Here is a 72,089-nt window from a genome sequence, read left to right as displayed (position 1 = left end):
CATTGTTTAAACTTGTCTCATTTTTCATTGTTATCCTGCGCCGGTCGGAAAAGACGCTATCTGCCGCTGCGCAGCGCAACGAGGGTGCTCCAAAGTGGAACGGGGTAATAGAATGCAAGGGGTCTGTCTGCGAGGAGGCCGTGGGTATTCCGCGAGGAGGTGTACGGCGTGTGAGGCAGGGCAGATGTGTGTGTGTGTGTGTGTGTGTGTTGGCTGCACGTTCCGGAACATGAGAAACAGGCTCGAGAGTTTTTGTCTTTTTCTTTTCGACTTCCCTCCCTTCCGTTACCTCGGCCGCGCTTCCTTTTGTTGCCCTCTCGAGTTTTCCGTAGGGTTCCTTTGTTTGTGCGCTTTGTTCATATCGCGGACAGAGAGGAGGGGGGAGACGCGACCCGAATAACGTGCGACCTGCAGGAAGTATCGAGGCGATGGCGGAGGAGAACACCGAAGGACGCCGCGCGCGAGAGGAGGAGAACCGTTTTATAGCTGGACGTCGTGCGGATAATAATATTTTTTGTTTTCGTTTCGATTTTTGTTTCTTTCTCTGGCCCCGATATCCTTTTTGGAAGCGCCGCCTCTCACAATAACGGGACTCTAATATGGCGTGTTTATGACGCCGAGACAGAGCCCATCTGATAAGCGGCTTAATTTATATATGTGGTACAGTATACCTCGAATTGTAGCAGCGCATGCTCGTGACTCACCAACCGAGCCTTGCTTCAGAGCGGATTATATCGTTAATATATTTTTTTTAAACAAGGGCATTGGTTTGGCAGGTTTGTTGTTGAACATATATCGGCGATCTTGCAGCCTCGCCTAAAGATAACCCAATGACAGCCTAAGAAATGTCGCATTTAGTCGACCTCAAGGCAAGTAGGCTACACATAGGAAACTGGCTCGTTTCAGCGTTTTTTTTTTTTCTAATCCGCACAAAAGAACCCGCTGATTTCAAGGAACATCGAGAATGCGCGTGTTACGGGTCTATGTCATACAACTTGGTCTTTCCAGCGGCAAGCTATCATGACGAGCAGTAACGTCATAAGAATGCACGTTTTTCCGCTTATTCGTACTACGCTTGATTTCACGTTCAGCGTTTGAAGAAAGTGTTTCCTGTTAATAACCCTGGGGGGGGGGGGGGTATTTATTTATTTATTTATTTATTTACAAATACTGCTATCTCGATAGAACGAGACATACCAGGAGTGGGTACATGAGTTAGTAAATAAAAATACAAGCATACAAAACATTGAATCATACAAAGCAGAAGAGGGGACACGAGTTACAATGCGTGATACTCGACATACCATAAGGCATCATTAAAGCATCACGAAATGTGGTTCGGCAATTCTTCCACAAACTGTTCATTTGGCCTTTCCCGCAAGGAGCCATCTAAGCTGTTCCAAATTTCGACAACGCTTGGAAAAAAAGATTACTTAAAGCAATTTACAAATGGCTGAAAAGGAATAATATTAAGTGGGTGGGATCGGCGCGTGGCACGCCTAGTGGACTGACTGAAAGATATCGGCGCTTGGATGCGACTGTGGCCGTGTACGATCTGATGAAGCAGCGCGATACGCTCAAGCGTGCGTCAGTGAGCCAAAGGTTCTAACGACAAAGCGCATGCGTGAGCAGAAGGAGAAAAATCGCGGTCATATCTGCGAAAAATGAACCGTATTGCTTTCTTTTGTATGGCCTCAAGCTTATTAATGTCAACTGCAGTGTAGGGCGACCATACCACCGAGGCGTACTGTAGTAACGGCCTGACGAGGGATTTGTAAGCAGTTAATTTGCAGTCCCTGGTAGAGTGCTTGAGGGTTCGTTTCAGGTATCCCAGTTTCCTAAGTGTCCTAGCACAAATGGTTTCAATGTGCAAGTGCCACTTTAGATTTTCGGTGAAGGTAATTCCAAGATATTTAAATGTTTTCACAGAGTTAAGGTAGTGCCCTTGGTAACTGTAGCGGAAAACTAGCGGCTGCTTTTTGTTAGTAAAAGTCATTTGTACAGTCTTTTGGTAATTAATACTCATTTGCCACGCGGTGCTCCATGCACACCCGATTATGTAGACCCGACGCACATAATCGTGTATATATGCGAAACGAGGCTTTACTGAAGCGGCTAATATGCTGTGCCACTAAGTGCGATGCCTGCATATTATTTTTCTCAAATATGCAGCCTCATGCGCTGATGCAGATTTGGCGGTTCGTATTACGCATACGATAACTTACGCTAACGACGAATCTCTGAGGCTGTACCTAATTGCACGCTTCATCGTGAAGCGCGCTTGGGTTTACCGCGTCTGCGGTTGCGTCATTCCGCGTACACAGACACCGATGGCGTGCGAAAGCTCACTATTTCATGCCCCTGTTTTCCCAGGAGAGCCTGTCTAAGAATATGATCTTTGAATCTGTAGCGGTGGTGCAGTGGTTACTGTACTCGGCTTCTGACCCGAAAGAGGCGGGTTCGATTCGGGCCGCGGCGGTCGCATTTCGATGGAGACGAAACGCTAGAGGTCCATGCACTTAGCTTTAGGTGCACGTTAAAGAACCCCACGTGGTCAAAATTTCCGAAGCCCTCCACTACTGGGCGCCTCATATCGCGGTTTTGGCTCGTAAAACCTCAGCAACTATCGTTGTTCTTTGAAGCCGATTTGATCAGATGATGAAAGCTAATGATGCCGGAGTAGCGATATATACGCAACGTGTGATATTTGTACGAATGCATCACACTTTAACCGTGTGCTTGCTACCTTTGCAGTAGGCAGTCGTGCATCGTTACCTACTTTGTGTGATGCGCATACATGTGTGCGTGTTCTGATACAAACTATTCTTTCGCTCTGTCAAATTTCCACGAGTTGTATTTCATGAGTTAGCCATCGCCGTAGGAAGTCTGTGTACAGTTGATTAAGATTAAGCTGTTTGAAAAGTGGAAAACTGCAGTATCTGCGCTTTTATTTCAACCAGTTCGTCTTCTGCGTGATAATGGGGCGTGTGACCGGTAGTCATTGGTAGATGTCATTTGCATACAGAAAATTACTTTCTTTCCTTTCTTTCCTTCTTTCTTTCTTTTTCCAAGCAGCGAGCGCCTAAGTTTCGCTGTTGCTACGGGCGCAATCGTAGCTCTTTTGGGCCTGTTTTCGGGCATTTGTGACTATAGGGTGCTAAGGGCAGGTCTATTTGTTTAGCAGCAGCTTAAACGCTTGTGCTCGTCTGTGTTCGTGCTCCAAATTGCTATCCCTTTGAACTCCGACCACTCACCTTCACGTGCTAGAAATCATCTTTCGATTTCAGGCGCGCGTTTCAGTGAATCTGTATTGCAAATATGTTTGTTTTGGAAGCTTTGGAAGCTGAAAGTGAAGTGGGCTGCCTTCGCTTTAAAGGGACACTAAAGGCAAATATGAAGTAGACGTTGACTGTTGAAATAGCGTTCCAGAAACCTCGTAGTGCTTGTTTCGTGCCAAGGAAATGCTTATTTTGAAAGAAAATCACGTTTTAGTGGTCCGCACGGCGTTAGCTCACTTCAAATCGCCCGCCTGAACGGGCCTTCTGACGTAGCAGTTGCCGTGCCCAACGTTGTCCGCCTTTACTGCCCGGCCGCCGACGCTCGGTTTCTTGCACAACAGCGGCCATCAGCCTTGCCAAGGCGCAGCCACGGGCCACTCCGAAACTGTATAGTTCACTGTAACGGAGCATAGCTTGGCCAGCAGCAGCAGTAAACTTTCAGCAGTGCGAAAATAGCGAGAGCCAAGCATACGCAGCAGTACGCGATACGGAAACTACCACCGAAACGCGCAGCTGGACGAAAACGGAACTTCTGAACCACTCGCGCAGTTTCCCATGGCAACGCCAAGAGGCTCTTTTTTCCATTAATCAAGCAAAAACAAACATGCAGCGTTTTATTACGTCTTGTGATGCACGGAAGGTTCTTATTTTTTATCGCAGCTACTTTGATTACTAGTGATTAATTGTACTCGGGACGTTTGACGTCATCGGGATTATTTACAAAATATCTCACTCGTGGCGCACATCGTGTCCTACATTTACTTCAATTTCTCGATTACTATAGAGCACTGCTGTTGATACTATGGACGTTTTAGTCGCTCTCACACATTTACCTTTTACTCTGACATAAATTTATATTTGCCTTTAGTGTCCCTTTAACGTCACTCGCGTTGTGTCTGCCCAGCTGTAGAACCGTTGCGTTACCGAGTACTTGGACGCAACGTGCGGTTGTGTCACGGCGATTGTCCGGTCAGGATCGATTCGTCGGCTTGCGCGTATAGGCCTGCGTATAGATTAATTCATTCGATGTAGGCTGTAGTAGAAATGCAGAAGTGGAATTAAACATCGTTGTATATCGTTCGGTTTAGTGTATTTTTTTTTACTTCTACGAAAAACTAGTGTATAGCTCAAGCACTTGGAAAAATAGTAATGTTCAAAAGTTTGAAGGTAAGGGAATCGAAGTCAGAGGTAAATGCAGTTCGTTTAATGATTCGCTTCATTCGCGCAACTGCATACTGTATGCAGCGCTCTCGATGCAGAAGGGTGTGGCTGCGCGTACAAGATATGAACATACCGTGACTGCCTGTGTTCCGTCGGCCTTGCATGGAAGTCTTGCACTACAGGGCGCAGATAGAGCTGTCCGCAAAGCTCCTTGGGAGATGTTGCTGAGCACTGTTCGAGCGTCAGAAGAAAAAGGAAGAAAAGAGGGATGTCTCTAGCGCCACCTGTTCCCTCATCTGTCTACGCACGTCTAGAACCCCCCTCCTACACATCCGCACTCTCCTCCACTTCCAAACCCCCCGTATCACTCCAGCGCATTCATTTCTTAGTGTTCTTCGCAGGTAGTCAGAGAGGGGGAGAGGGGGGAGGCGGGGCTGGCCAGATTAATCAGGGCCCGTAATCAGAGCAGTCTCAGCGTCGCTTGGGCGACGCCGTTCGGGCCGCTTCGCTCTTAGGCCTTAATTAGTTATGCTAATTAGCTATAATCAGGAGTGAACTATGCTCTCCTGGCCTCTCGTAATTAAGAACGTTCGCCCCACTCCTTCACCGACGCCTCTCCTTCTTGCCATGCGCCCGACGACCTCTCTGCCTCGCGACCGCGCGAGCACTTTATATTCTCCTATCCGTAAACGGTGTCCCCTTTTTTTTTGTTTTTGTTTTTGTTTGGCGCGAAGCGAATACCTCTCGTCCTTTCTGCGGAACTGGGCTTCGTTGTACGTGTATGCTCAGTGTGCGTCAGGTCTCAGCACTTTCAGCTTTCTTTCACGCCGACGCGTTCTTTCGTGCTTTGATTTTTTTTTCTTTTTGTTCGTGCGGCACGTTTCATCGCTCCCATTGCCAATGGCCAACACTGTTTATACGCTTACGATAGTGAGCGTGTGAGTGTCACTGCCGGCTAGGGCCTCCGATCGGCGCTGTAAGTGAAGCAAATTTCGCGGACGCAACAGCGCGCCAGGTGTGCATCGAATGGAGCTTGAGTTGTGTAGTATGTGCGTGCGGTATACTTATAAGTGCGCTCATTATACGCTTGTGCGAACAAAATGGGTCGCGGTTACTGTGGCCGCGTAACGAACGCCGGGATGTATACATTACTCTTGTGCGGTAGTGCAGGTGGCGGCTGGATAGATTGAATGGAAAAAAAAAAGGAAAAACGAACTGACAGGAAACACTGGAAAAATGGGTGCATTATCTCTTACCGCTGTAGTTTACCTAACTGCATGTGTCTAAAAAATGAAAGCGTAAATAAGGGCGTGAAATTTACTTATGTAACTAACCCTTATAATATATGTGTGTGCGGGGGGGGGGGGTCATGTTTGTTTTACGCTTTCGTAGGTATTGTACGGCGGGCAGTCATGGCAGCGCCCCGGCAGTAAGCTCAACTGTAAAGTGTGTGTGTATCTTTGTGTGTATATATATATATATATATATATATATATATATATATATATATATATATATATATATATATATATATATATCGTTCTGGCTTCGGTTAGACCGAGGTGGTTTAAATACCAGTTGTCTTCCGGAACCGAGAAGTAACGGCTTCAGACGATTGCTACTAACCGGTTGAGCTGCTTGCTAAGCAGGTCAGTGGTCTGCACCCTCGGGGAACATGCATAATCCTCCGCAGGTCGCATTTATCGGAATTAAAGGGGAAAACAGGCGCCGACTTATCTCTAACGGGCCTGACAAATGGTCGCGACGAAGGGAACTGCGAATCGGAAGGCATTAATTTGTCGATACGAATACAGGTGAACGGTTCCCCTGAAGGCACCGCGGGGCGAACACGCAACCCTGCAAAGAGTCGAATGCTCGTGAAAGAGGCTACACCTTTGTGTACAAACGCGCCGTCGTCTTTGCCAGTCACGCACGCATAGGAAGAAACGTCAATTTTAGCCCGCCACTCCTTGCTATTATGCATTGACGCAGCAGTATTTGCGTGGAAGAGGCATTGAGGAGCGGCTCTCGGCAGGTAAGTAGTCGGGCAGGCGTCCATTATTGCCTCATTGTGAAGGCGTTGTAAAGGATGATAATAACAATTCGTGGAATTTTACGTGCCAAAAGCGCGCCGTAGTGGAGGACTATGGATTAATTTCCACTACCAGGGGTTCTTCTAGCGTGCACCTAAATCTATGCACATGAGTGTTCTTTGCGTTTCGCCCCTATCGAAACGCGGCCGCCGTGGCCGGGAATCGAACCTACGCGCTCGAGCTTGGCAGGGTGACACCTCACGTATTGAGCTACCAAGCGGATGTTGTAAAGGATCAAAACTATAAGTTTCGTTTGAATATCTGAATAGGTGTGAGAACAATTTTGCCGCAGAAACGCGCTTACTGTATTTATCTATTTCGGGATGTTGGGCCAGATCTTTCAGATCTACTGAATATGTTCTGCCAGCCTCATTGCTGGCGTGTGCGTTGTGTCCCGGTATACGCGATGGCTTAGTATGACGCTCCTAGCGTGATGTGTCACGTCGTACGATGTGGGGTGCAGGCACTGAATTACCTCGAAGCCCGTGCCGCCTGAAAATTTAAGCTGTGCAGAGACGATGTTGCCTGTGCGACACGTGTATATGCCCATTGCCAATCACAGCGTGCCCGTACTAAATGAGATTGGCGATATCATTTTTTGTTTCTTTTCGCGCCTGCTGCCCTACGTCCCGTCTTAATTGCGTCCGTGATCGTACGTCGTTGCCAAGTCCGTTCGCGTAACGAGTGTTGGGGAAACGGGCTGGCTCTTTTAAAGCTACGACAGCTCATGTGACGTTTATGCCATTTTTGTTGTAATTTCGTTCAACTAAGTGCACACTAAGCTGGCGGGTGTTTTTAGTTTCTTCCCCCTCTTCACGTGTAGGGTAGCAAACTGGACGCATAGTCTAGTTAACCTGCCTGCCTTTCCTACATTCCTTCTCTCTCTCTTCCGTATATGTACAATTTCCGCCGCACATCGTTGAACGAAAGAAAAACAAATATATAACTCCTATCTACACAAACCTCCGACTTGTCAACAGCTAAAGAGCGCAGTTAAATCAAGTGGAGCACGGCATGCTATACGGAGGAACTAACGCAAAGCACGTTTAACCACTTCTTGCCAGGGCACATAACAAAAAAAAAAAAATGGCGTCGTTATCAGCGGTCGACAGGTGGTGAGGCGGATCTGTCGGCATACAGCTGTAAAAATGAACAAGTAAACAAGCCACGCGCGCGTAGTTGCCCTTTCTCTCTGCGTGTATGTGTAAGTGCGCATGTGCAAGTTATAGAATAGCCGCGATAGGATGTGCACCGCGGGCTTGTATAGCGTGCGTATTTATAAATACGCAACGCTTTTTCTGGCTTGCGGCTTGCTTTTTCACTACATCTTCACTGCGCGCCTTCTTCTGTACATAGTGTACTGGTAATAATGGAACAAGCATTGAAGACGCAGCATACGTAAATGCCCGTTATGTCGTCGGGTGGATGCATCGTGAGCGAAATTTGCAAGTATACCCCCTTGTCGTGCGCTTTAACCTATCGCGTATCCTGAATTTTCAATTAGTGTAAGCGTACGTGGAGCATACACGCTGTTTCGCCACTCGCCTCCCTCTCTTTACTGATGTAATAAACTGGCTTTGTTTGATGTGGCGAGTAGGGATCTTTAATTCGCGTTCGTAACCGGTTGGCCTCCGCGAATGCCTTGTAAACCACATGTAATGTATATAGCGCGCGGTTGCGGAGCACGCGCGCGTGATGTTGAAATCGGCCGCTCGAACAGCTTTTCCTCCGGCACCAAGGCGTATACACTGAGAAGTGTGGACATTGGAGGCAGCACTGCTCGTTTAGCGAAAGCAGAATGACTACAGGGGCGTTAATTGCCTCGCCGAAGTTTTGTACTGACGCCCCGCTTGCATGCTTTCGTTGGCGGACATTCGAACAGAGTTAATGGCGGCCTTATTGACTCGTTAATGAAGTCCGCTTCTTGATTGCCCGGCGTGGCTGTGCACGACTGCGTAGACACCGGCCAAGGCACGTTTCTGTTTCTCAGCGCGAGATATTGCAGGTTCGGTTCCCGGCAGCGGATGTATTAGTAATATTGATGTGGAAGGCGGGAGAGGCAGTCGATGAGGAAAATGTGTTTGGTGTGAGACGTAGGAGTGTATAAAAGCTGTCCTAATGGTGACCGAGGTTAAACCGTTCCTTATCTTCAATCGTGCTGCTTCTGGGCAAGTGATGCGAATTCGATTAACTTCCACCCTTGGCAGCTCCGAACAACTTCGCTTATATTATGCTCTGACATTGTTGAGGGATTTTCCTCGCAAACACACGAGCGTGGTTGCGCATATTTCTCGCGCTGTGTAAATCGTTGCTTACGTGGCCGTTTGTGCGTAGCAGGCCGTCTCATTGTGCGCGAGAAGTGGCCGTGTCCCGTGGTAACCGCGGCGCTCCCTACGGACGTCGCGTCGCTGTACGTCTTTCTTTTGGCGGCGCCTGTGTGATGACATTCGCTCGTACGCTCGGAAGCCGATGTTTCTGACGCGATATCAACAATCGGCGTCCTTTGGTCGATTTACGCGGGCTATTGATACAGCTCAGTGGAAAACGAGTCTTTCATATAATGTCACGTCTTGCGCGCTGTATACGTGCTTGCGCGTCACGGAATCCATATTGCACTGACTTGTGATGGAGGTCCAGGCAGGATGGCGGCGGGTCGGTATGGAGCTGACAAGGCAATAACGGCGGCAAGGGAGCCGAAGGTGCCACTGTGGAAAGAGTGGGTCTGAACGCGAGGCGGAAGGGCACGCGCCCATCATTGCTCACGCTTTGCATATATCGACCGACCTCGTCACGTGTCTGCCGCTTGGTAAGCTCCGCGTGCATGTGCTGGCGCCGCTTTCTGTCGCCCATCAAACGCCTCGTCTAATCTGCTTTTCCGATAGCTTTTTTTTCGCGAACCTCCCCGCCACCACTCTGAAAACTCCCATCTTCATAGGCGTAGCCAGAGGGGAGTGAGGAGGGTTCAATTTGTATTTGTAGACATACGCAAACATACAAATATGACGAGGTCTCGTCCCCCCCCCCCCCCCCCCCATGTGTAATAAAATCGTGGCTGCACCTCTTGCTTATCTTGGCAAACTTCTTTACGATCCTCTGAATGTTTTTCCGTTGTGCCATCGTTCGCGTAGGGTGCCGTCAGTGTTTTATTCCCATTTTACTCCTTTCATTAATGTTTAGCCAACCTTGGCTGGTAGTATATAAGCAAAAAAGTATGCTGCGTGACGTAAACCAGCGCTGACAACTGGACAAGGAGGTAGAACACACAGGGCTTTCCCTCTCGTCGTCCCTTTTTTTTTTCTATTTTTTCTTGTTCCGTTGGGCACGCTGTTCTTCGTCGAAACCGTATGTCAACGAGTTGAGTTCACACACACACACACAGATATATATATATATATATATATATATATATATATATATATATATATATATATATATATATATATATATATATATATATATATATATAGGGTGTTTCAAAAAATGTGTCCAACCTTCTCAAAAAATCAGGAAAATGCGATATTTGCTCGGAGTTTTCAGAATTGCTTTTTCTGTAGCGGCAGGAATCTTAAGGTAGTTAAGGACACCATTTAGGACGGTAATTAAGAAAGTTACATTAACTTTTTTAATTAGTGGAGTTAGGTGATTGTGTCAAATGGGAGAATTGAAGTTATTCATGCGAGAAACCCATCTGAGATTTGGGATTTCTAAAAAGTGTCCTCTAGTAATTGTTGTGGCGTAATGAAATTCAACGAAATGCAACGGCTTTCAACAGCGAAAGCTATCGAATTCGGTTGAACTTCATTACTTCGTAATAATTACTAGAGGCCGCTTTTTCGAAATCTCAATGTTGGGATGGGTTTCTGGCACGAAGAACTCCAATTACCCAATTTGACACAGTCGCCTAACTCCACTAATTAAAAAGTTCATTATTTTAACTTTCTTAATTACTGTATGAAGTCGTGTCTCTAGCCATCTTAAGATGCCTAGCGCTACAGAAAAAGTCATTCACTCATTTTGGACGTCTAAGAAGAACATGAAAGTTGCGTTCTTCCATGTTTCTGTTTAGGTTTCGCCATTGAATTTGGTTGAATATCATTACTTCGTAATTATTACTAGATGCCACTTTTTCGAAATCTCAAAGTTGGGTTGGGTTTCTGGCATGAAGAACTTCAATTCTCCCATTTGACACAACCACCTAACTCCACTAATTAAAAAGTTAATTAATGTGAATTTTTAATTACAGTCCCAAAATAATCTCGTTAACCATCTTAAAATTCCTGCCACCACAGAAAAACCAATTCTGAAGGCAGCAATCAAATATCGCATTTTCCTGATTTTTTGGGAAGGTTGGACACATTTCTTGAAACACCCTGTATATATAACCATTGGAGCTACATTTACAGCATAATTTCCTCTATACCACTAGACGTCCAGTTGTTGCACTGGGGCTACGTATAGGTGTCCTGGCGTTATCGTGTGTTGGACAGGCACATTCACTCAACTAAGTTGCGCATCAGACGAACACCAGCCCCCGATTCGCTAAGTTTTGCCAGGGCACGCTGCTCACTGCGACGTTGGGCATATAAATGCTCCTTCGGCATGCCCTATACATTTCGCCTTCAGTAGAAGCGCTCTTCCCATCTTACGGCGACATACTGAATGTTTTGCATGAATAAGGATTTCACTTCACTTTATTACCGTAAAGACCCCTTGAAAGGGGTATTACATAAGGGGTGGGAAAATACATTAGTGCATAATTTGCATAATGCATAACTGAACACAAAAAATAAAAAAATACATGCGCTAAAGTACATAATTTGCATAACATGTAACTGAACACCATAAAAAAATACAGAAAGATACACGGGCTGAGTTGTTACATACGTCAGCACAAATACATAGACCTAAATAATACACACTATAATTTCACTTTTATTGCGAAAAGTGCACAGTGACACTCTCCGTAAACGAACTGAAACGAACGATTGGCAGGCTGTTCCAATCTGCAGCGGCATGGCAAAAGAATGAGGCGGAAAAGGTAACAGTGCGCATGCCAGGGCGGCCCACTTGAAAAGTGATGATTGTTTAAGTTGTGCGAAAGAATTCATTCGCGAGTACTTTATTTATTTAATATCTGTCACAGCATATTCTACGGAACATGACAGGGCGGCTATTTGTGTTGGTTGTTTTATTAGTCGAGCGGCACTGTGCGTTTTTGAAGACTTTGAATCTTCCATCCACGGGCAAGCCACGCGTGCCACTACACCCGAGTGACCCGCGCGCTAGGCTTGTGTTTGTGGCGCATGTGTCGACATTGTGACCGCGCCACGGGCGCCTGGTCAGTGACGGGTGTCTCTTTAAGGGGCCAGGGGATGGCAGCGCGTCCCCTGGAATCTTAACCAGCTTAAAAAGTCAAATGTTTTGAGGCGAATTACAGCAAGTGGTGTTTTACCTGAACAATACTATACCTACATGTTTACGTTTGAGCGCTCCTGTTGGGCGCTGGTGATCGTGTGGATATTTTATCCGTGATTTATTGAGATATTCATCAGCACTCAGTGACCAGCTCATCTTCATATGGCTGTTACTGAGGATTTCAACTCGGGAGAAAGTATTGTTTGCAAAAGCTTAGCTTAGGGTAAACCCCCTTCCTCCTCCCCCACCCCTCTCGATTTTTGAGGAGCGGTGAGCGATGTCCTGGCCTACCGTACTAACACACACACTGCGAGCTAAGTGATGGCTAAATTTGGATCACTTATGTAAATGATTGTTGTCGCTGTCTGACGTTCGCTAAGGGGCGGTAAGCGTCGGCAACGTTAGCTGGCTGCTGTTTACACCAACGTTAGTGTCCACCTTCAATTTCAGTCCAGTGATGCTCTCGCGTGTACTACATAGAAACACGAGTTCGTTCTGCCTGACTTTAACTTCGCGGCACAATGGCGACGACAGAAAACTGCAGGGGTGGAAGTGCTGCGCCATTTGCGCCACGCTGCGCCAATGCGCTTCTGCTGCGCCATCCTGCTCCAAAACGCATTATTGCGCCAAAACTGCTCCCAAGCGGTCTTTGGTGCACGGCCTCTGCGATGGGCTCCGGTGCGCTGCCGGAACCGATCACCGAGGCTACGTTTGGTGCCTTCATGTGCCGCTGTCATCCGTGTCAGGCGCGTCCAAGCGAGCTTATAACATTATATCATCATCACATCACTTGGCGCGCTCTCGCGACGTTGTCGAAGGCGCAAAAAACCTAGCGAACAAGAAAGTGAGTTGTGCAGCGATATTTCGATTGTGACGCTGGCGGCAGAGGAGTTTCTGGCGCGCTGCGCGCACGAGGCGGTTGTTGTCATCGTGGCCTGGGATTGCGAACATGAATAAAAGTAAGTGCGTTGACGTTTCATCAGGTCGAAAAGGTTCTATTTACTGCGAATATTTCATTTGATGTGAAGCCATGAAGATATGGATTTTGTTTCATAAGTCTGCATGAAAATGAAAAATTTGTTTTATCCGTTTGCGGTCAATGAAGCCACTACCAACTGCGAAATCACTCACAGGGCTTCGGTTTGTGTAAGTCGGTTGGACCATTTCTGAAACTCATTTTTTTTTTAGCGAGAGCATGCCTTTCTATGTGCAAAATTTGTTGCATTGCACACAAGCCCTTAGACGTTATAAATGCAGCATGTAAACGCGCTCGTGCAGCGACGAGCTTAGTCTCGCTAGTGCGATCGGTCGCGTTGTTCGATTTTGGCTCGTCAGAACCTGCGCTCGGCTCGTGGTCAAGTACGCTGTAGCTCGGACCATCCGCAGCGCAACATGACATGCCGCTCGCCGCCGTGGCTGTGTGTGGCTTGGTACATGAGGTGGCGAGTGAAGAAATATACAAAAAAGAACAAGATAGACACTTGGAAGGTTTATTACTGAAAAGACGAATGTGAGGTAGTACGAAAACAGAACCACGGGATACAAATTGTGCACTTGCGACCATAGGCGTGCGCAGGGTTCCCCATTAGGGGGGGGGGGGCAAGGGTTCATCACAGCGCCCCCCACCCTACTAAGTCAATGTATGGGGAAGATTTTGCGCCATCTTAGGTGACTAGAAGGGTCAATGTACGGGTCGGATTTTGCGCCCCCCTCTTAGATGATTAGGGGGGGCGGCCGCCCCCCCCCTGCCCCCCTGTGCGCACGCCTATGCTTGCGACATCTAGTATCATCGCACCTCAAATGCCATATTTGCGTGCATATAACCGACACCAATAATTGACAAATCTTGGAACTTGAAGGGAAAAGGTGGAAGCGCGCGGCGCAATTTTTGGCGCGATTTACGCGCGTTTGGAGGGACGCGCGCGTTTTTTGACGAACGCCTTCGCGAAATCGCGCTGTTGCGTCCCGAGTGGCTGGACATCATGCGCGACTGACGCGTGGTCGGAGAGTCGCGCGCGTCATTTTGATGAACGCTATCTCAAAAATCGCGCCGCCGCGTCTTCCTACTCGAAAAGTAGAAAAGAAAACGCCTCGCGCGGCGCATCGCCCGCTCGTCCTAGAAGTGGAGTTTAGGGTGCAGACGCTGTGTTTGTTTGGTTTCTTCCAATGCCTCCAGACGGCGCTGACCTCCGCGCATTTCGAAGGAACTTTTTGAAGCCGGCTTTTGACGAAAATGCAACCCGGCAAACGCGGCGCAAAAACGCCTCTGCTGAAAAACGTTGATTACCATGAACGTTTTTCATTTGTCAGTCTAGTCAAGTGTAGCTATTCAAAACATCGCTTATCTCGTTTTCCTGGGTCATTGCTCTATCACAGCTGTGATGTTTTAATGATAACACGTACGCGGGCGTGTGTATATATATCATTTGTTTAAGTGCTGTTGGTTCATCAATATTTAATGTTTTCTAAAATCGTTGGAATTTGTTGTGTTTACCGGAAATAAAAATTAAACAACAATGATGTTTGACCCTGCAATTCTGCTCCAAAACTAACTTGCATTGCTCCAAAACACACATTTTGGTGCTCCAAAGCTGCTCCAAAACAGCATTATTTCTGCTCCCTGAGCTGCTCCAAAACGCTCAAGCCCGCTTCCACCCCTGAAACTGTAATCCGAGAGACTCGGCAAAGAAAGTTTAGAGCGCTACAAGATGACGGGAAGGGGCGGTCCCGGGTGGTTTCGGCTGCCGTCGTCGTGAGACGCACGGTAACGTCGCGCGCCCCTTCAGACTGCGTGCGACACAGGAGCCGCGTACGAGTTGCACGGAGCAACATCTGCGCTCGACCGCGCGGGTTCACGTGCAGCGGCGGCGGCTGCTGCTCGCAACAGCGTCGCGAGTTGCAGCAGCTGCGGTCGCCGCCCGACGCCGCCGGGCCCGCGCTCCAGAAGGCGAGGAGGTAGAGAAGGCGGCCTGACGCGCGCACTCCACTTTATTTAGACTAGATTGAAAGTGACGTCTACGTGCATCTATTTTTCTTCGCCTCCCCCCCCCCCCCCTCTCCTCTCCTCCTCCGCTCACCTGGCCATACTACACGCACCATTGGCCACTGTTCCCATTCTGCGCCTTCCCAATCCATCTCTTCGCATTTGTTCGTCTTGCTTTCACTCTGCCTGCATTTCTCTCTCTCAGCCCATAGGTGTCACTTTGCTCCTGAGATTTTCAATTTATTCGTCCATGACAAGAACAAATCTCAGACGTGAGATTATATTCGCGGTGTTTCAACCTTTTATCCCAAGAAGTAAGCAGCTCACCATACGCAAAATTATTTAAATAAATAACGATCTAGTTTGTGCATGTAGTCCAGTTCATTCGTTGTGATACGAAATCTCGTCCGACGAAATCTCGCTACAGCCACTCTGCCTGAATCACACTGTTCCGATTCCTCATCCTTAAGACGAACCTTCCCGTTGTTACGTCGTACTTCTGCACAAAAAAAAAAAAAACAAAAAAAAAACAAGGCCAGCCATATATATATATATATATATATATATATATATATATATATATATATATATATATATATATATATATAGTTAGTACGCATCGGAGTGCTGTTTACAGAGAGATACTACCATTCGTTTGTACGAACATACGAACAGGTGACACTATATTTCTCGCTGCATGGTAGTGCGTCCAAACGTGATCGACCACACAGGGCCCGCCGATTCTTTTCGAAGGCGACAAAATGAAACTTCCGGTTATTGTAAAATATTTTGTTATAATTTTTCGGATATACTTGTGGACGATTATCCGTTCTCAGCTAAGTTATATGAACCCTTCCTGGTGGCAGTACTTACGTAGCTGCTTTCCTATTCGCTGCGATTGTGTTCTGTAATAATAATAATAATAATAATAATAATAATAATAATAATATAATAATAATAATAATAATAATAATCACCACATCCTGCCATAGAAAGCGATCTTGGGAAGACAAAGGGTTTTCAAAGCTGCCATCCTGCGTGCTATCGAGTGTTCTGTCATAATCTTGCAGGCATGTGCTCCGAGATTGATGTTATCACCATGGCGTGCTTCGTGTTAACATGTGCTTGCTAAATAATTCTGCAAAATGGCTGCATGTTGCGAAATTAATTTACGATCTAGCGCCAGGTCAAAATAATTGATAGCTCATTCATTTGACGCATGATTGCTCGTTGGCCTTATGCTGGGTGAATAAAGAGCGCGCACATTAATTCGCCAGCCGGCGTCGTCGTGAAACAAACGAGGCAATAAGTCTAAGTGGTGCAAACGGGCTGCCCGCGAGCTGGCATGGTCGGAATTGTTATGATAAGGAAGCTTTGCTCGCGTTTCATTTCGACATGCATTCGGCCGAATGACTGAGCCGTGGTGCACGAGAGCACGCGTTTTGTTATCGTCATCATCGTCCAAACGCTCATGCGACACCAGAGGCACATTGCTAAAAGCAGGTGTCGCAGCGTTCCGCGCTCGCGAGGAGCCGTCTTGTTATGTTGCAATCAACGCACTGCCTCCCATATACGAAGCATGCAGAGGCAAATTTTATATAAATTAATTTATATAAAATATATAAATGACGGGGTTTGATTAGCTTTCAAGTCTACAATAGCTTCACAACGGGCTTTGGGGGACAGCGAATAGGAGGCCTCTGGATCGTCATGGATTGCTGGGTGTAGTACATACAAACAAGTGCTCGAGCGCTTTTATGCACTTCCATCGCCATATACACAGCGCCCTGCAGTGGCCAGGAATCGAATGCCGGGACTTTGTTCCCATCAGGAGGACGCGGCAGCCATTGAGCTTCATGCCCGGGCGGGTGTTATTTCTGTTGAGGCTGACAACCGTTACATTTGCTCACGTTTCTTTTTCTTTTTCTTACTGTCTTGATATATCACCGTCAAAGCAGAAGTTTAACTACGCAAAAAAAAGAAAAAAAAAGAAAAAGAAAAAAGAAGCGACGCACACACTCTCTCTCTCTCTATCGCTAATTATCTGCACCGATGGTTTGTTAGGTATAATTAGGGATTCGCGGTATAACATCAAATACACCGCATCCAGAAATAAAGATTCCCGTCTCCTCTACTAGTGTAGCCTGTAGCGACCACCGTGTAATGTGTTCCATTGATTACAAAAGCGCGGCTGGGTTCTGGAGATTCTCCCTAGAGAATCACTCCAATGAGTTACCGGTAATGTTCACGAATGGTTCATCGGCTGCATCGAACTTGCATTGACGTTCAGTGTTTGCTTTTCTTTGGCGCTGCTGCATCTCCTGCGCGGCCTAATTTGACTTTATCAAAACCTGTATTAATTGGCCGCGGAGCTCGATACCTTCCTCGTAACGTCGAAGGAAAAGTCGTGTGTTTTTTTTCTTTCTCTCTATTATTTGTCAGCTACGAGTTGTTAATCTGAATCAGTGATGGGCTTCCTCGTGGTTCTCGCGCAGCCATTTCGTTCTTTTTTAACGACTGAGCTGTATATGACTAGGGCATTGCATCTGTGTGTGCAAGAACCGTTAACGCTGCTATGCAACACAGAAATTGGGCAAACCGTACTACTCACTATTGATCCTCTAAAAATGAAGGGAACGAGCGCACGCACGCACGCACGCACGCACGCACGCACGCACGCACGCACGCGCACACACACACACACACACACACACACACACACACACACACACACACACACACACACACACACAGAGAGAGAGAGAGAGAGAGAGAGAGAGAGAGCTTATGCGCGGGATGTATAAGTTGGTATACTCTGTGCCGTGCAGCCTTCTTGTTTTTGCACTGATCTGCAAAGCAATAAAGTTGCATACATTTCAGTGTACGTTGATGATTGCTATTTCCCAGCATGGTTTCAGTAGCTATGGACACATTATACTGGATTCTGTAGGAAAAAAGAAAAAAGAGGAAGAGAAGTGGCTGTATTGCGAGCGAAACAATTACTCTTTGTCCTTTCGTTACCAAGACATTTGCGAAATAGATACATCCGAGCGTCGTAGCAACCTTGCGTCAATAGAAGACAAGGAGCTTGCAAGCTCGTTACAACAGGTGCGGTAATGAATCCCGCCTCGGAATCCGCTGCTGCTTCCAGGAACTCTGCGTGCCTTGAATAGCTGCGATGTTGCTCTTGCCTTTCGCCCTCTCTCGTTTGCCTCGCTTTGAAAGTCCCGTGTGTGTGTGTGTGTGTGTGTGTGTGTGTGTGTGTGTGTGTGTGTGTGTGTGTGTGTGTGTGTGTGTGTGTGTGTGTGTGTGGTGTGTGTGTGTGTGTGTGTGTGTGTGTGTGTGTGTGTGTGTGTGTGTGTGTGTGTGTGTGTGTGTGTGTGTGTGTGTGAGAGAGAGAGAGAGAGAGAAAACAGAAAGGCATAAAGAAATGGGTTAACTGGTTTTGTTTCACTTTGGGATAACGCTCCATTTTGTTGGCGTTGTGCTTTGTTCTCGCCTCGTGGTGTCCTGTATCGCTTTACTTCACTTAGCCTCGGCTCGCAGACATCTTTTCTTTTAACTCTTTGTCGTCTTTCTTTGGATGGAAACGTGAAACGTCGAATTGTTTCGTGATCGCGGTACAGCTGGCGATGTGTGCTTTTTTTTTTTTTTTTTTTGAAGAAAATCGGCGCAACTTGGCATTCACTCGAAACACGCTCGCATTCACGCACATGAGCGCTGTGTGTGGGGTGTGTTCCTGAGTGGATGCGTGTGTGAATGTGAGCGTGTTTCGAGTGAATGCCAAGTTGTGCCGATTTTCTTCAAAATGACAAGTGACCAGCTAGCCCAACAACAAGTCCTTTTAGGACGTGGGCTTGATCTCGCGTGCGCACGGGCATTTGCGAGAGTGCCATAAAACGGTGGCAGAGGTGACATAGAGTGTATTTACACAGATTGCAGATTGTTCCTAACCGTTTCGTTTCTCTTCCTTGCTCTCCTTTAGTGTGTTGTCACCAGTTGTGCAAGGTCATTTCTCAGCGTGTAAATAAACGTCCGCCTTAGATTACTTGCGCTGTGTTAACTAGTATATACAGTAGGCAAATTCAGTGACACGTGCGAAACTGCGTTGATCAAAGATCTGAAGTTTGCTTCTGCGTTTTCGCGGTCGTCGTTCACCGACATAGTATTGCCACACTATAGGCATCACTGGGGTAGCGCCCGACTGGAATGCATAATTACGCCTTTTCTTTTCTTTCTGTTTTAGAAATCTCTCATTTTTGTTCAGTGCAGATTATCGTGCGCTGCTTTGACACTGTGCATCTCCTTTCACTGCGCTTGTTACGTGAACACACAGTCTGCGATAAGCGTATAACGGGCCCATTCTATGACTTCTTGCTTTGTGCCATTTCTCTCGGGACATGTCAACAACTCGAGCGTTATAATTGACTTGAAGCAGATCCAGAGTGGTAAAGCGCGTAGAATAAAAAAAAAAAAAAGAAGGAAAAACTAAGCGGGCTTCTCTTTCTCTCTCAAGAGTGATTTTACTGGATGGTGGTACATCATTTTTGGGAAGATATGTCACGCCCATTTTGTAGCTATGTGGATGTTAGGAAGCTCCGTGTTGCTTTGGCGGTTGTGTCAGGCGAGAATCAGTATATGACACGGTATAGTGGTACACATCGACTGTCGAAGCTGCATCAGCCTTTGTCAGTTATTTACTGATACAATCCACTGGTGTTCACCGCCGCTGCCTTAATGCGCCGTGTATTCTTGTCCTACAACTTGCAGGTTGCGACTGGCAGGTCTGTGCGAGTGTATTTAAGCGCTCATAGCAGCTGATGTTTAGCACGAATTTCAGTGAAATATATTCTCGTATATAGTGAAGTCTTCATTAGGCATCACTGTAGGACACATTTCCCCTGTGAAGTAGCAGAAATGTAGTTGAACACTAATCAGCAGTTTAGCCTGTATATAGTGGACCCCGTCCAAGGCACCGACGTCGAGGTGACGCCAAATGCTGTATAGTGGTCACGTTTTCAAAACATAACGGAGGGGATATGCTTGGCCTTGAATTTATACATGCGGCATGGTGCCAAAGCTGTGTGTTCTGGTCGTCACTGTATTTCCCTGCAGTTCGCTGACCACTAAGCAACCGAAAAGTTGTAGGCGGTGTAACGCCATAAAATAAGCGCCTTTAGCAAGGTGAGTTTTTATACCACACGACGGCCCTTTAATTTTTTTTCCCCGAGGAAATTCGTTGAGGTAAGCAACACAGATGATTAAAAACTCGCAGGGTCCCTATACATTCGCCGAAGACGACTCGAAGGCGGGAGATGCCTCGTAACACGCGAAAATTGACCGTCGGCGTCAACACGAGTGATGCAAAAAATCATCACGTGATGACTTCACACATCGCAAAGTTTTGTGACGTCATACGATGACGTCGTCACATGCCGTCGTCGCTTCGTCAGAGGTGGGCCGGTCACGGAGGCAGTGCAGAACCAGTTAAGGTGCAAAAAGCTTGCAATGCCTCCGATTCCTGGAGGCACTGCAAAACTATGTTAGATGCAGAGAGCTTTCGGAGGGGTGCGGGGGAGGATCAGTGCATCGACTGAGAAGAAAACAAGAGTTGGCTTTCGCCTTCGAGTCGTCTTAGGCGAATGCATAAGGGAACCTGCGAGTTTTTTCTTGTCAGTCGATGTAGTAATCCTCCTGGCTTCAGTAGAATGTACGATGTAAGAATGTGCGAACTTGTCAACGTGAAAGAGCTATTTTTTAATTGAATTGCAGGAGTAATTTATAAAGTTGTATACGTTTATGACCAGATTCATGTTCTCAAGAGAATGAGAGACGCCGAGAAATGTCTGTTATCGTCTGTTCCCTTTGCGTTATCCATATTCAACATGTTTAACTAACCCTGTTTTATGAGTTAGTGAAGGTTAGTTATCTAAACTCCGGACATGCGTGGCGCTACGCTTTTAGGGAGCTCGTTTTCCGTAGCAGCTATAAAGGATGTTCGGTTCTAGTGAACTGGTTCTCTCGACACGCCTTGATCATTCATTGTGATAGCCTGCTTTATCTGCTAGCCGATAAAAGTAGGACGAAATGAAACGCAGCAAGTATTAGTTTGTGCCACGCGGCGTGCCTAGAGACAGCTACTTGGGCGTTTCGGTTTGGTCAGCTCTGAGGAGCCGTTGATGATGTGGTGATCTCTTTGTTCAAGTACGTTCGACAGCGTCGGTGCGAGGGTTCGACCATGCTTACGTAAGGGCGTGCACTGAGCGACCACGTGGCCTTCCTTGGGACTCGCACTAAAACATCCGCGTGCACGCACACATGCATCCGAGTTGCGTGCGCAAAGAGCAAACAAAGCTGCAGCGGCGTTGGCTGCGTGCGGCCATCGGAAGAGGGGCGGCAAATATGAGGAAAGGGGGCCGCGCCGCGTATTCTTCGTCTCCGCGGGCTCCATTTGGGCGCGCCTCCTCGCCCCACGCTTGGCGGACGGGGAGACCCTCGGCTGTCTCGCCCCACCCCCCCCTCCCGTTCCCTGCGCGAATTATATTTTGATGCTTGGGAAATGCGTGCGGGCCGGTCGGCCGGCTGGCTGGACTAGGCTGGACGGACGGCCGGGAAAGCCCCATTGTAGCTGCCGAGGTTAGCCCCGTTGTGGGAGCACAGGCGTTGATCTCGAGGAGGATGGGAGGAGGGCCGCTCGCGCTCGGGCGCAGTTTCATCCGTGCGCTGCCCCCTCTGCTTCACCGCCAAGCGGGTTTCCCCCCACTGGGGCGCATAAATGGGACCGCCCGGCCGTCGACACCAGGGTGGCTGGAACAACTCTGTTTCTCTGCCGCCGTCGGCGGGGGAAGGTCGTCGTGTCCGACGGCGACGTCTTGATCTGCGTCGTGAAGCAGCCGTCGTACTGCACGCTGTACGCCTGGATGAATCGCAGCGGCGACTGTAACAGCGGCCGAGCCGCAAGCGCCTTGCCAGTGCGATTTTTGTGTCCGCGTTTAAAGCATCCGTGGCTGTGCACACGCGAGCTCCCCGGAAAGAGTTCCATTTATGTCTTTACACGCTTTTTGAGATGAACTAATTGAAATGTGGTACCCGAACAATGCGGTGCTATCCTTCATGTGGGTATGTTCACCAGCGAAAATTGGGTTGCCGTCTGTGCTTTCGCCTGTATGCATAGACGGCTCTGAGCGAGTGTAAAGCTTAGCAATACGTTCTAGTGGACTAGTTGGTTCATTGCTGTTCGACGTTCTTAAACTGCGCGAAATTACCAGGACACAAGCAAGTTGTTCTGCGTTTTCTTGCTTGTGTCCTGGTCATTTCGCGCAGTTTAAGAACGTCTAACGGTAAAGCTCAGCAAATGCTGATAAGGTATTTTAGTCAATTTTTCCATGGCGCACCTACCGACATCGACACTAGCTTGACGTCAGGCTACAGTACCAATTCTGGTGACTTCACGCAGCAGTCTGTCTAGTTGTGATGACGTTAGGTGCGAAAGCTTCCAAGATGGCTGCTTGTGCGTCACGAAAACATTCAAAATGGCCGCTTGTGCGACACCATGGTGCGGAGCGGCCGTGTAAACGTCACTATATATTTTTCGAGCACGTGACGAGAAGCTCATGCCGTGTTGTGACGTCAGGGCACAGTAGGAACCGAAACTAGCTTTTAAAAACATACTGTAATTACATTTCCAGGGTGCACTCGCGCTTCGCACTACCTTTTCTAGGCTCTTGAGGGCTTGACCTTTCATTTGACGCAAAAAAAAAAAAAAAAACAACTGAAAATTTTCTCGTCAGTACCTATTTAAGGCGCAAGGCTTGTGTGGCTCATGAGTAAAATACTCCGGCGTCGGCGGCTGAACACTAATGGTACCAAAAGTCAGTTAGGCCGATCCCCGTGCTACTGCAGCGCTAGGTGAGGTGCAGAGAACTTCAGGACGGAGGAGAAAGGGGAGGGGGGGGCTATAACAAAAGGTATATTAATGCTCTTGAGTAAAAATATCCAGCCTGAACGCAAATGGTAGCGTAAGTCAATAATTTAAATAGTGTCTCGCGAGGAGGAGTACTGACACAAAATTTCGAAGGCGAAATAAGTTGCGAGATAGATTTGTGCGGACACACATACATCATCTACAAAAGGTGAACAGCTAATACAGCTTCGAACATATTTCAAATCAATTTGAGCGTTTGTGCCGCCTCACTCGCACGCGAAATGGAGCACCTATAGCTACATCGATATCAACTTGCTTTGAATCTAAACAACCAGCCACCACCTCTACGTCATGCGTCTGTGTTGGCTGCCATGCACCCGGCATGCGTTCTGTCCCGCAGTTGTCAACGTGTTCACATGCACGCGATGCCGCGTTTACAAACAAACCACGCTGGGTCCCGCCTCTCTCGGCGCTCCCTGAAACCGAAACTGCGACCGAACTCTTTGCCTTCGTAGGCCGCCCTTCCCATTGCTTGGTGTCCATTCCGACGCTGCAGTTGACCGTCGGTTATCTGTCATCATGAGGTGACCTGCCTAAGTACATTTTTTTCCCTCCTCTTTATATCTGCTAGAATATTGGCTAACCCTGTTTGTTCTCCGATCCACTTTGCTGCCTTCCTGTCTCTTAGAGTTACGCCTATAATTTTTCTTCCGTCGCAAGCTGTGTAGTTCTTCAATTCTCGAGTTTCTTTTTTGTTTTCCATATTTCTGCCCCACATGTTAGAACTGGCAAAATACAATGGTTGTACACTTTTCGTTTCACTGACGGTGGTAAGTTGCCGGTCATGAGTTCAGAATGCCGACGGTATAGGCACCAGCCCATCCTTATTCTTCGGTGAATTTTGGTTACATTAGTATAGGGCCCAGATATACATAATATTCTGGTTCTAGGGTCCGGTTGTCTGTCACGAACTCGCTCTCTCGCCGGACCGCCTAGCATTATCTTTGTTTTTTACATACTCATCTTCAGCCCTACTTTGACGCCTTCTCAATGTTGGTCTTCAATCAGTTTTTTTTTTTTTTTGTTCCCCAATTCCTTGCCGTCATTGCTGAAGAGTACGATGTCGTGTCCAAACCTTAAATTGCTAAGAGGTTCACCGTTAGTTTTTTTGCTATCTGTTCCCACTCCAATCGTTTAAATACCACCACTAAACATGCAGTGAATGACTCCTTGTCGGACCCTTTGCTCGATCGCGGTTTTCCTGCTTTTCTTGAGTTGTGGAATCTCTGTATATATGGCTACGGTATTCACCTATGTTTCAGGTACTCCTTGCCCCCCCCAATGCCTCCAGGACCTCTAGTATCTCCACCGAGGCGAATGCCTTTTCGTTATCTACGAGTGCCATAGGACTTTTTTTTTCATTTTTAAATTATCCTATTAATCATATGAGGGTGATCGATAGTAGAGTACCCTTTCCTGAAGCCAGCTTGCTCTCTAGATTGTTTAAAGTCAGTGTGGCTCTTCTATTCGAGGTATATTCGTGAATATTTTGCGCAATACTGAACGAAGGCAGATCGGTCTGTCGCTCTTCAAGTATTTCACGTCTCCCTTTCTGTGCATTAGTAAAATATTGGTGTTTTTCCGACTCGCTGATACATTTGAAGTTTTAAGACATAATGTGTAGCGTCGCAAGCTTCTTAGATATAAAATCTCCTCCCTCCTCGATCAAATTGGTGGTTGTGCCGTCCCCTCCAGTCGCTTTTCCGCGGGCACGCCTTGTGGCGCCTTTCTAAACTCAGCGATAGTTACTCTTAGAAAAAAAAGGTCGTCATATTCACTAACTAAATACTAACCGTTTACTTGTCACAAAATACACTAGCCTTTTAGTAAGTGAAGGTAGTAAAATGCAGGTTAGTGGAACTTGCTACCTAGTTAGTGAGTGAATAGTATTAGCTCGAATGGCTAGTCCATTACTAAGTTGTTAGTAATCGCGCTAGCAACTCACTAACCGTATTAATTCTACTACATTTAGCCAATGAGAGGTTTACGCCTTTTTTTGTTTATATGTGAGTTTGCGTTGTCATATCAAGATGATTCTATTACAAAAGTACCTAAAGGATAAAAAGAAACGTGGCATTGTCCTCGTACATAACTAATGTCCGCTAATTACTTCATGTAATTACCATGGTAAGTACACATCACAGCAACATACATAGAGGCATGAATTGATCACGAATGAGAACACACACGCAAGCGCACACACAGAATAGCAAGACTTTTACGTAGCCGATATCTACTCTAGCAGCGGCTTGAAACAGAACGATCGAACTATATACGGTGGTGGGCTACATCCGAGCGCCGCTGTCTGGCGCTCTCACAAAAGGTCGCCGGAGGCGCTGGCGGATCTGATCGCGCGCGGCCACTTAAGTGTAATGAATCTTTAGAGCCTTGTCTTTCGGGGCCACGGCGACTGGTCGCGTAGTAATTATTTTACGCTTGCTTCTTCTTGCTTATGCTATAGTACGCACCTGTCGTTTCGCGCCAAATCTTGTTTTTCATTTCTCTCTCTCCCCTCTCCTTCCTTTATTCTTTTACTCAGTGCGACTGGATCAAGTGGAACTTAAGACGACACATACTTGTGCGCAAACGGGCGCGTCAGTGCGCTGAGGCTAATAAAGCAAGTAATCAACTTTTTTTTCCGTCCTGCTCGATCGTGGGCCTGTGTCGCATAAAGCGGCTTTAATTAAGGCCGAGAAGCCGTTGATTAATCTGAGCGCGCCGCGCGACGTCCATTGGATGGAGTCTCTTGTTCCTTTCGCAGATTTCCGTCTCAAGGTGACCGCAATGAGACATCAATCGCCGTTCAGTCTTGTTTTGCTTTTATTGCTGCGTTTTAAGTGCTTTAAATCGAAGCGCGTTATCGGGGCACTTAAGAAGCTTTTAAGGCGTTTAGATAAAATGTTTCTCGGTGGGGGAGGGAACACGAAAAAGCGCCGGCGGTGGTAGGGCACGTTGCTTATAATTGTACTTGAGCTCGTTATTGCTCTCGGAGTGTGCTCGCATAACCGGTGCGGAACGAAGCATATGTGCGCGCTGGCTCCGTGCTGTGATTCGTTCCATCGGTAGCTGAGGTGTATTGCCTAAAGACGTAGTACATCGCGCACTGGCGCGCGCGTTCCCGCGCCCTACCTGCGCAACATGATCATGGCTGCAGGCAATCCCTGACAGTCACCAAGTTGAACGATTTCAGAGTGATATCGTAAGCTTTGAAAGCGCCCTTTTTTGTTATTTTCGCGTTAGTAGGTTATCTGGTTGAATTACGGTATCATATGAAAGTTCCAGTCATTTGAATTTCCCGCCAAAACTTAGGCGCCTGGTAAGTCGATGGTTGGTCACGGATTGCAGTGCATTAGTTTTCGTGTTTGGGCGTGCATTCGGGCCCCGCCCATACCTGTTACGTTTGCTTTCTTATTCGTTTGCAATTCAATATAGTCCCCTTTTACCTACAAAACAAAAAAATTACCTGGTACCGGCCAGGCACAATAAAAATTTATAATGTCAAGCCAATCTTATTAGGAAGCTTAAACGCACTTCCTCTGCAAATCGCCTTCAGTTATTGTACCTCTTCTTGCTCACCAAGCGTTTTCGCTAGGTGGAAGGGGTTATTGTGCAAGGGTAATTTTTTAACGCACTTCAATTCATATTTGTCTGTATTTCTATCTATTTAATCATTTTACGCGCTCAGGCTAAGTATACACAAGGTAAGGTGTCCTTTAGTGGGTGGTTTTGCAACGGCGCTTTGTGGCTGTTCTATCTTCGCATTCATGAGCACTTGAATACATTTAAATGAGATGAACCCATGCAGTTTGTTTGAGTTTCTTTACACGACGTTTTTTTTTTTTTTCTAAAGAAATGTCTCGTCTATTACCTGTTCGTGTAGTTGAGCTAAACAAACCTTGTAAAAGTGATGTTTTCACTCCTCCCATATGTATGCCATATACGTAACGCTCACCTTTGCGCAAGAAGTTGGCTTTCATTTTGTCACGAAGGGCGTACAGTGAAGCTAGCGGCAGTAGCAGCGCTACGGTACGGTATGGAGAACTTTATTTAAAGATCCGGAGAAGTGCCACCCCTTAGGGTGACACCGCGGGCCGCTCCCACGTGGGGACAGTTAGACCTAGCCTAACCGCCGCATCGCAGGCTCTCTGGACAGCCCAAAGTTGATGCTGATATTCCGAGCTCTTGAGGGCCGAGCTCCATTTCTGCTCTGTGAGGTCCTTATCCCCACGTAACGAAGGGCACCGCCAAAGCATGTGCTCTAAATCGCACGTTTCCCCGCAGCGAGGGCATTGCGAGCTGAGGTCACTTGGAAATAGACAGTTCATGAAAGCGAGATTCGGATAAGAATTAGTTTGCAGCATCCTAAGGTTCATCGCGTGCGCTTTAAGTTCAAAATCTCGTTACGGTATCGTATACGGTATGTGAGTTAGCTCTTTAACTTTGCGACTTATTCTAAAAAAATAAAAGGGGGGGGGGGTGTTCGGTACATGGGCGGTCGTGTGATGATAGTCGCAGCGGTAGAGATACGGTGCTGGGAAAGTTGGTGATTATGTGCGAGTGCTGTAACGCTTCGTTTGACATCAGACCCTTCTCGTGTTGGAAACATGAAAAGCTGAAAAATTCTTGAACACAAGGTGTCCCTGGAGCCAACGTTTATGACAAGCGGTCTTGTTTTCTTCAAGGCGGCTGCAGCCTTGAAGAAGACAAGACCGCTTGTCGAAACGTCGGCTCCATCGACACCCCGTGTTCAAGAATTTTTCATCTCTTCTAGCTTCCATATTCCCCTGAACTTGTGCCTTATTTGACTTTCAAACAACATGGAAACCCTTCCTCTGAGACTCTAAGACAGTACTGTGTATGTATAGTATCGGGATTGGCCCAGTTTACGCGACGAGGCAGCCGCCCGCGCAAAGATAGGGGGAAGTGCCCAAACAGGCGTCGCTTTATTAAAAGCTCATTTCTCTCGGAGATTGTTAATGATAGCTGCTGCTCGTGTACAAAACGTCTGAGAAGTTGAGTGAGCGAGGGTGTGCTTCGCTACCACCGTCGCTGTTCGTGGTAGACTCACGGACCGTGAATCCACGCAAATGATATCTTGACAATGGTTCATTTCATTTTCCATCAAAGGACTCATCAAAAAGTGCAATTTTGTCCCCGATCTTGTAGGAAATCATTAGGCTGGGGAACACACGGGCGGGGGTGTTTTTCATGCACACTCGTCTAGGTGTATGTTTGCTTTCCACGAACAGCATCGAGCTTCAGCACCGCTGAGACTCGGTAGTTCGTTGTAAGCTCCGCGAGACCGTATTCGCGCAGAGCTACAACAACAGTAGCAGCAGTGAGTGTGCCACGCGGCGTGGATGCCGAAGCGCGCACGCTGCCTGCGGGCCCTCCCACAGCGAACAGCCCCGAAAAGAAGGGAGGAAACAAGAGAAAGAAAAGCGTTAAGAGCAGCGGCGGCAAGCGATGTGAGGACTGGCCATGACGCTCGATTAGCTCGTGTGTTTCTTTCCCGCGCTCGCTCGCAAATCGATTCGATTGTTTCAAAGCCCGGGCGCCGTTCTTGTTTTGATTCGCTTCGATTCCGTCGCCGTTTCGCGAGCCCACGTGCATCGAGTAGGCGCGCGCGCATGCAGACGCACGCACGCACTGTGCGCGTGCGTCCGATCTCAAGTCGGATAAAAATCCGCCGAGCTCTAAATGTCATATACTTCTGTTGCCCCCCCCCCCCCTCGCTTTTCTTTTCCCTACTCTTCTTTACTCGACCGAAGTTTCTCTCTCCCTGTCGGCTGCGCGCCTTTTTTTTCTCTGCTAGTTTTCGTGCGCTTTTATGACTCGACTCTGATGGACTGCTGTTCACTTTCGATGTCCTTCCTTTCCCTCGCATTCGTGCTTAGTATACTCGCGCTACATACACACACACGCACACGTTGCGAGTACCCCCCCCCCCCCCTTTCCATCCCGGTTGGTTGGCCGTCCTACCCCCGGCTTTTCGAATGCAGCCGGGAGTGATGGGTGCGCGTGTATCTCGAGCGATATCGCAGCTTTCACGATCTGTCGCGTTTTACGACGTCGGAGTCTACTGGCCCTCGTAGCTCTATGCGCTGTGTCCTCTGCGAGAGCACAGCTCGTTTCGTGTTTCTTCTTGCTATCGTCCCTCCGTGCCGTACGCTTTCTTTCTGTCTTCCTTCCCCGGAGGTGCGGCTTTCTCTCTCTCTTGATCGGCGCTGTGCCCTTAGTGCTGTGCGTGCCCTTTCCAGGGCGCTGAGCTAGTTTTTATTTCTTACGTGAAGCAGTAGCTGTGCCTGTTATTTGTTGCTCCCCCAGCCTCTCCTCTTTCTTTCTGTTTTTGCACTTACGCAGCAGCTACAAAAATTAGTCCCGCCATTTTTATCTGTTCCTTCTTGCCTGTTCTCGCTCCGTTTGTTCATTCCACTCGCTGCATCGAGAGGGTATTCTTTCTTATTTTTCTCCTTCGGCTGTTTAAATTGCCGCCGCCCGAGATGTGATGCACGTCGCGATAGGCATCTGTACACGAAAGGCAGTATGTACGGTGCCTTACAAAACTCGGTCTTCTCTGTGTTGTGCGACTCTGTCGTCGTGTCTCGCTCGCTCGTTCTCACGCTGGCGTCGCGTTAGCGCCCGTAGCACAGCGTTGCCCGCAACCTCCCGATCTCTGCGGCCGCAGGAAATTAATAATAATATCTGGGGTTTAACGTCCCAAAACCACCATATGATTATGAGAGACGCCGTAGTGGAGGGCTCCGGAAATTTTGACCACCTGGGGTTCTTTAACGTGCACCTAAATCTAAGTACACGGGCCTCAAACATTTTCGCCTCCATCGAAAATGCAGCCGCCGCGGCCGGGATTCGATCCCGCGACCTTCGGGTCAGCAGCCGAGCGCCATAACCACTAGACCACCGTGGCGGGGCGCGGCCGCAGGAAAAGCGCGTAGTTTTGGTTTCTGTGTCGGCTGTTTTTTTCAAGCTTATGCTGGTGATAAATAAAATAGTCTAAATTTGATTTGTATAGAGGCGCTTTACTCTTTCACTGCTGCCGAAGGTTAAAGCTAATTAAACCAGTACCTCGTCTACTCTTGCCGTAATAAAGTTGGGTGTGGCTGTTGAATGAACCTAAATTGTTTGTTGCGATAAATTTCGGAGGCACCTACTAAAGAGTGTTCCTGTGACATGTCAGGTGTTGTGTCGTGCAGGTGTTTCAGAGCGTAGTCGATCTTATAGGTATATAGGTTACGCGGGGGCTGCCTATTCGCTGCACGACCTGCATTCGTCGGCGCCGACAAATGCACTGCCGCTACGGAGGCTGCGACCCGCCTGCGCATGCATATCGCCATCGGCGCTTTGTCACTTGCATTGTCTGGTGAAGGATGGGCAACGTCACACCATTTCAAGTGCATATTGTGGAAGCACTTCATACCTGATCACACGTTCGCCAGTGACGGATGCCTCAGTCGTAACGTCACCTGGCTTCTCGAGAAAAATAATCTGGATCACTTTGTAGTGTAACAAGAATTGTTGCGGGCGTGGTCGTGTAGCTTAGTGCGTGCATGTTCATTAGTAAAAGGAAACGTGCGTGTTCAGCGTGGTGTGGGAGGAATAGCAGCCAGAGGGAGAGAGAGAGAGAAAGGTGCTGATGTCTTCGAGGGCTGACGAAGGAAGAAAAGCAATTATGCTCATCTAGAAACCTCAAATCGCGAACTGCCAGCCAGATGTGGTGACGGCCCTGGCCAGCCAGTTCTCTTCTGCAGGCTCATCGACTGGGGGCACCGAGTAGGGAGGGTCGAACCAGCGGCGAGGATGCACGCTCTCTTACGGAGAGGAGAGAGGGGGAAGCGGGAATGCGTCGACATTGTTATTACGAGTCTCCTGTCGTGTGGAGAGAGAAGACCTGCCGCTGAGGATGATGAAAGCTCCCTCCTCCTGGCCGCTATTGCTCATTTTCTGTTCTTGTTTTGTGTTTTTCGTCCGGGCTAGTAGATGATTTTTCTTCTTTCGTCTCACTGGACTAGCAAGGAAGAGGAAGAGGAAAGGGCGGGGAGCGTGGGGGGGGGGGGGGGGGGGGGGCGGAGTGGGGGGGGGGGGGGGGCAAGCGTTGTTAACGAGTGGCCTTTTAAAAATGGAGCTGCTGCACGCCTTCTTCTCCTGCGTTCCCTATTCGTGCGCTCGGCCATCGGCGGAGAGGTCAGCGTTCGATAAGAATGGAGTTTGCCTCGTCCTATTACGCGGATTATTTACGAGCCGCGAGATAACGAGAGCCGCGTTCGCAGAGACCTAGCTCAGCGCCTGGCCGTCGTGCGGCGGGAGAGTGCGCGCAAAACAAGAGGAAGAAAAAAAAAAGAAACTAGCGTAAACCAAGAAAAAGCTCCGCGGTGAATACATTTGGACCGAGAAGGGTCTCCGCGCCTGCCGAGCTGGATGGAATAGTAGTGCCCACTCCGTCTGTCCCTCTTTACGCGAGGACCATTTATGCGCCGCCACCGCGCATACATGCAAAGATGGTCTGTTCTATTACCGCTGTATCTGATTCGTGGTTCACGTCGGGACACGACCCGCGCGCTTAACTAGGGGCGCCGGAGAGCGCGGCCAGTTGGTTTACGACGACAAGAATGGTCCTGGTTTCGGTGCTGCTGAGACCGGACCGGCGCGCCGCCGCGAGCTTAGCTAAGCCTTCTTTGCAGCCGCGGGAGAATGAAGCATGCGCTGTTAAATTTCGAGCTTGCAGTCCTTGGGAGTGCCGATCGTGGAATCGGCACTGTCCGCTGAATAAAATGCAAGGGCGCGGCAAGTACATTAGTGCCATATATTACATCATGGTGCAGCGTTATCAATACAAAACGAAAAACAAAGATTGCAGTCTTATAAGTACAAAAGAAAAAAAAAACAAATTGCAACGTTTGGACGTCGCGCAGCTGAGCAGCTTGTACTACATCCAAGGAACGAGAGACGATTCGCTTGCGTAGGTGCAGCTAAAGGAATTGGGCGACTGTCGTGCCTCTTGAGATGCAAATCCACATAAGCCTATCTTGGTAGCTTTCGCCTGGAAGGGGTGTTGTTGTGTTTGCCCTGCCGTAGCCACATGCGGTATACTACTGTAGGCCATTATGGACTATCATTGATCGGGAACCTATACCCGCAGTTGCTTTTTAGGGGTGTTGATGGACACACGAACTTGAGGCACCGCATATCGATAACCATCTGTGGACGCAAAAGAGAAAATGGGTGCCTGACAGCAATGCGGCGACCATAGCGAGCGTGTCCATTTCCCTCTATACGAGCTGATGATCGGCTGCGCAAGGTGCACGAGCGGAACACTCGCTGTTCGTGATGATGTGTGGAGGGTGCGCGGGTTGTGAAATAATCTCCGGTCAGGCGTCCTACGACACGGAGTCTTTTCTATCGTCCTATAGCTGCTTCAGCCGTCATGTGCCGGCCGTTCCGACTAGTGCGGGCGGCGCTGCCGTGGAGTTAGGAGAGAGAGGTGAGGTTGACGCAGGGAACGACTGGCGGTTAAAAGGCTCCTGCAACACTTTTCCAAGTAATGACAGGATGGCTTCATTAAAGGAGTTTATTGCCTCACGAATCGACTGCCGCAAAAATCTAGAATCCGTTAAGTACGAGTGGAGTTAGAGATTTGTCGCACGCATTAAGAGCCTTCTCTGTCCTTTCGTTCCAGCGAGCGCTCCTAAAGCTACGCTTAAGGGGGTGACAAGGGGGAAAGAAGCTACGTCCGTTCGTCAGCGCGCGTCTTGACCTTAAGCACTTTTTTTTTTCCGAACGTGCAGCTTTCAGTATGATCGCGAGCGGGCAAGTCGCGGCACCCCGCGGCGGTCGCGGTAACGATGCAGCTCCCGATGCTCAAATCCACTGATCTCCACTAAGGGTTTTTCTAGTGGAGGTCAGTGTTCAAATCATCCAATGGCCGTGGAGTTTGTGTTTATGGCGCGGTTATTTGGGTTTACGGCATCACTTGTCGAGAGAAGAGCGAGCGATTTCTAGCTGACTTTGATAATTAATTGTAAATTCCAGGCCGCGTGCTGCGCTGTAACGTTTGGCTCACATGTTCTCAAGAGCCTGGACTACCGATCGGCAGTGTTTTCTGACCATGCTGAAGGAATGTTACAGGGCCCCTTTAAAGTGAAAACAGCCGCGCAGAACTTTCCATCGGAAGACATTCCATTAAAGGGACACTAAAGAGAAACAATGAATAGGTTTAGATCGATAAATTGTGCTCTGAGAACTCTAATGTCGTTAATTTCGCCAACATAGGTATATTAATAGAGGAGAAAACCAAGTTCAAATTCTCATTTTAAAATTTCGCGCCTAGATCTCCCTTGGTGACGTCACGGATTTCAAAGTGTATTTATCGTATTTTAGCGCCAGTGGCTCAACAAAATTAACCCAATCTTGGTATGTTAAGTCTATGGCCCCCTCAGAGGACAATCTACTTCATTTTTTACCGATTAGGAACAACGTAGTGCCTAGTAGGTGCCGTCAAAACATGTGACGTCACGGAGAATGGTGCGGAAACTTCTAGGTGGCGTCGCCACCCACATCTTGTTTTTGCGCGTTTTCTCGCTTACTAAGCGTCTTCTCGCAGAAGGCGTGGTGTTTTTAGCATCGTGAAAGAGTACTTTACTAATATGAGAAAAATCGTTTTGCTCTTTAGTGTCCCTTTAAAGAGAGCAGTTACACTTGCCTTTTCCACGTGCGGCGAGTGGGCAGCGGTCGGCAAGAATCGCATGACTCGTGACGATTCATGACCAGCGTGACGCCAACAGGTAGAAAAAGAGTGTTCCACACTCGCCGCCATGGCTGCGGCTGGCGCTGACTAACACTCCTAGGTTTAAACGCACATATAGACCCCATAAAGTGGACAGGAGGATGACCGCTGCCGTAGCCTAGTGGTAGAGCATCGCACGCGTTATTCGAAGGTCGCAAGTTCGGTCCCTGCCGGCGGCAAGTTATCTTTTCGCCCACTTTACTTTCTTCACACTTTATCCTAATTACAACGAATAACATCCCCATATACTTTCTTTGGCATTATTCTCTGTTAGTTCTCATTAATATTGTGTTTAACTGAGAACCGAGCCCTTAAAAGTAATATTCTTTCCTTCATTCATGACCGGCAAGGGTAACACGACGACGCGCGGCATCACGGAGTGGCGAGTTCAAGCGCTCGTGCGGGCGCATGTTTTCGCCGCGTGTGTCAGACTTGCCTGACGCTATAGGTATAACGTTGCTTTGTCAATCGAATACCTATATTCAAATGCGGCGTTCTTACGTCCCAAGGTTTTGATATTTTCATCGAAAGGTGCCGTAATCGGAGGCTGCGGATTTGTGATGAGCACATGGCCGGTTTCTTTGACGTGTACGGAAGCATCTGTAAGCGAGCGACTTGACGTTCTTCCGCCATCGATATTTTTGGGACACACACACACACACATATGGGCCTACAGGATTTTTATTCACCAGCGGTCGCCCTCTACTTATGGCTCGTTAATAGAGGCTGCGACAAAGTACCCCATTCGTATTTTGCGCATTCAGCCGCCTGTCTCCTTTCTGCGTGCGGTGCATCGGTGAATTTTTGTTCTCATTGCACAGTAGCAGTTATCTTTTGCTTCTTATCGACGACAAGGCGTTCTAGATTGAGAGAGACAAGGTACCCGCTTCCTCGTCTTCTAGCCAGCCACTCGGCAGTGATTATCTGTCCCCGTTGCGCCCTCGAGTCGCGCGCAATCTTTGCACTTGCAGCAAGCGCTGCAAGGTCGGAGCCCAAGCGTTTCTTGCGCATAGCTCGCGACGCATAAATCGTTCCTCAGGGGTGTACACATATACGGGCCACTTTACGGCCTCGGAAATATCGTGCTCGCGTTTTATAGCCACTCACATTTTCCTCGCTGCAGTATCTTCGTATACCATAGCATGGTCCACCGGTGGGTCATTGAAGTGCAGAATTAGCGCGCCACCATTTACCGAAAAGTTTACAAATCGCCAACATGCTGCATCTCCGTAGTGTGTATATGACGTAGAATATAACAGCTTTCCAAAAGATCGAGTTCATTTGAACACAGCACAATTCATGGTGGCGATTTGCAGGTTTTTATATACCTGGTTTTTGTTTGTTTGTAATATACGTCTCTCCCTAGATGTGTTCAGATGATCTGTTTACTGGAGAGGGGAAGTGACGGGGGGCAAGATCATCTGGCTGTGCGTGTCATCCACTGAGTCACCTTTCCTTTTTTTTTTTCTGTCTCTTTCTAGGGTAAGACATCCTGTTTCCTCTCCGGGGGCTCACTCATCTGCAACCAACCCGGCTTCCTGACGCTCGTGAGGAAATTCTGCGCACCTTTAGAGCGAGTTTTGCAATCTTATCGAGTTGTACTGAAACATCTTATGCTGTCCCTATCATCTACTCCAACTGCTCGTTGATCGCGCTCAACTCGGAACCCTGTGGGTAAATAGGTCGCTGTATTAACATAATTAAGTACTGTATGGCTGTAGTTATGTGTGTACATGGAGTTTCGACAAGGTACTTAGACATACGGTGTACCGTCGAAAGAAAGAAAGAAAGAAAGAAAGAAAGAAAGAAAGAAAGAAAGAAAGAAAGAAAGAAAGAAAGAAAGAAAGAAAGAAAGAAAGAAAGAAAGAAAGAAATACTCCATACTTGACGGCTGCCAGGATTGTTGGTTGTACGGGGCCATCTACATTGGGTGGCGGTCATCTTCCCGCGAACGAGGCCTCGAAGGTCGTTCGTCGTTAGCGTGGTCTCTGCGAGATGACGTACTCGACGCACGGCCTCCGAGGCAGATTCATTGTTTCGAGTGTACGGTAAAAAAACCTTGGGATAGCCAAACGGGCTTGCCCTATCATCTTGGTCCTCAACGGCGCTCCTGTGCGCGTTTTGTTTCGGATATGGTATATAGTATAGCAAGAAGGCCTACCTTTTCCTGAAAGGCGGTGGCAGTGCGAGAGCATGCGTGCTCTGACATGTATTTGCTTCGTTAATTACTCGGCAGTGAAGCGTGCCGTTCTTTCTTTTCTTTCTTCTTGCGTTTTCGGATCTCTTAACTGATACTTGTATAGGTAAGGGAATCGTTGATTGAGCGCGACGGAATATCAGCTTAATGTGCCATTCTGCGCTCAAGTTGCTTTAAATGTGAGCCCAATTGGACCGGAAATGTGGGAAGATTAATCACACTTCAGTGAAGTCACTCACTTCTATAACGCCAAGGTTTCACAGCGCCGTCACGTGATTATACGACAGCGTCAGTGCAAGAATTACTGCTTAGACTGAAGTAAATGCTTGTCGTTTTTTGGTTTTCTGTAGAAGATAGACAGATGAAGCAGAACGCTTACGCTCCGCTCTGGTCAGATCTGTGTATGCTATACAGCAATTTCCACAAAAACGTGTAGTGGCAACGGTAACGCGCCTGCGCAGAACGATCGGGGCAGGAGCAGCAGTACGTAAAGGGCTTCTCGATCTGCTGTAAAGCAGATTAAGCGGAGCGTGATGGTGCGTTCACTTGGCTTCACCGTTGTTTAGCAGCTATGTTGACCACATCTTGGCAAGACGCGCTGAGCGAATACGCTGCAAAACACTGCAATATATTCGAGGAACTGAATTATGTACTTGTAGTCATAAAGATCAAGCGCGCAGCGTCTTTTTTTTTTTGTTCTTTTTCTTTTGAAGGCTGATTTTACGCGAACTTATAAACTACGGGTGTCCACTGTAACCAACCTTGTGCAGTGGATGGCTATTTGTAGACGAGCCGTTGGGATGATTTAGAATGTAGAGGCCATAGATAGGTTATAGACACTCGCGATGTTGTTTTAGCGGCGCGTCTCTTGCTTGCATTCATCAGTGTTTTTCAGTATTTTTTTCCTGCGCATTGTCACAAACTCTACCGAAACACGGCCATAGAGCAAAGTGTTTCGGTGCTGCAGAGCCCACGTACTCACGCAGGGGTGCAGTAGCTTTGAGTTCGCAGATGGAAACTCCGCGGATTCCGTAGTTCTCTTCTTTAGTTCTCTGCTCACTCGATCCCAGCACTGTGCTTATGGCCTGGACGTAACACACGCTGGCTTGTTTATCACGCCACTGATATTGCGTCGTCGCGGGGTAATGCCAAAGAAGTGCCCCGCAGTGTCCGCGAGTGCGAAGGGCGTTCAACGGGTGCAGACTGGTGTATATTTCCCGTGTCCTTGGCTGTGATTATTTGACCATTAAGGGGTATTCAGACGGAGGAGAAATGCTCGGGGGGGAAAGGCGGAGCCTAGTGACGTCAGCTCGCGAGGAGAAGTCTCCACAAATGCCCCCCACTCACACGGACGAGGCAAACGGAGGGGGAGACCAGTGTTACTAGACTACTCTGGTGGCTTGCACCACCCGTTTGACGAGCTGCAGACGACCATCCAGCTGCAGACTGGACACCCACTGCCGCTCTCTGCAGGAGCAAGTGCAACAATGTGGCCAAACAAGAGCCCGAAATTCCGCCACATCCCCCACCGCATGGGGATCGTTTGTCCTTTCGGGGAAAACGTCCCCGTCTCCTCCGAGGAGACGCGGGGGGGTCACGCCCACTCGCTAATCCGTGACGTCGCGGTCACGTGATACGCAACCCCCCCGTCTCCCCCGAGCATTCCTCCCCCGTCTGAATACCCCTTTACCTGCCGTCTTTTTTCGACCTCTGCGAGCCTGTAGTTCTACGTGGCAGCCGCCTTTTGCGGCAAAAAGAGGGAGCCACGAGTCCGCAAAACGATCTCTGCCGCACCATAGCGCCCCTCGACCGGACTCACAATGTCAGCAAACTAGTTCCGCGGAAAATTGTGTGCCGTTCTCCGCTCCTTCTCTTATTTTCTTTATCGCTCTTTCTTCCCTTTAGCGTGCTCTTGCGTTCAACGCGAACACGCACACGCCGGAATCATTATACTAATGCCGCTCAAGGGTCCATTTTTTGATCGTTATTATATTGTTCTTCGGTTCACATTTATTGGTATTTACTGTATATGCTATAGCGCTATGTGGGTTCGTGCGCTCTTGCGGAACCGCGTTGGCGCTCGAGAAAGAAAGAAACAGTGATAAAAAAAAAAGCGGTCGCGACCAGCCGACGGAATTTGTTGTAGCGCGGTCGGCGATAGACGTATGCGAAGCGAGACGGCGCTTCATTAGGACGAAAGGGTTGTTTTTCATCTCGAAAACGAATGTTATACAAGCGGGAATGCGACGCCCAGGGGCGTCCCGGCGCGGTCCTTCAATCCATTAGGCAAATTAACTCCAATTACGCCCAAGTAACGTCCCCTCATACATTAGTACCGCGCCATCTTCGTCGTCGGTGGCGCCCTCTCTCGCGCTGCTGGTGCCTTACGCGGTCGTGCCTTACCCACTCGTTGTTTCTTGCGCCATCTCTCTCTCTTTTTCTCTCAGCCCGCCACGCAACAGAGGGGGAGGGAGAGGAAAGAGTCTCGCACTGTTGTCGTTCCAAGTCTGATGATTTGCCTTTTTCGTGGTTGCTGCTGTTCTTGTGCCCACACATCGCGCGTGTAGTAAGTACGCTGTTGGGTTTGTGTAATTGTTGTTTTCTTGGAACGCAATTAGCCTAATTGATTGGTGCGCCGCGTTATTGGGTTTCGCTGACGACGTCGACGCGCATTGGGCCGGTCGATGAGGCGGCGCGCATATATATATATATATATATATATGTGTGTGTGTGTGTGTGTGTGTGTGTGTGTGTGTGTGTGTGTGTGTGTGTGTGTGTGTGTGTGTGTGTGTGTGTGCGTGCGTGCATGCATGCATGCATGCATGCATGCATGCGCGCTCACCACAATTTTAACGCTGAGAAGGAAGGGGAAACTACCTCTTCTCTAACACCGTCCAGGTTGCTGCGTTTTTGAGCGTGCCGTTGTGTGTGTGTGTGTGTGTGTGTGTGTGTGTGTGTGTGTGTGTGTGTGTGTGTGTGTGTGTGTGTGTGTGTGTGTGTGTGTGTGTGTGTGTGTGTGTGTGTGTGTGTGTGTGTGTGTGTGTGTGTGTGTGTGTGTGTGTATGTGTGTGTGTGTGCTTGCTTGCTTGCTTGCTTGCTTGCTTGCTTGCTTGCTTGCGCAGAGCACGAACAAGGACGGTCGTCAAGTGGCTGTTTATACAAGTAGTATAGGGCGCTGCAGGTCCGCGCGGCGGGAGCAGCTGCACTGACGTCGTCGAAATCGAAACTACAAACAAGTGGCGTTTTACTTTCCTTCATTTCCTTTAGCTTCTTCAAACTTAGTGTTATTCTTTCGACTCACGTGGGGCCCTTGTTCCTTTTTGTTTCCTGCGCGTGCGTTTTCTATTAGCTTTTTTTCCTCTGATGATAGTTTAAAGCGCCAAATGAAAACCATTGGCAATGCATGCGCCTGAATGTATATATACCATATATGTGCGATGCGGGGCTACTTACAGAGGCGAACCGCCTCCTGAATATTTTGTATGTATACGAAGGAAAGAGTGCGGAGAGTGCAGCAATTTTTCTATTTATTTATTTATTTGTGCTATTGAAGGGAAGGCTGGGGCGACCTAAGACAATGTTTAATATACTGCACACAGACAGTAAAAGAAACAAAAAAGAAAAAAGGGAGGGGGTGTGAAGTTTTAGGAGCTTTAACATCGCGCCCTTTTGTCTTACCCAGTGAGGGCGTGATCGCTTGCTTTTGCGAAGAAGCCCTGCCACGGTGGTCTAGTGGTTATGGCACTCGACTGCTGACCCGAAGGTCGCGGGATCGAATCCCGGCCGCGGCGGCTGCATTTTCGATGGAGACGAAAATGTCTGAGGCCCGTGTACTTAGATTTAAGTGCACGTTGAAGAACCCCAGGTGGTCGAAATTTCCGGAGCCCTCCACTGCGGCGTCTCTCATAATCATATCGTGGTTTTGGGACGTTAAACCCCAGATATTATTATTATGCTTTTGCAAAGAAGGCAGCGATCCAACCCACGCTACGGAAGCTCTATAATCTGTAGATAACTGTCCAGCTGAAAATGAGAAAAAAAAGCATGTAGGGAAGGGTGTTTCAGCTGCAGTAACGTGAAACCTGTGGAGGGGCGAGGCATGCAGTGTGCGCCGGTGTTTCCCACAGCAAAATCACTGCTAATGGGCAATGGGAGACAGAAGAAAGATTAGACACAGAGACCTGCAGTCCGCTTTTAGTTAACGTGCACGCTGCGAATTTGTATTGTTCAACTACGCACAAGAGAAACCTCCCACCGGCACTACATTGCAGGTCAAGATCCAGTGCCTATATATACGGGGTGGCCGGTGAACGGTTGTGCAACGCGAGCAGTCGGTTTTTTCAAGAAACTCGCTGGCAGACGCTGCCTGCGTCGGCGTTGTCTTTCGCGGGCAAGGGCGCGTTCTCATTCCTCGCGAGCTGGTAGTTCAGCTTTCATCGCAGTAAGAGCGTTTCCATAGTCAACGCGCGCGCCACACGGCGAGCGCTGAGGCGGTGGCGTCCTCTTGCGCTCAAGCAAATGGGTCACGACGATGCGCCGCCGACAAGCCGAGACCATATGATGCGTCGCCCCTAAAGAAAGAAAAGTTGATCGCAAGCTTACACTAAGCCGCGCAAAGCTCATACACCGCGAAGCTGATCGGTGCCATGCTTATTTATTACTGTAATGAGGTTGAACTTGGCTTTATCTAGGCAGAACTGTGGCACTCTCCCCCGAAAGGCGGTCTCGCGACGTGTTTGCAGAGCCGCACATCTTCCAGCTGCTTGGTCTTATCGTCGGGGAAGAGCTTCTGCAGCACACGCGAGCCATGGCCGCGCTCCTTCGCTGACCGCACAGTCCTAAGAGTGTTGAACCAAAGACGATCGCAGACTTGACAAGAATGACCAAATTCCAAAGAAAGGAACTCACGCTGAAACCTTGCGTCGGCGCCACTGGTAGAACCATGGGATCGCTCCGCTTCTCGGTAGGCTGGATCTTGCCCTCTAGCACGCATGTAAGCAGCATGGCTCTCGCATATACGATCCCCGTGTTGTGGATCTTGTCGATGCAGTCTCTTCTGTTCCTATTCCCTGGCCGCGCTTTCCGGATCTGCTCGGCGCCGTCGATTTCGTTGTCGCGCTGCGGCAAGCCGCTCTTCTCGGATCAGGAGGGCAATTTAGCTTCCAACGACCCAAGGCTGCGCATGGTTATAGGCGCGAGCTGCACACTACATTTTATAATTGAGCACGCCGTCGCTTCTGTTGACTTCTTCTTAATTAGTGGACCAGTTGTGAGTAGCGGGATTTATCCCATTTCTGTGGCACGTGTACCCGTTAAGATGATGATAGTTTTCTGCTATCGACTCACAAGGAGCGATTTGCTTCGCTGTTAAAAAAATTCCAACTGTTTCGCATGCGACTTATACAGCTGGACGTCCTGTAAGATTCTGGTTTGTCGCTCGTATTGGCGTTTTACGTCGGGTTTAGAATTTAAGCACTTGCAAGCTCGAATATTCAGAAAAATAGCCGGGCTCGTTGATGAAAGTTAGAGCGGCTTCCCCTGTCCTTTGAGATCGCTACTCCTGGCGAATGTGGTGATACATATAGGATACATGGCAGAAGCGTAAAATACGCTCGGTACACAGTGGATACCTACACTGTAAACAAAAATTAGCCGAGATGGGAGCTTTTCCAGCACATGAGCCCCCCAAACCCCCATGCCCCAATCATTTACTCCGTGGTAGCGGAGTGAATTCGGCACATGTCGTCGAAAAACGCCCCTTGCTTAATGAGGGAGTTTATGAACGACATGACCTTGTTAAACTCCCCACGGAGTTTTAGGTCACGTGGTTAGAAACTCCCTATGGGAGGTTTAAAAAGTATTTTTGGTCGTGACGTGCGTGCCGTGGTTAAAAACTCCCTATGGGAGTTTTAAAAACCATTTTTGGTCGTGACGTGCGTGCGTGTGTGAATATGCGTGTAGCACGCCGGTGTGAAGCTCCAGTGCCTTGTGTGGGTCGCCGTGTGAGCATTTGTCGACAGACAACGAAGTTATCAGTGCAGCGAGGATTTGCAACGGCCGGTTGGTTTGTGTAGACGTGTAGGACTATTTTCTCCACTGAACCGTTCTGGTCAGAGACAAGTTCAACTCGCGCCAGCGTCCGACCGCGAACACATCGAGCTGGCTGTCCCGTGTTTATTCTCCCGTCAAGCGGCAATGCCCATGCACACGAGTGCAAGCCTCCGACACGCCAGGGATACCTCGCTTCAACGTGCCGAGTTACGAAGAAGTGCGAAGAATAATTTCATCGGTAACAAAAGTAAGCTGTTGCGATCGTCAGCGGGTTGTTTCTGGAGTTTCACCGGCTAAAACTTCGAAGCAGTAAGCAGTAGGCTTCGCTACGTCGTCGGCATCAAGGCGGCCGGCGGCCGGTGTGAGAGCTGCGCCGGCGACGCGCTCGCTCCGACCACCGGCAACGCTTGCTTCTCGGAGTGTCACCGAAACGATGTTTCACCGGCTGCAACTTCTAAGCGGTAAGAAGGCTTCGCTACGTCGTCGGTACCAAGCCGGCGACGTAGCGAACTCGCACCGCCACACCGGTCGCCGTGGTAAGTTCTACGAGCTCGCACCGGCCACCGGTGAAGCAAAGAATATGTTTCACAGAAAATAAAAGCTGCTGGAATGAATAAGCTTAAATTGTCTATTTTGCGCCATGCAACCACCGCTGTCAAACGTCTAGCGAGAAGGCGAGCGCCGATACGAGACAGATTGAACCAACGTGCGACCGCCGATGTACTGCGAGCAACAGGAACCGCGACTACGAGCCGTCTCGTTCGTTGTAAGTGCATCGCTCCGTAGCTTAACGCGGACAGCGGACTCGGATAGCGGCAGTGTGTGTGTAAAAATAACGGCGACGAAAACTGTACAGCAGCAAGTATTTTGTGATCGCGAGCTGTCGTTCATCGTATTGGCCTCGAGATCTTGGAGTGGCGCCCTCTCGCGTGTGACGTCAGAGCGGGGGCTCCGCTCTCAACCGTCTCAACCGCGCTGCAGCAGCCGCTGCTCCTGTATGCGGATCGTCTGCTTCAGGCGGGAACTTTGTCGAACGAACAGCCTCGGGACGGTCAACTAACGCCTGCAACGAATGTTTTCGAGTGTAATCTTGAACTTGTTTTAGTTGCGGCCCAATCGACAGGGCCAAGAAATCCCCCGGATGGTCGACGAGTAAGGCCGATGCCACCGGCCGCATTGCTGGTTAGAAAGTGAAACTATGTGTGAGTGTTCTCGCTCGTTATCTTGTTTCCGCCGTACGATACTGATTAGTTTGGGTGGTGCTTTCGATATTTCTGTAAGCGTGCCCTTCTCCAGCATCTACAAGTATGTAGATAAAGCTTGTGAAAGGTAGCGGTGCCTCATCGAGGGTGAGGCAGTGTACGACGCAGGCCACGTTGTTGAATGCGCGGTCGAAGCCGTCAACGGAGATCGCATCACCGCCGCTGCTTTCGTCCTGCAAACAAGTGCGTAAGTGCCGCCTTGTTGCACACCCCCCTGCCGATGCCCATGATTGCAGTTTGTCCCGTAATGTTGGTTCAGTGAGAACGATATTACGTCGTAGTTCCTATTAATACTGCACAGGGCCGTCGCATGGGTATTAGAATATAACAAATAGTTAATCGCTGATTATACCACGCACAGGGCCACAGAGATTAACGTGGCAAAGGCAAGATGGGTCCAGTTTCACGGCACGCAGCCTAACGAAAAGCTTAAAGAACTCCGCTTTTAAAAAAGCGCCTGCACTGCCTCAGGTGAAAACTTTTAGAGGATCTACACTAAACAGCGGCAACAGGTTTCGCATTTGAATTTATGATAAGCAGTCCGCTAGGCGCGCGCTTGCCTTCCTAAGTAAAATACGTATGTACGCCACCCAAATGCAGCCGTAGTCTCAGATATCCAGCGGCGCTCAGCTGAGCTCACGAGGCGCGCTTTTCTGCGAGGCGATTCGGAGGCCGCGTCGTCGTCTCTTTGTCTAGGGGCCTTCGCGGCAGGTTGTGGGACGGCACCACACCTGGTGTAAGTCGCCTATGCTACAGCCTGAGTGCAATAAACGCCTTAAGTATTGGCGGGGCGCTTAAACACGGTCACAAGCTTACCTAAGAGTCGCGCGTACGGTGGGTAGCAGAAGTCACTATCCGCGAAGTGCTTGCTGCACACAGTCGATGAAGGCGTGGGGCGCTAAAGCTTCCCATTCTGAGCTTGTGATGCACTTCTTCTTCAGCTTTGGGTCCTTAGGGTAGTTGTGAAAGCTAACGCCTTTTTCACGAGCGGACGAAGTACACTGAGGCACAGAGCAGTACTTCACCATTGCGCAGCACTCGCCGCGGTGACAAGCTGCCGCAGTTCTAAAGAACAAAGAGTTGTAGTTCTAAATGAACGTTAAAAGCAGTCCCATGGTTGTTCGAACAGCGTCAGTAGCCACCATACGCAAGATAACCAATTGAACTGCTTTTTTGTTGAGATTTACCACAACGGTGGTTTCAACACGGCGCCGGGCCTACGTAGCAGACGAAAGCGCGCGAATCCCCGCTCTGACGTCATACAGGCGCCGTTCGCAGCGCCGCCATCGGTCGCACACCAGGCCAATAGCCGTGCCGTACTCCTGGGTAGTCACTGGAAAAATTTCAGAGTATCGCATCTGTTTTCCGCGCGCCGCCGCCGCCGCGATTGGCTTACTCGCATCACGTGACCTTTCGCCGCCATATCCCTTCCAAGCGCTTTGGGTGCAGGCGCGTTCAATGCAGAGCGTGGCCAGACATTTAGCAATACCACGGAAGTACTTCGTCCCTTTTTTAAACGCATCATGCAGACAGGGGCGTAAGCAGACATTTTTTTTTCGGGAGGGGGGGCACCTCCTTGATCTGAAGCGGCGGCCTGGCAGGCAGATGTGATCGAGTGTCATTTCGTGCTATAGCAAAACTGCTAGCCGGCCATAGTTGGAACGAATTCATTGTAGTACTTGTCTCCGTGTGTCTCCTTTCTTCGTCCCCGTTTGTTTTCGCGCAAGTACTACAATGATTTCGTGCTATGTATGCCACGGGAAAAAAATTTCGGGGGGGGGGGGAAGGGGCACGGGCCCGGTGTGCCACCCCCTGGCTACGCCACTGCATCCAGATGCCAGAAGAGAGTAGCTCACCATCAATCGAACGTTACTGGTGAGCTACTCTGGGAATCTCGTTTGCCGTGTGCGAAAAATTAATGTCAAAGAGCGCCGTTCTACGTGGCTGCATAGTTGGCCTGAACGAATTCGCCCCCCTCGAATAACACTCCTTCCTGCAGTGAACTACACTAACTTTGCTGGAAAAGATCTTATGCGACAGGATACTTCACATTTTCGGTTCGCTATGGTCAGCGATATTGAAAACTACATACCTTTCTATTTGCTCGGCTGTTTATATCTCGATCTGTTGAACAGATTACGCAGGCTATCCGAGTTATAAGCGTGTCACGCACGAGAGCGAAATCGAAGATTTAATAAAATAATAAGTGTTTACTGGTATACCTAGAAGGCAATTTTTGCATGATCATTTGGCATTGTACAAAACAGAAGCGTGGAACTCTGTTGATAAACTTGGTATAAGGCAATGTTATCAAGCGTATTTTTAAATTTGCTGCAAAAAATGCTGCTAATGCTGCATTGCGCCGAACGTACCCTTAAAATACTGTATGGTTGGTGAGAATTGGTCACAGCAAAAAAAAAAAAAAAGCAGATCCCACGCATTGATGGAGTCGATTTTATGCAAGTCCTAGGTCTATATACATACTGTGTTGCAGTAGCATGCGCATGAAAAATTCAGAGATGTGCTATTTCTGATCAAAAGAACATAAAGCACCGTGCCGAGGAAGTTTTGATAAGAGTGCATTATGAAAAAAAAAAAGTGCAGCAGTGCCGAAACCGACCCCCGGCTGTTTACGCGCTGGCAACGCCAAAAAAAGAAGTGTTTGTCGGAACACAGCAAAATATTTGCAAATTCATTGCAACGTTGGGAATAATAAGGATACAAGAAATAGGAAATGAAACAGTTAAGTAATGATGCCAATAATTTTTGATGGCCTATTTTCTACGTATCGCAAGATAAGATGCACCTTACCTACCGCACGTCGATTCGCCCGTGCGTTCGGCTGCTGGCGTTCCGAATCAAGACGTCGCGCACAACTTCCAATTACCGTACACACACAACTTCTATTACGTATGTCAACCAGCTGAACAGCAAGCACGGTGCGCAAACAAGCTATGCGTCAGCGATCAGTCGAAGTACGCAATGTTGACTGTTCTCGGTGTTGTTCGATAACGTTCTCGAGTGCAGTGAACCTGAACACCGACTGCAAAGCTAGCGCAAAGAGTCAAGATTCACCAAAAGTTGAAGTAAATGGCATCTCGCACGATGTCACTGCGCCAATGCAACTATGTTTACAGCTTCGGGCCTAGCGAACACGCCCGGGCGTGACACGAAAAGATACCGATGATGCCATGAAGAGAGTTCGCGAGCACATGGCAACATTCGCCGTACGTTTCATTAGTTACACCGCTAACCGCGCAGTCGATCCATACCTGTCGATGACTCGAAATCCCTTCTAATATCCTCTTGAAGAAACACACACACATAATGCCGTTCTGCCGAGCGTAACACGACACTGAGGCTAAAAGATCAGTCACTTCTCAACACACGCTAGCAACGCGCCGGACGGTCTGGAAGGGACATGGCCGCCGCCACCCAATGTTGCCCGCGTGCAGCCTACCTTTGCGGTACTCTGATTTTCCAGTGACTCTACTCCTGGGAGAGGCCTAGCGCCGCCGTCGGCCACAACGCGGTATACCGGCGGGGCGACGCATTTCTTCGCCGGTGTTGCTCGTGAATGTGTGCCGCTGAAGCGTTCGTGCACGGCCGCTCGTGGTTCGTGTACGATTATGTGCATTTTACAGACTCACGCACAGTACTGCTAAGGCGGATACATCCCATGCGACAGAGTGCTAGCTGATAATCACAATTCGCTAATTAAGAAGGCGTTGAATGTTAGGCGGATTTATAGTAAAAGATAGGTGTGCCTCAGTGGTATCTATAAGCTCATCACAAATTTACACGTACGCCATGAATGTTTGTTGCTTAATTTCGGGGAAAAGAAGTGTCCCATCTGAGCCACATTGGAGGTCAAGATGTGGTGCCTATATATACTCGGTGACCAAAGTTTGGATGTGAAGCGCTGGTGGTGAGTTGTTGTCAGTGTGAGTGTTGTATTACTTTGCGAACGTTGTGTGCATGTTTGTGTACGTGTGATCCAGTTTGCGTGTTTCGATGCTAATTTAATTAAAGAGCGAAAAGCATTTTTTTCTTTTTGATGGTTATAAAAATTTACTCCCATATTTACCTGGAAAAGCTCCCCTATAGATGTAAACAAAAACTCCCCTCTGTCCATCCAAAAACCCCGTCCTGTTGGGGAGTAAATTTTTCACTCCGTCCGGACGGTGTTTTTAAAACCCCCATCAGGGCGTGCGCTAGAGGACAAGCCATTTACTCCCATCTCGGCTTATTTTTGCTAACAGTGTACAGGCGGCGCAAGTTCAAGCACATTTCGTTTACCCCTGGGCGCGATCCGCCAGTCACTGCTGAGTTTGGGGTTTACTTTAGAGTCTGAAGAAACCTCGGTATTGAATTGAGCCTGCCGTGTTTCCTCTTGCACATTGTATGCAGGATACTGTGGTGATCCTATCGACTTGAGTTTATGCGTTGAATGGAAGTAAAATGACATGCGGGACGTGAAGTGTTGCGTAATTTGCTAAACCAGCGTTCACATTATAAGATGGGCCGCTGTTTTGCATTGTCTCTTCCTCTCGCTTTATCCAGAGCGTTTCTTTCTTCTTTTTCTCTTTCTTTTTTTCTCTCTTTTTCTACTTCTGCTCTTGATGATCCGAAACAGTAAGTCAGGCATAATCAACTCACGTTGTTTTCTATGTGCATGCGAGATCATCATTCGGTTGAGAGTGAAAGAAGGCACTGAGCTGTTATAGCGGCGGTTAGCATATGTATTGGCCGATGTTATAGCCAACGGCATCCGGTGTTATCTCGTGCTGGTAGAGTGTGAGAAAATACGGTGGACGAATGCACCACTGCTTATCGTTCACAGATCGCGGTAATGTACGTTAATATATGCTCTCGCATATTTAAAGCAAAAATAAAGAGGCCGCTCTTATGGCGCTCAGGAAGCCGCGAACGCTGAAATCCTGGTTACTTTATGTGCGAAAGGCTGAGCGCTATACTGACAAAAGCTGTCTTCGAGAGCCAACGCCTTGTGCCACTCCTGACAGCGCGCCAAGTCTCCGAGAGTGACGAGTTCAGTCGCTCTCAATTTTCCATAATTTCTCTAGCACCTGTAGTTTTTCTTTCAGTGGAGGGGGATGGGGGGGCCGCCATTATTACGTCGCTCGGTGACGGCTCCTGTCACGGTCGGCAGCAGCGGTGGCGTCGATGTCTTTTGGCAGAAGCAATACGCGACAGGAAGGACTTCTGTCAAGGAGCACGAAACGAATGGCAGTAGATAGCTGGTGAGGGCAAAAGAACGCCAGCTGGCTCAATTTGCGCTTGTCGCCACGTTGCGTGAGCGGCAATTGTTTTACGAGAGCGACGACAGCGACGCTTCTTGCCGCGCGCTTGCTGTACGACCGTTGCGGCTCAAGGGTTCGACCTAGCGCACGCCAGCTCTGGCGGTGTTTTGCCTTGAGCTTTTTGTAGTCGCGTGCTGCCGACGCGGGTCCGTCTCGAGGGGGCGGTTGCTTCCCGACGCCTGAACTGACGTTGCCAGATTCGAAAGTGTGCCCGCGACACCGCACCATGATGGCGGTTTCGTCAGACAGCTTTATGGTATACCACATAATTAGCTGTCGAAATGATTCAAATCAGTATGTAAAAGCGAACTGTAGAGGTAGTCGGTGCCCCATGATAAATGTGGTACATGGCAGCTGTGACGTCACAGTTGGCGAGTACTGTCTGTTTTAACGAGGCGGTATGTGTTCAAATAGTCTCTCCCTCTCTATGTAAAATGGAAGGGGAGGAGCGCGCGACATTTCTGGCGCTTGCAATTCGCAAAAGCATAACCTTCGAGATTTCTTCGGTACTCAGTGATTCCACTCCTGCGCCAACTGCGTCAAAGTGCGTCAAGTTGTATTTGCTGCGCCAACCTGATAATATCGACGAAAATTGCGCCAAACTGCTCCAAAGTCTCGGGTTTGGGGGCGTCTATCACCGGCAATCGCACGGCCTGCGCGTCAGAACATGTGCAGCTTGATCTTGGGGCTGCCAAAGTCGCAACCATGGACCAAGAATTATTCCGCTGAATAAATAGCGCTCGCGCGTGCGTCCCGAATAAGCCACGATGTCATGCACGGTGCCGACGCAGCTTCTGTTCTGCAAGTCGGCTCGACAGCCAATCGCGCTCTCCGCAGAGGCTCGTGACGTCTAGGCCTCTCGGTAGCGAGAAAGTGCGACGGCGATTCATCGGCGGACGTCGTCTGTTCTAGAAACGCTGCTGATAGCTCGTTTCAAGCGTCGCACGGCATGTAAGGAAAGCAATGTTCAGTATTAACTACATGTGTGCTGCTAAAATGTCTGTCACTTCTGTTTCCGGACATCGCGGAATGAAATCTGGGATCGCTAGCAGTATATATATGGAACAATATCGAATTTTCCTTGCTTCGCGTTTATGGAAGAGCACGCGAACGGTGGACACGCGTTCACACTTTTCCTCGGATATACTTTGTCCGTGGACCTTCATTCAGAAGAGCTTTTTCGTTATTGCTTATACCAGCACGTCCGAGTTTAATCACTCTGCGGTAAATACAGTGAAACCTCGGTGATACGAATCTCACGGGACCACCAAAAATATTCGTATCATCTGAAATTCGTGTCACGAGAAAGCATGGAAAATTAGCATGCAACAAAAGAAAGCTGGCGTACATATTCATTTATTGTTTGTCAGGGCTGCGGCAATGTCAGGAAGAATCCTGAATGATTGTCAGTTAAGTTTTTAGATGTCGGCAATTATACCAACACTCGCAAATATACGGCCCGAACGTGCGCATTTAATTAATGAAGCAGGTGCGTTCTAACGCGCGATATTCGAAGGCCGTAACGACTCTCTGAAGGTTTATTCTGGCCGTAAGAAAAGTGTTTTTCTTACACCATGATTCTCACGATTTGGCGGTGCGGCGCGCATGCCCACGCTTGCGTTCCAGCGCTCGCACGTGATTGGCGCGTCTTCCGCGACAGCGCGGACAGCACCTCTTCGTACCTGGGTGGTAGCGAGCGTTCGTATCAAACGCCGCTGGGTGAAAATCGGTTCGCAACAGCCGTACTCCATTGCATTGCAGGCCAATGGGCCTTGGCCGGGACCAACGAAAAATTCGTATCACCCCGAAATTCGTATGAGCTGTGATCGTATCACCGAGGTTTCACTGTACCCCCTAAAAGGCCCTGCCATTTCGAGCTCACGTGCTAGGGTTCCAATTCGAAATTTTTGCTTGCTTTTTAAAAATGTCATCTCATTAATAAAAGCATATGTCCTGGGCGGAGCAGCCGCAAATGCGCAGCTGTCAGTAGCGGGCCCGTCGCTGACGGCCCACAGCGAAGCGGCTACCCCATGTTACACGTCCGCCCCTCGCTTTTGGGGGTCAATAGCTGACGGGTAAAAAAAAAAACTCAGTTTCGCTTAAGGGCGAAGCAATGAATGCGACACCAACAAATTGTATTGTTAAACGAAGTAAGGCTAGCAGCTAACTCTTTTGGATTCGATCTCGCGTAACTCAACAAAACACTGGTTTAAGGGAATATGGCCGCTCCAGGAACCGATGCGTTTTCTTGCTCTGAGTTCTCTAAACACGAAGTAAGCGTTGAGAGCAAAGTTTACGAGCCGTCTCCTGATGCCTCGAGATGGCGCGCGCGCAAGCGACTGCGCCCTTCGAACGATGCGGTCCCCTTCCTCCCCCCCCCCCCCCCCGCTCCTCTGGCGTCCTTTCGTGCTCCTTACGAAAGACGGGTGGGCGTTTCCTCTCTGTTTGATGAGCAATCGATGGCAGGCCCGCACGCGGGAAGATGTTATCTCATGCGCTGTCCGTGCGACGGAGACAGACGGCCGGCTAGCTTAATCTCCGCTTCAGCCGCGTTCGTCGCCAGCGGTCGCGAGCTTTTACCCGCGGCTAGAATGCGTGTGGTGATGTTATTAATTTGGTCTTTATACAGAAAATTACGGCAATGGCGACGGCAAAAATCCGCGGAGAGCGTCCATATAATTGTTATCACAATAAACATTAAAAAAAAGTTGAGGAGCCATTTCACTCTGTGAAGTGGATGATAAGCGAAGCTGTTTCGCGCATGGCAAGGAGGTGACATGGTGGAGGACAGTTTGGTATGTAAGGCCAGGTTGTTAACGTTCAATACGCAATATTAATGCGAAAGCATCAGATGCTTTATCAAACACGAAAATTGACCGTCGGCGGCGTCAATCGATTGATGCAAAAAATAATCATGTGATGGCGTCATCATCACGTCATAGATCGTCAAAACTTGTGACGTCATCATGGCGTCATATATCGTGATGTCATGTGATGACGCCATCACGACATTGTCGCTTTACACTGCTTCCGTAATCGGTGTGCCGATCATGGAGCTAGCGCAAAACCAGGTGAGGTGCAGGTAGCTTGCAGAGAAGGAGGGGGAGGATCAACCCGTCGATCGAGAAGAACCTAGCTTTCGCCTTGGAGTTTTCTTAGGGGAATGCATTAGGGACAGTGTGGCTCTTTGGCATTGAGGCACTGCTGTACATCACGGCGTTTGTCTACTATGTCTGCTGATAACCACATAGATGTATTTAGAGTGTTATTTCATAAAGTGCAATTTTATTGATCTGGTATTCTGTTTATTTGCTAGTGTCGAAAATAATCGCCGAAGAGGTTAATTCAGAACAGTCAACTGCATGAGCCCTTATTTTTTCATTAGCAAGTGAAGTATTTAGGAGGAGTATGGAGTTCTCCTGAGATGATTTTTTCCATGAGATTTGCAATGAATCGAAATATTTCTAGCCTTCACAAGAGCCCCATAGTAATATTCCGGTGCTTGAATGTTATTGCAGTATGCTTCTGTAGTGCACTCCAGGATGTGAAATTCGCTGCTCCAGAGTGCTCCCAGATGCAAAAATATCAGCTCCAAAGTGCTCCAAGATGAAAATTTTGCTGCTCCAAAGTGCTCCAAAACGGAAATTTTGCTGCTCCAAAAATTGCTCCAAATCAGAAGTCCTCGGTAGCATCACTGGGTACTCGAAAAGGGACTCCTCTGTGGGGACGCTACTTGGATACCACCAACGTTTCATTGCGCTTCGAATATCGGTGGGGCAAAAAAATAAACAACCAAAAGCCGGGGTATGGTTCGGGTTAGGGTGGCCACAGACAGATATATGGTTACCGCATATAGCTCCCTAAGCTGAAAAAAAAAAGAATAAATAAAAAGAAGGATAAGAAGAACACTCTAGCCGACAGTTTGCGTTATTTCTCGCCGTTGACGCCCGTGGGTCATTTTCAGCAACGCACGCAGTATATATTAAGCCCGTGTGGAGCTTGTACTGCTTGACTGAGGACGAACCCTGACGTAGTAATGCGCCAAGAACATGGCATTCCTCATCGCGGGGCGCTTCTCCGCGGAACGCTACCATCTCTCGAAGGCTGTGCAAAACGAGATCCCCACACTCGGCAATTTGTCGCAGGTTTACGAAACTGGACAGCGCTTGACAAAAAGCAATGCAGGCTTGCCACTTCCTTTCCATGTCGCAGTACCGCGAGCAGACCATGGCGCATCGCGTTACTGTTCGTACGCTTGTTTAATGTATATTCATTCCCCCCTCCCTTCTTTTTTTTAAGTGCTTGGTCCTGCAGATTTCTGCCCCCTGACGGGGATTGCGCATATTGGTTGCGATGTCGACACCATGTGCTCTAAGAGGTCGAAATGGGGAGCATCAGTGATCCTCTTATGGAAGAGTGACTCGCTCACTCTCATGTTCAATACTCGGGCCAACATATTCCCGAATGGGCAATGACTGCTTTTCGCACGGGATGTGAGCGTTTCTAAATATGAGCGTCTCGAAGCCCTTGAAATGCAAGTCCATAGAAAATTATTTCTCCCATTATTTCGGAACAATTGTGCAGGCTAACGCGAAAGAAATTGCAGAATGTCACGATCGCACAGTTCCGCCGTATACGATCCACTCTCGCGAGACATTTAAGCTGCTTCTAAACATGACTACACGATTATGCATCCACGCGCATTTTGTTTCGAAACGTTTGTGCCTGCGTTTATCATTCGCTGACAGTTGTCGTGTTTCGCGCGTAAGTGTCACTTCCGCTGCAATCATGCGTCACGATTTTTGTGTAGCTCCTATTACATCAAGGCGACCGTCATGGATTACGTTCAGTACGCCTGAATAATCTTAAATGGATTATTCGGCGGTTCGCGATAATGTGCGAATGGTCTGTGCTCATGCGCACGAGGCAGCAAGCTCGATTTGTATGCCAGGACTATAATAGCAGCAGCGCCAGTTTTGCTGTTGGATTGCTAGAAACGAACATGGGAAAGGGTGCATTTTGGGTCAGTGTACAGGATGCAGAAGTTGTGCACATTTTTAATGGCTCTATACATAACATCTGTTCGTTTGTTTTTTTTTTTTTGTTTTTTTTTTTTCGTTATCCGTTGCGCCTTCGTAATAGTGCTTGGGCCGGTTTGTCACATGGTTTCACAATAATGTGTGGGGTCTAACGCGCCAAAGCCACGATATGTTTGAGGCACGCGCTCATGGCGGACTCCGGATTAAGGGGATTGTCTAACGTGCGCACAGATGTAAGTACATGTGTGTTTCTGCCTTTCGCCCCTGATTGAGATGCGGCCACCGTGTCCGGGAGTCGATCCAGCTGCCTCGGCGGGCCTTTATACTTCAGAGCCGAACTTTTCTTTTTCCCCAGCGTACCCTGCTCAGACCTTGTTCTTCGAATACGCAGCGCTGCGGCCTCCAAAGTTTCTGGATACGGAGTAACAATTTTGTACGGCCTTCAAGATTGTTATGGCGCATTTTAATATGAAAGAGAAAAGAAAGCAAATTCTGGAGCAGCGCACACACACACACACCCTTTGTACCCTACGTAATAATCATCTTTATGTGTAGTTCCTTTTTGTTCCTCGCATGCATCGCTGCTTACTTAACGAAATATTGGACACCCAGTCTGTTTTTCATGCCTATTTATACATATGTGGCTTGTGTTCCGTGATCTGATTGAAAACGAAATGTAGCCGTGAGGCTGCTGCCACTGTAGTTATTTCAACACACCCACTTCTAAAACACGCAATATTGTTGGACGACGACGCGCATGTCGATATTTTTATAATGGTTTGTGCGGTTTGACGTCACAAAGCGACTCGAGCAGTGAGAGACGCTGTAGTATATAGTGCTCCGGATAATGTAGACCGCCTGGGGTTCTTTAGCGTGCTCTGAAATCGCGCAGTACACGGGCATTCCCTTGTTATTTCCATACTCTTCGGACACTACAGTGCCCGTAACAAATTGCTAAAATTTATTGAAAACCTTATCCCTTTCGCCTTTATTTTTTGTTTGATTTCTGCCGCGCGCAGTTGCTAGCGGAACTAGATATATAGCTTGGCAAAGTGAGGTATTGGGCTAGTTGCTTTTGCGTAACTAAAATACTGCGCTACAGTTACTGGGAGAACGCGTTACGAAGTGGACACGACGAGCGCAATCGTGCTCCGGATATAGCTTGCTTGTTAAAGACAGCAGCACGTCGTCACACGTTGTTGGCTCCACCGTGCCGTCCCTCTTCTTGCCTTCGCCTGCCCATAGTTGCTTCGTTTCTCGTTTGACAAACATGATTGATTCCCCTCTCGTTGCTGACAAAACACGTTTGCACGTATACAGCGTACTTTCTATATCTTTTTGAGCACATGCTTTGCGAACCGTTATATAGCTTACGCGTCGCAGCGAATGTCTTGCATATGTTACCCAACTTTCGGGGCGGCTTTTGAGCGTGGTGAATGTGCTTACGTCTGCTGAGCCCTTTTTCCGAAGAAATTAATTGGGGATCATTACGGTGGTTGCTTCGTAAGATTTTTTTTTTTTTTTCGCACGGCTTTAGCCTTGACGGTGCGACACGACGCACGCTCGATGTTCACAGTTGAACTTGAGAGGTGGATTTACGCAGAGTAGCGGTGATAGCGTGGTGTGTTGCGTCAGTAGCTATGTTTACCTATAACACGCGTGGTATATGGTTATATCGCTAACAGGCTAGCCAAATATGTAGTGTAGAACAGGCAGTCTTCATTCATTACGTGCCCCTGTTTAATCCGCCGATGTTTTTCTCTGTTGTGTGTGTGTGTGTGTTCGCGCGCGCGCGAATGTTTATTGCTTTTCTTTACTCGGTGAACCGGCTTGTACAATTTTGTACCGCAGCAGATACAGTGATACACCGTGGTGCTCTTACGCAAATCGTTTCATGCGCGTCGCCTGGCAGTTTGATCGTCGAAGGGGCTTTTGTCCACCCTGCCTTCCCATTTGGGCGCTCGTTGTTGCGCGCGCTGCTCTCTCGTGTCGAGTCGCGAATGTTAGTGCGATGCAAGCAGCATCCGCTTGAAGGAAGCGAAAGAACGCGCGCCAGTTGCGTTCTTCCTTCGCCGAGTGGCGCGGCAGGCGCGCGAGCGCACGCGTTTTCAATAAAGGCCAAGTCGAGTGCCGCGCGTGTTGCTGGCGTTTCCTCCCGAAACACATTGTTGTATACGAGCCGAGTGGGTGGGCGGAGGAGAGCCAGGCGCGCTGCCGTGTACGAATGTCATATCCCCACAGGCGATAAATCTCGAAGGCAAATAAACCCCATTGCCGAGGCGCACGCGTGTCCATATATATTCCAATGAGGCGAGGCAGTCTACACGTATATGGCACACACTTAAAGGGTCTGCAGCAGCAGCAGCAGCCTGATCGCGTTCCTTGCGCGACAGCGCGTGGTAAGAAAGGGAAATGGAAATGAGGAGAGGGTGGCGCAGCTCGGTTTGTTGCGGCGGCGTCGCGGAAGAAGAAAAAATGGAGAGCAAGAAAAAAAAAAAAGGGAGCCCGGCCGGACGGCCCAAGGAGGAGAGGGAAAAGCGCGCCAGTAATCCCAATAACCCTCGGAGTAAATTGGAGTAATAAAAGCCCCGCAGAGGCATCGATCGCGTATTCGTGCGCGCGGAATTGATTGAGTCGAAGAGCGGCGCCGGCGGCGGCAGCAGCAGCGATGGTGGCTCTCGCCGCCGTGAGGAGCAAGCAGCCTCGCGGGCGCCGACTTGGGCCGCACGCGGCGTCGACAGCCGGGAAGGACTAGGTCGCGCTATTTCGAACGCAGCGTTTCTATTCTCCGATGCCAGAGTTGCGACACGCCGCGGCCGTCTCGCCTGAGGCGATGCGTTTTGCTCAATGTAACGAGGTGCGTTGGATATGAAAGACGCAATAGTGTGCTTTCAAGACTACACGCGGTGACACTCTTATACGTGAACGGAAGCATCTTGGTAAGGCGGTGAACGCTCAAAACTGACGCTGTCGGAAGTTACAGTATATACCAGCGTCGCGTGACGCCGTTGATATTTCGCTTCGTACTAGATTGTTTATCGACAAAGGACAACTTCTAAAGGAAACGGGGTTTTAAGAGATGTGCTGCCATGTTCTTTTCCTTTCTTTCTTTCGCGCGACAACCTTGTTAAAGTGACACTAAAGAGAAACAATGAATTGGTCTAGATTGATAAAGTGTGCTCGGAGAACTCTTGTGTAGTTTATTTCACCACCATAGGTTTATTATTAGAGGAGAAAACCAAGTTCAAAGTTTCATTTTTAAATTTCGCGCCGAACTTTGTAATTCGTGACGTAAAAGACTTCAAAGAACATTTAACGTATTTTGTCGTTACTGGCTCGACGAAATTTCCACAAACTTGTTATGTCAAGTCTCTGGCCTCCTCAGAGGACAATGTACTTCGATTTAACCGATTAGGAACTACGTAGGCAAAAGCAGGCGCCGTCAGAAATATGTGACGTCACGGCAAATTGTGTGGGAATTCCAAGGTGACGTCGCCACCTGTATTTTCTTTTTGCGCGTTTTCTCGCTTATTAAGCGTCTTCGCGCAGAAAGCGTGGTGTTTTTGGTGTCGTGGAAGCCTACTTTACTAATGCGAGAGAAATCGTTTTGCTCTTTAGTGTCCCTTTAGAAAGTTTTTGACGTCTTGCTGGACGTGCCGGTACTGTGTTTAGGACGCCGCAGATAAAGCGAAGGCACACGTTCGTTTTTGCACGCCAGTAATCAACCTTTTCCTCATATGCAAATGGACTTTTGAAATAATAGTCGCTTGGAACTGCTCGGTGCTGCTGCAGTTTACTGGCTCCATGATGGTGTTTTGAGAGTTCCGCTTCTTTTCTTGTAGCGCCGTTGTGTTTTTTTTTTTTTTTCAAACCCCCAGAGCACACTGAAGGAAAATGTTAAGATTGATTGGTTGGTTTGACGCACTTCTTTGATGGGCACAGAAAGTACGCTCGGTCCTGCTTTAATGCGAACACGTATAGTGTACCGCTCTTCATGCGCGGAGACAGCGTGTTCAGTGACCTCGTATATAGGTGCTCAAAACTAGCCGTCGATATGCCGTTGAGATACTGCTGAAAACTACCCCTGCGAAATTCTTATTATTCTTTTTTCATGTGAAAGGAGCACCTTAGAGTGGTGGTCGTAGGCTGTTCAAGTTGGAGTACTCTTATATGGAAATGATGTGTTTTAGTATTGTGCTGTGCCACTTAAGCAGCTGATTTTTATTCGTTTTTTTTTCACGTTATTTTCTGTCTTAAATAGTACATTTTGCTGTAATCCAAAACGAAAAGCGAACGTAAGCGGGCGCGCCGAGACACACGCTGGCGCTTTGTGCCTGTATACGTGTTTCTTGCGGACAACGTTGGGTTGGCTGGGTTAAGCCTGTAATTTAAACTGCACACTGTGCTTAGTCGATCTTTCTTACTGTATAGTAAAAGCGAGGCTGCTGCGCGCTCAAGCGGCGAGCAAATGCTTTGCCATGGCGTTTGTGGCTTGCTGGCCCCAACTTCATTTACCCGGTTTTTCTAGCTTCAGTCGCGCCGTCATTTGTGATGTCGATTACTTATTAAGTTTAAGCGTTGGGTTGTTCGCGTCGAAGCCCACCCGTGCACTTTGAAATGATTGGCGACGACATGTCGCGGGAGCTTGAATGGAAGGAATGGCCTCGTTTGTAACGCTATTGCCAGCAAATAAAGGGTCCGTCTTGTCAGGTTTCGCCAGCCATCGCGGTCGGGCTGCTGGGCGATTTTATTGCGATAGGGTTGATGTGGACACAACAGCTGGACTGTCGCTGTCGCCGTCATGTTCCGTATAAAGTGCGAGTGCGATATGCTGCGCACATTGTGCAGCATGCAAGGGCGAGGGTGAGCCGCGAAGCTCTGTGGCTTTACACGGTGCCTTCTGCGCGGCCATGTTGGGGCTCCTCACTTGATATAGCGGGTGCGAAATGAGGCGAATGCGTGTTTCTTCGTTTAGCCCGGCGGTATATCTGCGCATTGCTGTCCGCGCGGCTGAGTGCGTACGCGCCCCACTCGCCGGGTCTTGGAGGTAATCTGCTGCGATTTGGAAGGCTGTCCACTGTTTTTGGACGGCGATCGCACTGTTTCGCCGATGCGGTGAACCGAAGCAGCAATCAGCACCAAGCGATCGCTCCCCGCTGCCGATGTTCATCACGCCAGCGTTCTGACAACGAGTACTCGCGGGCATTGAGTGAGTTCTCTTCATGTTTGTGTGACTTCGCATTAAACAGATTCAGTTAATTAGGCGAATGTTTGCTGAAGTTTATACAGCTCGTGAAACTACGATCCTTATGTGGTGTCGTTCTCATATTCTCATACCTTCCTGTCGCTATGAGTAGTGGGGCATTCCGAGCGAAACCGCGACTTTTTGATCTGGCTGTCCGCCGACTACGCACCGTGTGCTGCTCGTTCTCGTTCATTTCTTATTAGCTTGCGCCTGAGTTTAAACGCGTATATACTGGTGCCGTGCTACTTGCACGGGGGTGGTTACACAAACTGCGCTTTCGTTGTCCGTGCCCTCTTTCGTTGTCGCTATTTCTGTCAGCTTCTCTTCGGGAGGAGGACTGGCTGGCCAAAAGAAATAAAGAAAACGGGTGGGCCTATAAACGATCCTAACGAATAGAAGGAGCGGGGAAAAAAAGAATAATGGTACGCGCGAGGCAACGAGAAGAATACCCGCGGGAGAGCGATGTCCAAGGAGAGCGCACGCCGAAAGAGGATATTCCTTCGTTTTCTTAATTGGCGCCCCTAATTAATTTCATTAATGAGATACGACGCCCCCGTTTAATGAGCACGCTATTGTTCTCCGTGTCGGCCCGCCGTTCTTCCCGGACGACGGCGAAGTGTACACCCGGGAGGAAAATGAAGGCAAGAAGAGCGGGGCGAGCGAGGAAAAAACAAAAACAAAACACAAAAGAAATATGAGTAGAGAGAGGGAGGGAGGGTCACACAAGGGAACCGCTTATCCTCGTTATGTGACGCCCTCTCCCTTCTTGCCCCTCCCTATCCTAGCCGCTCCTCTGTCCGCCACGCTCGCAGTCAGTCACCGGTCTGTTTTTTTTTGTTTCTTTATGTGCGTGCGTGTGCCGTTCTGCTTTGTCCTTTTGTTTCGGCCGCTTCGTTTCTGGGTCTTGTTTGTCGCTCCTTGTCTTTTGTGGCGCGCGCCCTGTTCGTACGCCATTGGCTGTCGCACGAACGTTGCGACCAATCGGAAAGTGTCGCGCACGTTAGTTGCGCCTAGCTCGCGCAGAAGCCTTCTTTTTTTTTTCGCGTTGCAGTGACTTACTCATGTTCGAGCACGATCATAGGCGACATACTCGCTCCTTGGTGCGTGCATACCACACTCTTCGTCCGCACTCGCAAAAAAGTGCTTTGAAGGGCGAAAAAATTTTGGGGTAGGGTCCTGTAAAAGAATTGAAAGCCGCATGTCCAGGAGGCATCATGCAACTCGAGAAACGACTGGGGATCTCGCTAACAGCTTATCAAGGGAAAGAAAAAAACACGAGTGGGGGGGGGGAATGGAACGTCGCGGCGGGAAGGTTTCCGCGATGAATATACGAATTGTACTGGCCTGGTGTGCGACCGATGGTGGCGCTGCGAACAGAGCCTGTATGACGTCAGAGCGGGGCTTCGCGCGCTTTCGTCTGCTACGTAGGCCCAGCGCCGTGTTGAAACCGCCGTTGTGGTAAATCTCAACAAAAAAGCAGTTCAATTGGTTATCTTGCGTATGGTGGCTACTGACGCTGTTCGAACAACCGTGGGACTGCTTTTAACGTTCATTTAGAACTACAAACCTTTGTTTTTTAGAACTGCGGCCGCTTGTCGCCGCGGCGAGTGCTGCGCAATGGTGAAGTACTGCTCTGTGCCTCAGTGTACTTCGTCCGCTCGTGAAAAAGGCGTTAGCTTTCACAACTACCCTAAGGAACCAAAGCTGAAGAAGTGCATCGCAAGATCAGAATGGGAAAGCGCTCCACGCCTTCATCGACCGTGTGCAGCAAGCACTTCGCGGACAGTGACTTCTGCTACCCACCGTACGCGCGACTCTTAGGTAAGCTTGTGACCGTGTTTAAGCGCCCCACCAATACTTAAGGCGTTTATTGCACGCAGGCTATAAGCATAGGCGACTTACACCAGGTGTGGTGCCGTCCCACAACCTGCCGCGAAGGCCCCTATAGACAAAGAGCCGACGACGCGGCCTCCGAATCGCCTCGCAGGAAAGCGCGCCTCGTGCTCAGCTGAGCGGCGCAGAATATCTGAGACGATGGCTACATTTGGATGGCGTACATACGTATTTTACTTATGAAGGCAAGCGCGCGCCTAGCGGACTGCTTATCACAATGTCATAAGCGAAACCTGTTGCCGCTGTTTAGTGCACATTCTCTAAAAGTTTTCACCTGAGGCAGTGCAGACGCTTTTTTAAAAACGGAGCTCTTTAAGCTTTTCGTTAGGCTGCGTGGCGTGAAACTGGACCCAGCTTGCCTTTGCCACGTTAATCTCTGTGGCCCTGTGCGTGAGCGATTAACTATTTGTTATATTCTAATACCCATGCGACGGCCCTGTGCGGTATTAATAGGAACTACGACGTAATATCGTTCTCAGTGAACCAACATTACGGGACAAACTGCGATCATGGGCATCGGCAGGGGGGTGTGCAACAAGGCGGAACTTGCGCACTTGTTTGCAGGACGAAAGCAGCGGCGGTGATGCGATCTCCGTTGACGGCCTCGACCGCGCATTCAACAACGTGGCCTACCTTTCACAAGCTTTATCTACATACTTGTAGATGCTGGAGAAGGGCACGCTTACTGAAATATCGAAAGCACCACCCAAACTAATAAGTATCGTACGGCGGAAACAAGATAACGAGCGAGAACACTCACACATAGTTTCACTTTCTAACCAGCAATGCGGCCGGTGGCATCGGCGCACTCGTCGACCATCCGGGGGATTTCTTGGCCCTGTCGATTGGACCGCAACTAAAACAAGTTCAAGATTACATTCGAAAACATTCGTTGCAGGCGTTAGTTGACCGTCGCGAGGCTGTTCGTTCGACAAAGTTCCCGCCTGAAGCAGACGATCCGCATACAGGAGCAGCGGCTGCTGCAGCGCGGTTGAGAGCGGAGCCCCCGCTCTGACGTTACACGCGAGAGGGCGCCACTCCAAGATCTCGAGGCAAATAGTGGCAACACGTTCAGTAACATGCGGGAAGTGTTCAGAACGCTATAAATGGTGCTCTACCGCAATATTACATAACGTAATAGAGGAAGCGTCAGAAGTGTAATTTTTCATCGTGCTAACGTTGTCTCAGTCAATGGACCGCTTATAGTCGCCGTGACCTCGCGGTCTGTCGAAGTCAGGTTAGCATCAAAATAGATGTTCTGACGCATAGGGGTCATTGTTGTCTTTCTTCCTTCTTCAACTCACTCTGTTTGAAGCAGTGGCGTAGCCGGAACGGGGGGGGGGGGGGGCACACCGGGCCCGTGCCCCCCCCCCCCCCCCCCCGAATTTTTTTTCTCCCATGGGATACAGAGCACAAAATGACAATAGACCACACTTCCCTGCCCGGCCCCCATTCAGGTCAAGGTGGTGACCCCCCCCCCCCCCCCCCGAAAAAAAAATTCTGCCTGCGCCCCTGGCTTGAAGTTCGCGCACGGAATAAGTTGAATAGTCTGGCGCAGTGCTCCCAAAGCTGTCTTTGAGATCAAAACCTTATCCGGAGACATCCAGCAAATGGGAGCCATGTCACATATGTCGATCGTTAGAAGGGACGCCAGCAATGTCGGTTTATTCGAGGAGCAAGCTAGACATCGGCAGTCCTCACTGTATTAAATGCAAATCTGTCCGAGCCGCGAACAGCACCGACCGGCAGGCCATAGCAGGCGACGTAAGGAAAGCAGTGCTACTCAGCCCGCTGGATTTCGCGAGGCGGACATGGTCGTCCACTGTGTCTAGGCGCTAAGCAGTGTCCGGTGCCGCATACAAATACAACTTGTCCCAATCTCCGCTCTGCCAGTAATTAGAGCCGAAGCTCCAGTGTGCTTTAATAAACGTCCGTCCATTCGTTTTGTTCGTTGGGAGTGACAGGATAATCGCGTTGTCAAAAGCTCCAAGACGTGATTGGGCATTGTTGCCCTCGCAGCATAGGAACATTGAAACGCGAATCCAGATGACCCTTTTTTTTTCTTTTTTTTTCTTTCTTTAAAGCCATTGAGCAAGACATTGAGGATGTGCCGTCTTTGTCCGGGCCTCAACAGAGGCGGCCCCTCTTTTTTCCCATCACTGCAGCGCTACCGGTGTAGTGTTGCTGTATATGGCGCGCCTTACACAGGATATCTCAGTGCGTAGGAGAGCCGAGCGCCGCCGTCCCACGTTAGCAGGTATTGCTTGACGCGATTACCGTTCGCTTTTCTTCGTTCGAACCGAGAACTTCCCCAGGGTTTAAAGGCGCACGCAGTAACGCTTGTACAACCAAAGCGAGTGTCGCTGACCCCCCCCCCCTCTCTTTTTCCTTCCCTCTCCGCCCGCGGACGCGCAGAAGGAGAGAGTGAGACTACGAGCGCTCTTGTTTCCCTCGACATTAGTGTTCTCTGTACATTTCTAATTGAGCTCTGTCGGCTTCGCTCATAATTATGTATCCCCCCCCCCCCTTTCTTTTCCTCGGCGTTGCGCGGTTGCTTTCCTTATTCTCGCGCATGCTGTGCCGTCGCACAACAGGTGCGTGTGCGACAATGCTGGCCTCCTTTTAATTACGCTGATCGACGAAAAAAAAAAAAAAAAAGAGGACGGGTACGTGGCGTTGCGAAACATGGGAAATTAGCATGGCACGCGCACCCAGATGTAGATTGACGTCACTCCGCGGCGCGGATCGCCCAGTGCTCTTTTGCTCCGCCTCCAGTGGGTTGTATTGCCCCCCTCCCCTCGTCCCCCACTTTGCTTGTATTTTCTGCATTCCTCTCCTTTATATACGCTGTATTCCCAGCACGTGCGTCGTGGTATGAGGAGCGTGGCTGTAATTAGCTCGGGCTTCACGGCCGGCTGACTGGCCGACGTAATGCTAGGCACCGGCGCGATGTTGCGTCAGACTTAACGCGCGCGTTTGAATTGCCCAGTTGAGGGCTGCAATCCTTTTTCTGTCCGTGGGAGGGGGAGACCCTCGTTGTTTCGCAATTTCGAGAGAGCCCTGGTTCGAACGCGCCGCCGCGTACTGCCGTCGGTTGTCCGTGTTGTTGCCCGTTTCGAAATGTGCCTGGATCTACAATCCGCGCATGTGATCGCTCTCGTTCTTTTTTTTTTTTATTTTTTCGCTGATCGTTTACTCTGCCCAAGTGGCCCATTGTGGATTGTATCGACGCGACGCAGGGAGCATGCGAACGACGCCCGAAGTTGACAGAAAACTTGACGAAACAACTCAGGACTATATCAGGACAGTGTGAACCGAGGCTGGCGGTTCCCAACGTAATGCCGCTTTTTACGCTGCATGTGTTTGTCGATGTTTCCGTATACTGTTAAAAGCAGACGTCGAACTTCTATTTAGGCAGAATTAGAGGCGATTGCGGGATGGGCTAAAATCAGTTTCTGTTCGTTGATTTTGAGTTACCTTTTGGGACGTTAAACCCCCGCAATTATTCTCAGTTTTTTAGTCGCCCGGACCCCTCCCCCTCTTATTCTTGCTGCGTTAGTTTTGTAGCTGTCTGGCTGGTACGCCGTTTCCGATGGGTGCCTAAACGTACGGTGCATACACGTGAGTCCTGTGTGTCGCGACCACGTACGATTTTCGGGGAATGGCGTGCTGGGCTTGCCTCAGAAGGCTGTCGCTGTCCCGTGTGTCTCGCGCGAATGGAACGAAGCTTTTATGCGCCCACCTGAGACGCGAAACTGGGCCGTCTGCCTTGAATTAAATTAAACCACATAGCTGCGTTATGCAATCTCGTTGCTTTACAACCTTGCGAAGGAAAGCAGGAACAAGTCTGCGATAAAACAAAAGAACGTAATTGACATTAGAAGAATATTAATTATGCTGGGAAATTGATAAATTAATCAATATCGGAAGACCTATTAACGCTAACGCTGCGCTGAAAGGGGCATATCAGTGATTAATCAGGACGCTTCCCTCCACCTTCTGTATATGATGAATGGAAGGTAAAACTTGTAATTTGGCATTTATTGACAATGATCGAAGGCGTCGATTAAGTTGGAATGGTTTATGAAATTAACCGAGGTGATATACGTATAACGGGCAGTGAATGACTAGTAGAAATAGATTAAGCGTAAAATTAATTCTCAGACACGGTCGTTGTGCAGGTGTTTATTCGGTGGCATAAGAGCGTGCGAAACGACTTTCAGTGCCTTGATTTGTGTGATCTGTCATTCTGTAAATTGCTGGAATCCCATATCTCCGAAGCAACTTAGGCTTCGGACTGGCTATTGTGACAGTTTAAGCCAGTTTTGTAGCATTGCACTTTAAAAAGAAAAATTTATTTATTTATTTATTTATTATTTATTTATTTATTTATTTATTTATTTATTTATTTATTTATTTATCTGCGCTTCTCACAAAGCATAGGAAGCGATACTTGAATGGCCCTTCATGCGTCGTATCTCGAGCGCCCTCTACAGCAGACCCATTTTTAAAAGAATGATATCTGGGCTTTAACTTGCCGAAACCACGATGTGATTATGAGGCATGCCGGAAATTTCGACCGTCTGGTGTTCTTTAAAGGAGTACTGACACGATTTTGAGACATCGCTAAAGGGACATTTTTCGTTTCCTTGGTATGCAGTGTCAACGCTGTCCACATACCGGAGTCGGAGAACACGTATAAAAATATCTTAATTTGACTTTGAAGTTTTCGTCGCTGAACATCTGCAAGCCAGCCCGACTGCAGTGGACATTATCTCGGCGAGTCAAGACAGTTCCCCCGACTTTGCGTGTTCTGAGTTCTGCCTGCAGCCTAAATCGCAGAAATCACTGTCAGGATCACTGGACGACAATTTACTCTTCGTTGTTTATGGGCACCACGTGCAGATGACGGATTTGCCGCTAGTACATCACGAGTTTCTGTATCCCCGTGACGTCACACTGCTGTGAAACGTCACTGAGAAGCCGCCCCCTCGATATCGTAGCCGAAAGTGTCTTTTTAAGGTAGCGGTAATTAAAATATATACGATGCATTCCCAGACACCACAATACTAGTTTTAGGTTTCTCGACACCAGTATTTCTATTTAGAGCAACAATGCGAAAAATTTTTAAATTCATGTCAGTACTCCTTTAACGTGCACTGACATCGCACAGTAGACGGGCTTCTAGCATTTCGCCTCCGTCGAAATGGGACCGCGGCGGCCGGGACTGAACCCGCGACTTTCAGATCACTAGCCGAGCACCGTAACCACTGTACCACCAAGGTGGACAAACACTGAATGAATATATAGTTTTCGCGAACATGCTTATACTGCCTTTATCGGCGCCTAATTAGCTCTATCAAAAGCACTGATCTCGTATGCGTAGCGCGCTCTTATTGTTGACACTACCTGAGGCATCGCAGCCGTTATGAGGAGGAGGTAAAACTTTATTTCACCAAAGGATTTGGGCACGTACGTCCCAGGGTCCCCGCACGACCCCACTGCGCTATGCGTTCATGAGTTCATGCAGTTCCATCACGTGGGCGGCCCGGTCAGTGGCGACCTTCTTGGCCGTTATGAAGTTCTCTTGCCATAGTTACGAAAGACAAGTTGTGGACGTTCTTGCTGCTATACGAGCGGGGCGAAAAATTTTGTGTGGCCAACACCCGATCACGGCTCGAATTGCTTGAACAGTTCCAGTATGTGGTTTTAATTGTGCTCAATCCCCGGTGGTGTTGCATTTACGAGCCTCAGCGTGCCGCCTCTCTGTACTCGGTTCCCGAATGAATAAAACATTTATTGCAAAAGTTACGCGTACTGCGGGCATGCTGGAGAGGGTCGGGCGGATCGCGACAGCGGCTACGCTTTCTCCGCGTAGACTTGAGTCTTGCTGACTTCCTCGCGCAAATAGCCCCGTTGCAACCGGAGCCGCACTCGCTATGCAGTGTTGTGACACGGCGCTTGTAGGACGGATAATATGGCGACTTAAGCGGGCGAGCGTGGAAGCATGTTAGCCGATGCGGTGCAGCTTCAAGCTGGTGCGGCGCTGACGATTGTTTTTGTTGGCGCATCTCCAGTTCCGCTAAAAAAGAAGCTCTGTGTAGGGAGCGATGTTTTTTTTTTTTTCCTGTCTCTCTCTTTCTTCGGTATTAATATTTTTGTTTAACGTTCGCCGTTATATGCGTCCCGAGATAGATAGTCGCTGCTCTTTTGCGTGTGTTCTCTCGTCTCCTCTGTAAGAAAATTTCATCACGCTGAACGTAGCAAGCTGGGCCGTCGTCTCCGTACGGAGCGGCGAATAAACGTCTAGGATACGCTGCGGCGCATCTCTTTGGCAGTCCTTCGTGGTTAAAGGCAAGGCTGAGTCGCTCTTTCTTTTTATAGAATACTAATTTTGAAAAAGATAGCTACAAAAAAAGAAAGCGAAGCGCGAAAAAAGCTTATATGGATGAAGCTATTTTTTTTCCTCTTGGTTTTTCCGGAAGCTCTTCTCTCACAGAAGAAGCACTGCATATCCATGATCTGGCTTTGCTCTACACTGCTTTCAAATGGACAAAGCTCCGTTCGTCATAGTGGTAATCGGAACTTGCATGAACATCCGATCCCGAACGTGGCGTATGCCCGCGGACGGCCCGGGCATGCCGTTTGCGGGGCGGGGGGGGGGATTCCCCCCTCCCCCCTTTTTTTTTTCTTTGGCTTGTCTGAAGCAATCTTGGCAGTCCCAGGGTTTAAAAAAAAAAAAAACGAAGATATAACAAGACAGATTCTACATATATCCGCAAACTCTAGTGCTTCGCGAAGCTGAAAGAAAGAAAGAAAGAAAGAAAGAAAGAAGAAAGAAGAAAGAAAGAAAGAAAGAAAGAAAGGAAGGAAGGAAGAAAGGAAGCAAGGAAAGAAAGAAATGCCATATTTATGGGTACTGTAGTGAGCGCCAATATAAAAGCTTCCCGTAGTCAGGGTGCAGACCACGGGACCTAAAAGCCCATCAGTTGGCTTTATATCTCACGCTAACATTTAACAGTTGACGTGAGCTCGAGCTAACATCCACTTTAGTCATCCCCAAGGTGCCACACGGCGAAAAGAATCGACAAACTGTGGATCGTTGACAGATGCACGTATACTGTATACTTTCTGGGCGCTGTGTGCCATTTCTCTGGGAATTGTAAGGACGTTTTCACTCAAACGGTTCATTAGTCACTGAAAGTTGTTACTCACAGCCAACGGTTACTGATCGCAGGATTTTTCATGGAAGCTGCACACCTCCCCGTTTCCTCCTCGTTTCCGATTTCATCGCATAGAGTACCCGACTTTCAGGGTTTGTTTCGATTGGCATATTCAGGGTGTAATGATTTGGTTTCGCGTGCTAAAACCACGACATGGTTATGAATCACGCTGGCGTGCTGACACCGGTAATTTTCGGATTTTTTTATTCGCGTCCGATTTTAAGCGGAAGCTGAGTACAGATACAATCTCTGGCTGGACCAACTTCCCATGGCACAATTTTTGGGGCTCTAGAATATTCGGGACTATGTATACCCGCACAGTACGTGTATACATATGTTAGCAACTGCGGCTTGAACTGGCGCCCTCTTAATGGGACACTAAAGTGAAACATTTAATCGGCTTAGATTGGTGAATTCTACTCCGAGAGCTCTAATTTCGTTAATTTCACCATCGTGGTTGTACAGGAGAAAATCGAGGTCAGAGTTTCATTTTTAAGTTTCGTGCCGAAAACTACACGCGTGACGTCAGGGATTTCAAAGTGTTTTTGTATTTTTGGCGACAATGGCTCAACAAAATTTTCTGAAACATGGTATGTTAAGTCTATGACCCCCACAGAGGACAATGTACTTTATTTTTACAGATTAGGAACTGCGTATGACCAAGTAGACACAGTCAAAATTTATTACGTCACGGCGTCTGGTGCAGAAATTTGAAGGTGGAGTCGCTATCCGCATCTTTTTTTTTTTTTTTTTCGTGCGTTTTCTCACTTACCAAACGTCTTCTCTTCAGTGTAAATAGGACGACGGCACGACAAAAGACACTCCCGGCGACAGTCGGCAGACCGAAATCGGTGTCGTGTCGCTCTAGTGTAAACGCGTCTTAAGAGTGGCGCTTTCGCTATTTTAAAATTCTAACTTACTAATACTCGAAATATCATTTTTCTCTTTAGTGTCCCTTTAAAGAACCGATGTTTGATAACGCAGTGGAAAATACAATCGCCTAAAAATACGTGCATAACGTCGCCCAGAGCCGTGCCTGAGTGCCAGCGTTAGCAGCCTATTTGTACAACGCAACGTCACCCTAAATAGCCGGTCTGCTACGGCATTGACAAATATAACGTAGAATTCACTTTCTTGGCCTCATCGTGCAAATATCAGAGATACTGATATGATAATTAGGCGTGTCGCAAGGCCAGAATTTTGACGACTGTGCAACACTGTTTGCCTTTGAAATTGACGATCTCCCTCCATAGCGTGCGAGCCATCCATCGAATGAGCTCCTCAGTGGCATGTTTGTGACGCAACGGCAATGAGAGCGGACCTAGAATTTGTTCAGCCGATCCTCGAGTCGGCCTTGCGACAGCGGTCGCACGAGCGACTCTTCGAAAACCACGCATCCGCGGGCTTGAGTGCAGTCTTTGGATTCAACCCTGCGGTCGCGATACTACACAGCGGACGGTCGGTCGCGCGGTCCAGTCAGCGCCGCGAGACGAACTGGGTGAGTGTTTGCATTCTTATAGCGATTAAAGCGGTGGTCGTGTGCGGGGAGCAGCGCGCGCTTTGTGGTAGGCACAACAGGGGCGGCCGACTTCCAGTCTTGCTGGATACGCGCCCGAACAACGTGGAGAGAGAAACAACAACAACAAAAAAAGTAATCGAACGCCGAAGCGCTCACGAGGGCCCGGGGAAAGCGTGGCGTGCGGCTTCCTTCGAAAGCCTTAATCTAATCGAGCATCGATTGCAAATCGATATGGCTGCCGCCGCGAGTTGTGGCATGCTGGTGGCTTGGCGGGAGCGCGCGCTTGTTCGCGTCGGCGCGAGCTGAGCGGAAAACGAAACTAGACGAACGCATGGGATTTCCCTGAATCCACTGCAGATGGCAGCACCGAGAGGGCCCGCGTACCAGGGTCCGTGCGCGCTTTTCGCCTCGGCTTGCACGTTGCGCCTTTTCTGTTTTAGTCGCCAATCTTGGAACACCGCTCGCTGGCTATTAGCTTGATGACATTGTCTCAATGGATGGTGTGACATTTACAGCGAGTCAAACTTTTGAGTCTTAGTTGTGGCCAACGTTGGTTGTGGCTGCGATAAAGGCGTGTAGGTGCTTTGCAACGTGGCAGGAGTGGTGCATATGCCGCTGTGACACTGTGGATTCAATTTATCCTTCCTTACCTGACTTTGTTGGGATGTATGGTTAAGAAGCACCTGAGCAAAGGAAGGAGAAAAAAAAATGAGGCAGGATAGTCAAGCTTATATCAGGGTTCTCCCCGCCACGGTGGTACTACAGTGGTTATGGCGCTCGACTGCTGAACCGAAGGTCGCGGGATCGAATCCCGGCCGCGGCGGCTGCATTTTCGATGGAGGCGAAAATGTTTGAGGCCCGTGTACTTAGATTTAGGTGCGCGCTAAAGAACCCCAGGTGGTCGAAGTTTCTGGAGCCCTCATATCGCGGTTTTGGGGCGTTAAACCCAGGCATTATTATTATTATTATTATTATTATTATTAAATGCGAAGCATTTCTTAGCGAACCTCCGGCACTTTGAGCGTTTCTATCTACGTATCTATCTATCTATCTATCTATCTATCTATCTATCTATCTATCTATCTAGCCGCCTACGTCTGGGTGCTCTCATGATCGCCTCCTTAACTTGGTGTAGACCAAAATTTGCATGGGAGGGTAAGAGAATTTGACGAATATGACTGCCGGTTCAGGACATGAATAACATTAAAATCCTGTCGCGTACGTCGTCAAACCCTTTCCACTAGACACGTGTGGCACACACCCGTTTACCACGAGCCGCGGTGTACGGGTATGCGCCACAAGTGATTGACAATTTATATCTACCCAGGAACAGCGAGGAGAGACATTGGTAACTTAAATGCTAGATCGTTAAGGAAAACCAACATCGGCAGCGTTGACTCAACGAATGGAAAGAATGAAAATTAGGATCCCAGCCGGAATTGAACCCAAGCATTCTGCGTGGCAATCAGATATTCTACCACTGAGCCACGCCAGGTCTATAAACTGGTTTGGAAAAACAGCATACGCAAGCGTTATATCGGTGCAACGTCAATTGTGGTTGTGGTGCTGGCTGTCTAATTTTAAAAGAACACAATAAACACCACACGATACTCCTACGATGTGTACTCCTACGATGCAGGCGTCATATCAGATTAACGTCTGTAGTTCCAGTGTTGTCTCCGCTTTTATAGCAGTCTAATTTTGGAAAAACAGCATACGCAGGCGTTATATCGGTGCAACGTCAATTGTGGTTGTGGTGCTGGCTGTCTAATTTAAAAGAACACAATAAACACCACATGATACTCCTACGATGTGTACTCCTACGATGCAGGCATCATATCAGATTAACGTCTGTAGTTCCAGTGTTGGCTCCGCTTTTATAGCAGTCTAATAAAGATGACATTTGTATTCCTATGATTGAGCAAGATATATTGAAGCATTCCTCGACCCCAGAGGAATACATTAACGAAAGCTACATATGACATCCACATCACCGCACCGTAAAGTGCACTTCGTCCGCCAGAACGATGCAGTCTCCGCTTCATTTCTTACGAGGCTGGGCGATGGCCTCATGCTGACCGAGGATGGTGTCAGATTGATTGACAGCCGCTTTGTGGATTAGGCTACGTAGGCCACATACGCCCAGGTAGCCTACGAATACGACAAACACCAGCCACTGATGTTGGTCTGCGTAGCACTATCCAGGCCTACCAGCCTCGACGGCCTATACCTCACCAGCGCGAAGGGTGGCTTCAGGTTCCGACATGTCGCCGGCTCTGTCGACAGACAATTTGTCGACGAAATGACCGAGGCATCTACGAATTCCAACAGCTCTACTATACCACATACTTCGCTACACATGGACCCCTCGTCACCACGATCACGACCGGATACTATAACAAGTCATGACCAGCTGCTGGTGCTCACTGATCACGGTGATGACGCCCTTGTTCAAGAACTGTCAAGAACTTCTTCCACACATGCACACGGGTTCGTGAAACGTGCGTGTGTTCTCGGGACACGTATAAGCACTACATATCACCTTAACGCTTCTGGTGAATACCCACGTTGCCATTGGCAGCGTTACCCAACCGTAAAAAACTGGTTATATAACACATATGCGG

The sequence above is a fragment of the Rhipicephalus sanguineus genome, chromosome 1 (genome assembly GCF_013339695.2).
Source record: "Rhipicephalus sanguineus isolate Rsan-2018 chromosome 1, BIME_Rsan_1.4, whole genome shotgun sequence".
Taxonomy (NCBI): domain Eukaryota; kingdom Metazoa; phylum Arthropoda; class Arachnida; order Ixodida; family Ixodidae; genus Rhipicephalus; species Rhipicephalus sanguineus.
Note: the sequence above shows the minus strand (reverse complement) of the source record.